Source organism: Oratosquilla oratoria, chromosome 37, assembly GCF_046742065.1.
Source record: "Oratosquilla oratoria isolate Oo_2021 chromosome 37, ASM4674206v1, whole genome shotgun sequence".
NCBI classification, from domain to species: Eukaryota; Metazoa; Arthropoda; class Malacostraca; order Stomatopoda; family Squillidae; genus Oratosquilla; species Oratosquilla oratoria.
In genome coordinates, this window is record NC_134813.1 from 30,307,643 (window position 1) to 30,379,731 (window position 72,089).

The following is a 72,089-nucleotide window of genomic DNA, read 5'->3' on the forward strand; positions in this document are numbered from 1 at the left end:
ATTATTAGAACCAAACACCTTATCAAATATTAACTATGAAATCTTACATAACATGTCAGTTGAAGCCTATTAGTGCTTGATAAAAATTTACCCAGTGTTTCTCTCTCTACTAACAATTCTAACTTATAAAGAAGACTTTACTGCAGTAGTGGTGAGTATATACTAAAGTATTTCTCACTTCAAAGTGAAGTCGAACTACAATTGTTGCACAGTTGATGAGGTTTGAGGAATTAAAGATCTGGCTGGAGAACTTCCTAACCTAAGGATTGTACCAAATGAGATCCCAGTGTTAGGATACACAGAATTCTAGAAACCAGTAGGACTTGCAGTACAAAGATACTGGTATTGGATATGATGGTGGAACACTATAGCTCTAAGTATTTGTCATATTTATTTGGTTTCATTTACTTGCTATATCCAAGTATCAAGCAAGCTATTTGATTCAAGCTAGGTTATAAAGCATTTTGTTACAACTTCAAGCTGCAGATTGAAAATACTATAACAACTTACACCTATTTTTGGGTCTTCTTCCAACTTACCTATAACTTGGGCCCAAAGATGGGTGGTACTTAGAACTTGATCGAAGTTAGAGGCTCGTGCCTCACAGTCGTGGTGATCCACCTCCGATAACTCCTGTCATATGACTCATCTGGCCTGGTATTGAATTAATAGCTGTCCAGCAGCTGGTACAGTATCCTGCTACTGCCGATTCATCAGGTAGTTTTCAGATAATTGCCCAGGTTCCTCTAAAAAATATCCATTGAACACCTCTTCACTTCCCTCGAATTCTTTAGGGCGGGCGATGAAGAGCTTTGGCTCGTTATGGCTGATAAAACACACGAAAACGTTGTATCTTCTTTCAGAGTATTATTCCACACATCTATCTTCTATAATTACAAGTGTGTACAATGATAATTGTTCTGGGCTTGCTAAAATGAAATTGTATAACTTTTAAAGAACAATTATATTTTCAACATCCAGGTGGATGGTCTAAATCCGTGCACATAAATATAAAATACGTGTTATATTAGAACACTAGGCACCGTTATTTGTTAATCACGAACCATAGACTATCTGGTGAATACGAGTACTGCGAGATGTTAGTGGCGAACAGCTGCACTGGAGAAACAGTGACAGCAGCAGCGCTTTCATGCGGAAGCTGTTTGTCACTTATCTCGATGTTTACGTATGCAATACTTCGGGGTTGATTCTAAGTCGAACTCGAATTCATTCATGAATTCGATAGTGAGGAACAGTAATAGAAACAGGGACAAATTTATATTTTTCTTTTCTTTTCTTGGATGTTTGTGAAAATTTCTTACAAGTGTTCGTTATCTAGGAGTATAATTATCTAGTTTCCTGACTTCTCAGAATCACACTATCCATAAAAAATTGCTTTCATCATTTTGACCTTTAGATTTTGAGGGATCCGTTTGTTGGTTGTAGATGGAAATCATGGGAGGGTGTTAATTGAGAAGATTCAGAGAGGAACGGAGAGAGTAATTGGTGAGGAACCGTGTGTGTGTGTGTGATTCACCATGGTCTTGGATCACGTGTTGGACTTGTGATCGACAGTTATTGACCTTCGGGATGAGAGCTCAGAGTTCGCGCGCGTGTGTGGAAGGGTGGTGAGCTAAACACAGAGAACAGTTGGAGTTTTATTCACGGGCATTTCGTCCTTACCAGGACATTCTCAAAGTACATACAATCTCAGAAAATGAACAGCTCATATACTTCATCCTTGCCATGTCCCTCTCCCTCCATCTGCCTCCATACCCTCATCCGTTCTCTATACGTAGGCTTTTTCCAAATTCCATTATACTACACTTCTTAGTATTGAACTCCATCTCCTACTTCCTACTCCGTTCCCATACTTTATTGAGATCACTCTGTAGTGACTCACAATCTTCTTCCTTGTTCACATTTTAACAGTTTTGCATCATCTGCAAAGAAGCTCATATAACTTTCAATTTCTTCATCCATATCATTAGTATGTATAGCAAACACTATTGGGGCCAGAACTGTTCTTTGTGGAACACCACTTATTACTTTATCCCAATTAGAGTGTCAGAAGGCTGGGTGTTCGGGTCACTTGGGCACTGTCACTCCGGGGTCACCACTGTGGTAAATGCCAAACACGCAGGAAGTGATCTGCCCCAAGCATTCGCTTGTGACAGATCACTTCCTGCCATACTTGTGTGTAGACCTACGCAATAAATTCCTACCAAAAATACTGCGTGTTTGGCACTTACCACATTTGTCTCTTATCACTACTCTTGTAGTGACGCAGCCACAGGCGGTCACACACTTCCCATAGTTGGCAAGAGGTGAATATGAGCTAGCCAATCAGGAGCCAGCAAATGGTTCTCGAGCGGCTAGCGACCTCTCTTGCCAACTACGCTGAGCCGCGAGCGACCCTTAGATAGGGCAGCGGCGGCCAGTCAGAGCAGAATAGTAGTAGCCACGGCAGCAGCAACAACATCTCGTCCAGTCTTGTAGCAGTCCCATCGAGCCTCGCCGTCATCAGCCGCCACCGCCTCTGATGTTAGGCTCACCGTCCAGCTACGACTGATCAGATCCACTAAGCAGTGGCTATTACTTGTGGTTGTTTTACCAAAGAGATTAGAATAAGAGACCAAAGTGAATTTCATTTTTCCTGGCTTGTTCGAACCAAACCACTACACTCTCATTTTTCTTTCTTGCAAAAAATCTTCCATCCATTTAAGCAGTTTGCTCTGTATTCCTCCTTCAGTTTCTAATTTCTTAAGCAACTTCTTATGTGGTACTTTGTCAAAAGCTTTTTTTTAGGTCTAGAAATGCACAATCAGCCCATCCATCTCTTTCCTGTATTATATCTATTAGCCTTGAATAGAAACATATTAAAATGGTGACGCATGATCGTCCTTGTCTGAATCCAAATTGCCTTGGATTTGGCACGTTTTTTTTTCTAAATATTTTACCCATCTACTTTTGACAATTCTTTCACAAAATTTTGCTATTGTACTTGTTAGAGAAACTGGTCTATAGTTGGTAGGGGTCTTCTTTATTTCCCCCTTTATGTATAGGTACTATATTGGCTTTTTCCAATCTTCTGGAACTTTTCCTTCTTTTGTATTTTGTCTGCCAGTTCATTCCTGCATTCTTTCAAAATCCAGTTTGCTACTTCATCTGGTCCATGCGATTTTCTGACATCAAGATTACTCAAGTGTTTCATTATTTCATTCTTTGTTACTTCTATTTCTTTCATAGGTGGGACTTTCTCTTCCCATTCGATCTCTCCAGGTTGTATGTTCTCCCTTGTAAACACCGATTTAAAATGCTTGTTCATAATTTCTGCCATTTCTATTTCCTCTTCCTTGTCGTAATTCCTCTAATTCTTGTTTGTTTTTCAGTTTGTTGTTTACAAATCTGTAGAATAGTTTTGGTTGATCTTTACATTTTTCTATGACATCTTTTTCATATTTTCTCTTTTCCTCTCTGCACACTTGTACATATTCATTTCTATAACTAGTATATATTTTTCATTTTCAGGTCTTTTGTGTTTCTTCCATTTGGTCCAAGCTTTATCTCTTTTGTCTTTTAACTTCCTACAACTTTTGTTGTACCAGCACTTTACATATTCTTTTTCTTGTTTTTGTCTTGGGACATACTTTTCCACTCCTTTTTTTTATATAGATTTTTGTCAAAATATTCCATTTCGTTTCCACTGTTGTTTCCTTTTTTTTTGTATATTCTTTCCCATTTTTCTTTGTGAAAGAATTCTCTTATTTTATCAAAATTTGTTTTTTCATACATCATTCTTCCTTTTCTATATTGTTCATTTCTTTTCATGTATTTCTCCTCATTTAGTTCCAGTTCAATCAATATGTGGTCACTTTTACTTATTGGTGTCTTATATTCAATCTTTTCCACTATTTCAGGTTCTGATGTGAATATCAGGTCTAGTCTCGATGGTTCTTCTTCATTTCCATACCTAGTGTTCTCTTGAATCCATTGTGTCATTGCATGGTCAATAATCATCTCAAGTAGAACATTTCCCCATAGGTCGTCTCCACCCTTTACTGTCATCTCTTTCCAGCAGACTTCTTTGTAAATAAAGTCGCCCATCATAACTATTCTTCCTCCATCTTCCATTATCTTATTTAATGTTATCCTTGTGTCTTCTAACATACTTTTATGTTCACTCTCTTCCCACGAGGCTGTTTTTGGAGGCACATAATTTATTACAAACTTTCTGCTCTTCTTATCTCTGTCTTCCACTTCGATCATAATCATCTCTACTCTATTCTTTCCATATGTGACACTCCTCACGTTTATATCCTTCTTAGTCAGGAACATAACTCCACCCCCTTGTTTTGTCTCTCTGTTTCTAATCCAATAATTATATGCATCATGTCCTACACTGTTGGGTGGTAGTGGACCTTTTAATTTTGTCTCTACAATTCCCATTATGCCCGGTTCTTTTTCCTTCAGATAAGCATTCAGTTCGTTCAATCCTATTATTAATCCATCTATATGTGTGTAAGACACTCTTAATGTTCTGTTATTTCCATTGTATTTTCTGTTTCCCTTTTGTTTTTCTCTGTTATGTACCATTTCCTCACTTTCAGATTCACTACTCTCCAATAGAATTCCTTTTTTCTGACTCTGTTCTGTTCTCGTTTTTTTCCTTAGCTTCATGTCTTTTCATTTTTTCCTGCTCTTTATTCATTTCTCTTTTTATCCATACCTTTTTATATTGTTCACTGTTTGCTAGTTTCCCTGTTTTTGCTAAGATATTCTCTGCTGTCGTTTGTGACCTGAATTTAACCTTAATTGGTCTGGTCTTATCTGTGCTATATTTCCCGAACCTATAACTCTCTTCAATTTGTTTCCCTATTTCAGGTTCATCTTCCTGAACTAATTCTAATATATTATTTACTTTTTATTTTTCCTCCTTAATTCTTGTAGTCCTATTTAGATTATACTTCTCTTCCATCCCTAATATAATTATAATTTTCTTTTTATCTGCTAAGCCTCTTACTATATTCTCCTTCTGTCTCATCACTTTAATAACTCTGTCTTCAGTTTGTTCTTTCATCTGCTGTGTCACTATATCTTTAAATACAATTTGTTGTTTTGATTTTTTTCCAACCCTGTGTTTCTTTTGCTATGGACTCTTTATTCTCTTTATCGTTCCTCTTTAATTCCTCATTCTCATCTTTTACTTCTTTTAACTGTCTTTTTAATACTTCTATTTTTTAGTTAGTTTTTGGTTCATCTTCTCTAGTTCTTCTAATTTTTCAACTCTCTGCGTGATCTGCGTAAGTTGACTGAACCTATCCTTCCAATGCTGGACAATTTTCTCAAGTTTTTCTTCTAGGCTTGCTAATCGGAGAGGGGGGAGGGGTTGGCTCCCCCCTCATTAAATCCATGGAAATTATTATCTTCACTTTCCATTGTTCTGCTCTTACCTATATTTCTAATCTTTAATTTTTGTTAATCCCTTCATCATCACCAAAATCCTCCGGCCGCGTTTGTTGACATGGCGTCGGCCTGCCTGGACCAAGTCCTCCCCTTCCTCATTTCCTTCCATTTCCCTCAGTAATCCCTCCCCTTCTCCTTTTTCATCACTTTCCCACTACACCACGAGGTTTCCCCTTCCCTATGAATACAAAAAGGTACTTCCTCGACGTTGAGATCCACGAAAATTTCCCTTCTTTTTTGGAGCTCCAATCTTTGTTGTGAATCCGTCTACGTGTGTGTGTGTGTGTGTGTGTGTGCCAATAGACGAAAACGTTCGGTTGCCTTTCATTTTATTATCCAAGTTGTTTTATTACACATTGTATGAATCACATGTTTTTTGTGATTTATTCTCATATATATATATATATATATATATATATATATATATATATATATATATATATAAACTTTTTATCCCACAGTCGGAAAAAGGAGACACTAATGTCGAACGTTCTGTATATTTCGATCACCAACTGTGACCCTCTTCAGCAGAATGAATACATAGTGGAAGGCGGGTCACGTGGGATTTTGTGACCTTGGAGTAAATGAGGTAGCACTTGGTTGACTGCTGAGGTAGTAATGCAGTCAGGTGACCACTGACCATTTGATATGTTGAAATTAGGGAAATATTTTATCAGGGAAGACTCGATTATTTTCCTTCTGAAGCTACATTTTGATTTATAAATTATTTCAGCATCATCCTAATGCATGCGGTGATCTTTATTTGCAATGTGCTGAAATACCGCGGAACTTTCTTGACCATGTTTTACAGAATTCTTATGCTCTTTAATTCTGGTTGCCAAGTCTCTTCCAGTTTGTCCCCAATAAACAGTATCACAATCTAAACATGGCAACTTATATACACCTGGGTTAATGTCACTTGATGGTCTGCGGTGTACATTAACTATTTTCCTAAACAAGGTATTAGGATAATTGAAAATGACATTGATATTTTCTTTAGGTAATAATTGGGACATTTCATTTATAGAACCATTATAGGGTAATTTTATACATTTATTATCCCATTTATGTTTTTTAGTAGAGTGGGGAGTAGATTTATGGAAACTTATTTTAGCCTTGCTAAGGGCTTTTTGCAAGAACCAATCCGGGTATCCTAGTCTTGTAAGTTGTTTTCTTATTGTTATTATTTCTGTATCTAAATATTGTGAGCTGCAAATTCTTAGTGCTCGTAAAAATAAGCCCGAAGCAACACTTTGTTTTGTTTTGTCCGAATGGTAGCTAAAAAAGTGCAAGTAACTCCCAGTATGGGTAGGTTTTCTGTAGACTGTGAATGACAAACAATTCTGATTTCTTGTTATTGAAATGTCTAGAAAAGGCAATTTATTATCTACTTCCCATCCTACTTTAAATTTTATGTTGTTGGCCAAATTATTAAGTTTATCAAAGAATTCTTTAAAAGAACCCCATTCTTCGTTCCATAACGTGAAAACATCATCAACGTATCTATACCAAAACATTATAGGGTAATTTTATACATTTATTATCCCATTTATGTTTTTTAGTAGAGTGGGGAGTAGATTTATGGAAACAATAAACAATAAACAATAAACAAATAATTATTTGTTTATTTACTGATTTTATTTATTTATATTTTATTTATTTATATGTTTATTATATATTTTTTAATTGTCTATTTATCTATAATTTATTCATATACTATTTGTTTATTTATCGATTTCATTTATTTACTTATTTCTCTAATTATCTTTATTTATTTATTAATCTATCTATTTATCAAATTATTTATTCATTTATTTAGATAAAAAGGTCGAAGTAGATTCTCCACTCTACCCACTTCCTCATTGGTCTCTTAGAATTAATAAATGAAATAATAAATGATAAATAACAAATGATAACGTAAAGTTTCTATGTACTTTTTTGTTAGTAATATCTATCTATATTAATCTATATTAATTTCGATCTATATTCTATATATTTTTGTTTTTGATTGATGTACATATACTGTATATCTTATGAATGCAATTTGTTTTATTAAGTTTATTTTATTTATTCATTTACTTATTTACATATTGTTTTATGTGTTTTAATTTTTATTAATTCCTTTATTTTGTCTTTATCAATTATATTTGTATTTTCATGTTTTTATTATTATTATTATTTATATTCTCAAGGGACAAAAACACCTTTACGGGTTTTTTTGGGGGAAATATCGACTGTATTTAAGTCGATGTGAGGAAATTACTACAGTATTTCTTTCCCGTTAAAGGAACTCCATGTGGGATTTTTTTTTCTATAAGACGCGAATAGAACAAAAAATTAACGATTTTTCTGCCAAATGTGAAGGAAAACATCGACATATAAAACCAAAATCGACGGCATTTTGCCTAGTGTGAAGATGGAAATCGACAGCATTTTTGCCGTCGATTTACATGAAAATCGACGGTAATTTTGCTTAGTGTGTAGATGGAAATCAAAGGAGGAAAACGACGGCATTTTTGACGTCTTTTTGCCCTGTGTGAAGGAGGAAATCGACGGCATTTTTACCTTGTGTGAAGATGGAAATCGACGGTATTTTGGCCTAGTGTGAAGATGGAAATCGACGGTGTTTTTGCCTATTTTAAGACGACATGAAAGGTAAAGATGTCATGGTATCACGGAGGGAAATTTTCAGGTCAGCACTGAACGAAACATTCTGAGAAAGCCGTGTAGAGAAAAATGTTTTAAGAAGAAAAGACGATGAATTTTGACAATTGTGTTCTTAATTAAACTGAGCTAAACATTCTGAGAAAATCCTTAGATACATGTAGAGAGAAACGTTTTAAAAATATAGAAGAGACGATGAATTTTGACAATTGTGTTGAACGAAACATTCTGAGAATTTTTTTAAACACGTGGAAAAAAAGATGATGGATTTTGATGCGACGTGACGTCATAACGTCGGCATCAGAGCGCGGGAAGATTTTTCGGTCCTTGTGTATGGTCATGGCGAATAAAACAAAAAATAAATGTGAAGCAAGACGTCGACATAGAAAACCAAAATCGACGGCATTTTGCCTAATGTGAAGATGGAAATCGACGGCATTTTTGCCTAGTGTGTACATGAAAATCGACGGTAATTTTGCCTAGTGTGAAGATGAAAATCGACGGTATTTTTGCCCTGTGTGAAGGAGAAAATCGACGGCAGTTTTGCTTAGTGTGAACATGGAAATCAACGGTATTTTTGCCCAGTGTGTAGATGGAAATCGACGGCATTTTTGTCTAGTGTGAAGATGAAAATCAACGGCAGTTTTGCCTAGTGTGAAGATGAAAATCGACGGTATTTTTGCTTAGTGTGAATAAGAAAATCAACGGCAGTTTTGCCTAGTGTGAAGATGAAAATCGACGGTATTTTTGCTTAGTGTGAAGATGAAAATCAACGGTATTTTTGCTTAGTGTGAAGATGAAAATCAACGGCAGTTTTGCCTAGTGTGAAGATGAAAATCGACGGTATTTTTGCTTAGTGTGAAGATGAAAATCAACGGCAGTTTTGCCTAGTGTGAAGCTGAAAATCGACGGCAGTTTTGCCTAGTGTGTACATGGAAATCAAAGGTATTTTTGCTTAGTGTGAAGATGAAAATCAACGGCAGTTTTGCCTAGTGTGAAGCTGAAAATCGACGGCAGTTTTGCCTAGTGTGTACATGGAAATCAAAGGTATTTTTGCCTAGTGTGTACATGGAAATCGACGGCAGTTTTGCCCTGTGTGAAGGAGGAAATCTACGGCATTTTTGTCTAGTGTGAAGATGGAAATCGACGGTATTTTTGCCTAGTGTGTACATGGAAATCGACGGTATTTTTGCCCTGTGTGAAGGAGGAAATCGACGGTATTTTTGCCTAGTGTGAAGATGGAATTCGACGGTGTTTTTGCCTAGTTTAAGACGACGTGAAAGGGAAATCAAGATGTCATGGTATCAGGGAGCGAAATTTTCAGGTCAGCACGTGGCCTTACGTAACACTGAACGAAACATTCTGAGAAAGCCGTGTAGAGAAAAATGTTTAAAAATGTATAAAAAAGAATATAGAAAAGACGATGAATTTTGACAATTGTGTTCTGAGCGAAACATTCTGAGAAAATCCTTAAATACATGTGGAGAGAAACGTTTTAAAAAAGACGATGAATTTTGACAATTGTGTTGAACGAAACATTCTGAGAAATTTTGAAACACGTGGAGAGAAAGATGATATAGAAAATATAATGGATTTTGATGCGACGTGACGTCAAATTGTCGGCATCAAAGCGCGGGAAGATTTTTCGGTCCTTGTGTATGGTCATGGCGAATAAAACAAAAAATAAACGATTTTTCTGCCAAATGTGAAGGAAGACATCGACATAGAAAACCAAAATCGACGGCATTTTGCCTAGTGTGAAGATGGAAATCGACTGCATTTTTGCCTAGTGTGAAGGAGATCAACGGTATTTTGCCTTGTGTGTAGATGGAAATCGACGGCATTTCTGCCCTGTGTGAAGGAGAAAATCGACGGTATTTTTGCCTAGTGTGAATATAGTAATCGGTATTTTTGCCTAGTGTGAATATAGTAATCGACGGTATTTTTGCCTAGTGTGAAGAAGGAAATCAACGGCAGTTTGCCTAGTGTGTACATGAAATCCGACGGTATTTTTGCCTAGTGTGTAGATGGGAATCGACGGCATTTTTGCCCTGTGTGAAGAAGGAAATCGACGGCATTTTTGTCTAGTGTGAAGATGCAAATCGACGGCAGTTTTGCCTAGTGTAAAGATGGAAATCGACGGTATTTTTGCCTAGTGTGTAGATGGAAATCGACTGTATTTTTGCCCTGTGTGAAGGAGGAAATCGACGGCATTTTTGCCTTGTGTGAAGATGGCAATCGACGGTATTTTTGCCCTGTGTGAAGGAGGGAATCGACTGTATTTTTGTCTAGTGTGGGGATGGAAATGGATGGTGTTTTTGCCTAGTTTAAGACGACGTGATGGGGAAATCAAAATTTTCAGGTCAGCACGTGGCCTTACGTAACACTGAACGAAACATTCTGAGAAAGCCGTGTAGAGAAAAATGTTTTAAGAATATAGAAAAGACGATAAATTTTGACAATTGTGTTCTTATTAAAACTGAGCGAAACTTTGAGAAAATCCTAAATACATGCAGAGAGAAACGTTTTAAAAATACAAAAAAAGACGATGAATTTTGACAATTGTGTTGAACGAAACATTCTAAGAATCTTTTAAACACGTGGAGAGAAAGATGTTTTAAAAATATATAGAAAATATGATATTTTGATGCGACGTGACGTCATAACGTCGGCATCAGAGCGCGGGAAGATTTTTCGGTCCTTGTGTATGGTCATTGCGCGTAGGCAACTTTTTCCTTGACTTTTGGCGATGAAGACATATTTCTGTATTTTGGGGACCAAAAACTCGATGGAGATAATCAGGAAACTTAATAAATACATAATATATATATATATATATATATATATATATATATATATATATACAAAAATAGCGTTTTCTATCGACGTCACGAAAATAATGACGACAATGGAGCGCGGTGCATTGTGGGATTAATGACGTCTTTCCCAATGTGAGAATCTAAAAATTAGTGTTTTTCTTTTTCTCTTTGTCATCTATGCATGAGCACAGTCGTATGATTAAGCAGTTGTTACACACAGATTATATTTCTGACAACAACATATTTCCACCAAAATGTAAATATTTCTTGTTCACTCACCCTTTTTGGCGCATTCCGCGTACTGCAAAGTATATACATTAAATACAATGTCTTCATTTGATTTCTTCTTCCTTAAAGAACCTAATATTGCAAATTAATCGACTAAAGTAATTATAAAGATACCAAGTATCAAGATGATATAATGTTAATCATCAAAATTCGCAAACACAATAGCAAATGTACTTCCAACCTCTATTTGAATAACGACAATATGACTTCCGTTGCAGACATCTAGACGTCTCTAAGGACATATTCAACAGCATATGACGGAAAGATAATTTGTTGTTTGGAGCTTTGAAAAAATTGAAATTTGTAACCATATATCAAAACCCCACGAATCAAAATACCATAGTCAATATTATCCCATTGTTCATAATCACACACATAATATTCCAGGATGTTGATAGTATTAATAAACACTATATGTTAAAGTATAATTTCATTGGATAAATTTATTAATGAATATAGGCATAGGTTAATTGGCGTGGGATTTTTACCAATGAGATTATGACCTTCTGGGACCCTTGTCATGGATTCGACACAGGCAAGGTCATCATATCAAGACAACAGGTCAGGACTCGCAGTAATGGATTTAAACTGGACAAATTTAGATTAAGTTGTTTTAAGAAACGGTTAGACAACTTTATGCACGGGGATGACAGGTGGTAATGGACATGGAACTGCCTAGTGTAGGCCACATGGTCTCTTGTAATCTCCTTCGTTCTTATGTTCTTAACCCACTGGGCGCCGACGACCGTTGAGAGTTTGTCCGAGTCAGAAACGACTTCGGTGCCAAAATTCAATTTTTCAAATATTTCCGTTACATCTAGCAAAGATGAAGGATGAACGAAGAGATTGTGTGAACCTAGATACGGATGTTAGACATACTGTTGAATTGTTCTTGGGGATGTCTAGGTTTTTGTAATAAGCGAAGTCATATTCTAGTTATATTCAAATGTTGGAGGTTGGAGGTAGGATGTCGGAGGAAAAATAGCCCAGTGTGATAACCTTCCTGGAGGTCAGCCATATTGGATTTGCAAGTCTGCACCTAGATGCTATACAAGTTTGACGACAATTATCAAAAGATCAAACTATTTGTAACGAAAATTCCCTTAACGATAAGAAATATAAAATAATGAAAATAATAATATATATTTTGGCATCCGGCCAATTCACCGACAACAATTCATCGACACGCTCAGTTCATCGATATACACAATTCATCGAAAAATAAAAATAAAAATATTCTAATTTGAAATATATAACTAAACGTGTCGACTAAACGTATCGACGTGAAATGTTTGTGTACAAATCGACATGTCGAAGGGAGATATTCACGTATAAAGGACCATTCACACGGTCAAACTGTCAAACATTCCCACGGTCAAACATCACTTCAAACATGTTTGACAAGCATGTTTGACAACCATTCACACGGACAAGCATCACTTCATACACGTTTGACAACCATTCACTCGGTCAAACATCACTTCAAATACGTTTGACAAACCGTTTTACATGCGCGTTAGACAACCAAATACTCCATTCACACGGTCAAACATCGCTTCAAACACGTTTGACAAACGTGTGTTTGAGAGCCACCATTCACACCAGTGCTACACTTGTACAGCATCTTACTTAGGTGTTTATCTAAAGACACGGGAGCGCCATTATTCGTACCAAATAATCAAGCCTGAACAAATCAGGTACGCGGCTATAGGACATCCATTGTGATCGTTTTCTTCAATGCCCTGAGGCACCCAAACTCCTGCATACAAGGTATTCCTTGTCAATTAAATACTAACGCCGTGCGAACTCTTATTATCTTTTTTCGTCAGATATGCAATGGATCACGTGTTGGACTCGTGATCGACAGCTGTTTCCCTCCCGGAATTGAGCTCAGAGCTCGTATGACCGATCTATGGGTAATGCACGCATACCCACCCACACACACACACAACTCCCTGCCCACGAGAGTTGGAGTAAAGACTCGCGACGTAGCGATACCGGACCGCCGTAGTGGCGGCTGGGAACTCTATCAATGCGCCACGAGTGTGCTATAGAATTAGTGTGTGTGTGTGTGTGTGTGTGTGTGTGTGTGTGTGTGTGTGTGTGTATCTACCTAGTTGTATTATACGAGAAGGGAGCTATGCTCGTGGGACCCCGTCTTTGTATCTTTCAGCATAATTTTTTTTTTTTTTTTTTTTAATCTTGAATGGTGTTTGCACACACTGCTTCTTTGTCTAATTTGTTCCAGGTATCTATCACTCTGCGTGGAAAGCTTCTTTTTTTCAGATCTATTCTGTAATGATCTTTTTTGAGTTTCTTTTCGTGTCCTCTTGTTTTTCCATTGTCCCATTTCAATAAATCATTCTTATCTAAGATTTCCATTCCTTTCATAATTCTATAGATAGTAGGTCTCCTCTTTCCCTTCTTTGTTCCAGAGCTGGTAATTCCAATTTTGACAGTCTTTGTTCATATGTCATTTTGGAAAGAGTTGGTGCCAGTTTTATTGTTCTTTGTGTTCTTTCTATTTTGTTTTATTCTTTTTGGTACTAGGTGTCCATAGTGTTGCTACGTACTCGAGTTTTGGTCTTAGTGTATTTTTTTTTTTTTATCATTTCCTCATCCAAATAGACAGATGCCACTTTTATTGACCTCAATAAATTGTAGGTTTCTCCGACTATTTTATTAATATGTTTGTCCGGTGTCATGTCTTTGCTGATCATCACTCCAAGGTCTTTTTCCGAGTTTACGTTTTTGACCTCTTCACCAATTTTATAATATCGATATTCTGTTTTTACTTTTTCCAAATTCCATTATACTATATTTCTTGATATTGAATTTCACTTCCCACTTTTGAGTACATTTCTAGATCCTGTCCAAGTCTTTTTTAAATGAGTTGCAATCCTCCTCCGTTCTTACTTTCTTTAGTATTTCTGCGTCGTCTGCAAAGAAATTCAAATTCACTCTACTCCCTCATCCATGTCATTTATGAATATGGCAAACATGATCGGGGCCAGTAACGATCCCTGCGGGACACCACTTATCATTTCTTTCCAATTTGAGAATTTATCTCTAATTACTACTCTCACTTTCCTCACAGTCAGGATGTCTTTCATCCATTCCAATAATTTTCCTCTGTCACCTATTGACTCTATTTTCCTTATTAGTTTCTTGTGTAGTACCTTATCAAATGGCTTTTGTAGGTCCAGAAAGGCACAGTCTGCCTAAACCATCTCTCTCTTGAATTATATCTATCAATATCGATTAGAAGCAGATCAAGTTTGTTGTACATGATCTTCCTTGTCTGAATCTAAATTGATTTGGATTCAGTATAGTTTTTTCTTCCAAATGTTTAACCCATCTATTTTAATGACCTTTTCACAAATTTTTGCCACTGTGCTTGTCAGGAGACCGGTCTGTAATTTGATGGATCTTCCTTGTTTCCTCCCTTATAAATTGGTACAATATTTGCATTCTTCCAGTCCGTGGGTTAGGCCTAGGTCTGTGTTTTGTTTTTAAATTCACCAATATCTTCAAATAAGTCTCTGTATGATACTAAAAGCTTAAAAACAATGTAAAAACGTGTGAGCGTACTAAAGAATAAATGCAAAAAAACAAAATCAAACTAAAATGTCTGTAAACGGAAGAAAACAAAGTGATTGTCGTTTGCTAACTGTCCTGCCCACGTCTAAAAAAATAATAAATCGTTCATTTACAAGAGTGTCTGTTTATTTGTAGACTCCCATGTCGTTTTCTTGAATATATGTATTATAAAAGAAAATGTGGAGATATTACGCCACTCAGTGCTGATCGCACCCATCGTTGTTTACGAAACAAAACCGGTAAAAGATGACCGCAAAGACGTGGAATCTGTTTTGGGGTTCTTCTTTTGTCAAAGCTCCTTTTCAAAATGGTGTTGGTCGGTACGTTCAACAGTTGCAACGAATTGCTTTTAAATTTTGTAAAAACCATGGAGGAAGCAGAGGAATGAGGTAAGTTCACAGCCTATTCGTTTTTATACTAATTCTTAAGCAATTAATACAGGTCGTTTCGCTACATTGCCAGTTCGCTAGATTCTTTGGTCGTTTCGCTACATCCTTTCGGTCGTTTCGCTACATTTCTTCGGTCGTTTCGCTACATTCTTCGGTCATTTCGCTACATCCTTTCGTTCGTTTCGCTACATTCTTCGGTCGTTTCGCTACACTGTTTTTTCGCATTTGAGATACGAATATGATAAAAAATACAATGTGTGTAGGTTTATAAAGTACCTGTAACCCATTGGACGTTTCGCTACATGGCCAGTTCGCTACTAACGATTTGCTACATTCTTCGGTCGTTTCGCTACATTTGGCTACGTTGTTCGGTCGTTTCGCTACATTCTTTCGGTCGTTTCGCTACATTCTTCGGTCGTTTCGCTACATTGACAGTTCGCATCAACCATTTCGCTACATTCTTTGGTCGTTTCGCTACATTTGGCTACGTTGTTCGGTCATTTCGCTACATTCTTTCGGTCGTCTCACTACATTCTTTGGTCGTTTCGCTACATTTCGCTACACTGTTTTTAACACATTTGAGATATGAATGATAAAAAAAAAAAAAAATACGATGTGTGCAAAATCATAAAGTAATTTTGTAGGTTACGGAAGCATAATTTGCAAACTGGCCATGTAGCGAAACGACCTGTAACCGCTACAATCTTCGGTCGTTTCGCTACATTTGGCTACATTGTTCGGTCGTTTCGCTACATTCTTTCGGTCGTTTCGCTACATTATTTGGTCGTTTCGCTACACTGTTTTTTCGCATTTGAGATACGAATATGATATAAAATACGATGTGTGCAAATCTATAAAGTAATTTTGTAGGCTACGGAGGCAAAATTTAACTAATGAGGCAATTTGGCGATAGATAAAATTGTTTTTATCGGCCCTTGTTTTATGCAATCGTCAGGCAGATTATCCGGCAGATAATTATAAAAAAGTGACTTATCATGCACATTCCTAGAGCTGGGCGCGTTCCTCGGTGCGTTCAGCTTTAGTTTCGCCGCGGTTAGCGCTCCCAAAATATTAAAGCAATATAGGTGCCGGTATAGTATGTGGCCTACGAAAATTTTCTTTGGTATAGTATGTGGCATACCGGACTTAAATTTCGTTATGAACCTGTCTCTTAAGCTTTAATTGTGTGGGAGCGCTAACCGCGGCCAAACTAAAGCGGAACGCACCCAGCTCTGGTAATGTGCATGATAAGTCACTGTTTTATGATTATCTACCGGATAATCTGCCTGACGATTGCATAAAACAAGGGCCGATAAAAATAATTTTATCTATCGCCAAATCGCCACATTAGGCAAATTCTGCTTCCGTAGCCTACAAAATTACTTTATAAATTTGCACACATCGCATTTTTTATCGTATTCGTATCTCAAATGTGAAACGACCAAAGAATGTAGCGAAACGACCGAAAGAATGTAGCGAAACGACCGAAGAATGTAGCCAAATGTAGCGAAACGACCGAAGAATGTAGCCAAATGTAGCGAAACGACCGAAGAATGTAGCCAAATGTAGCGAAACGACCGAAGAATGTAGCGAAACGACCGAAGTAATGGAGTGGAGCGACGCATCACTTAGGCTACGGTTACTATGGATGCGAATTCTGACGAAAATGTGTTCATTCGAATACGTCAGAAATCCTCGTCAGAACAAGGTTACACTGTACGCGTTTTCTGATATTCTGATAGTCATTACGTTTCTACCGCCCAGCAAAGATGGACGAACTTGATCAATATTTTTTTCTTGAAAGTCCGCTAATAAAATTAGTGTTGTTAAATGGTGGAAAAACTGAACATGTCAACAAGTTATTTTCTAATAGAGACGACAAAGGAGAGTTCCAAATGTTATTTCAAGAATTGTGGGACCAACCGGAAAAGTTTTTCGACTATTTCAGGATGAGACCAGCAACATTTGAATACATACTGAAGGGGTTAGAAGAAAGCATAAAAAAATTATCAAATTTTCGTGAATGTATTTCGGCAAAATAGATACTGGCTGTAACTGGTAAGAATTTTTTTATACTGAATTCAATTATTTACTTCCATGAAATTTGATATACATATTCAAAAATGAAAATGCAAACTGGTGAAATACAATTGAACAAAATTAAATGAATGGCACTTGCAAAAAATAATTCAATTATTTACTTCCATGAGATTTGATACATATTCAAAAATGAAAATGCAAACTGGTGAAATATCCCACAAACACCTGTTCTCGTACACAAGGCTGATCAATTTATCGTTATCCATGGTGGAATAATACAATCAATCGAAATTCAACGCACAAAAATACCAAAAACAGACGCAGGTCGCATGAAAAAAATCAAACTTGTTTGAACGCTCAATTGGTTCTGACGACTTCGTACGTGTTCTGACGTGTTCGTTGCTGCCACTGTAAACGCTCTCATTGGAATGCATGGTGTTTGTTTTTTCTTCGAATTCTTCCGAACAGATATTCGTCAGAATTCGCATCCATAGTAACCGTAGCCTTACCTTTCCGCGTTAAGTTCCTGCCTCTTCGTCTTCTTCGACGACGAAGAATCTTCTCGCTGGTTTCTTTCACTCATATCGCCTATCAGTCTTACCTTAGCTAATCATTCTCTATATTTTTTCTTCCACTGCATTTTTCTTACTTGCTCTCTTCGCCTAGTTCGCTCCACATACACAATGTCCATAACCGCACCACATTCATACCACAATAAATATCGAACTTCTGTAGAATAGACCCAAATATCAATTTTCTAACTCGGACCCGCAATTTCTAGCACCGACTCTTATTCTAGTTGGCGCCAAATTATATTACTAAGCTGAGGGAGGGTGTGCACATACGTTCCTAAAACAGCAGGATAACCCCATGCTTAAAATAATCGTCTGGCGACAGCATGAAAAACACCCAAAAGTGTCGCCTTTCAGTATAACTAACACCCTCCTTCCCATGCTGATTTCCTTCAAATACTGTATTATGGGTACTGTAAGACGATTTAAATCAGTTGCGATATCGATTGATCAGTACCCGGGTCTGCCACCACTTCCGTTAGTACTAATATCCACCATAATAAACAAATAAATAGATGAATAAACAAATAAATAAATATTAAAAAATCGCCACTGACGTCACTATCGATTTGCGATACTTGTTCATGGGATCTAAAATAGAATGATAGGAGCTATCCAATGATATAGACAAGAATTGGCATTCTTTCTTCATGCCCACACAGCTGTGGTGGTGAGGAACTCTGCGTGGACAAATAAAACACAAGTAGTACTGGCAATATAAAAAAGTTTATTTCCCCAAACTAGCCATGAACGGCCGCTACATAAGGGAAACACTTATATATAAATGAGGAACCTGCATGCAAAATGGTTAGAGGTAAAGTTATACAAAATGCATGAATGCCTATGGAATACAGATATGGCACCAGCGCAAGGCGGAGGGCGTATGAGAACTGCGTAGGTCTAACGACACACGTAAACTACCACGTAGAATAATTACGAAATGACTACGCAGACTACATACATAAAACAATTACTATATAGATATTAAGTACTACATATATATATATATATATATATATATATATATGGAATATTTACTACTATACTATATAGAGAAGAATGACTACACAGCGTGGACATCAGTGTAGACAGCTCAGCCTTCAGCACCGCCACCTGCTACATGCAGATCTGCACGAGGTACAGTATGCACTCGGGTTAAGCCTCTGAGGCTCTGTAGTTGACAATGAACGTATAAGCCATATTTAAATTGGACAAGATTGTAGTGTTTCAGTGTTTTGCGCACTAACTTGCTCTGGGCTTGAGAGGGCAGGATTGGATGTGGTCACCATTAGGCATAGATTTACTTACGAAGTGTTTGCTGCATATATGAATGTATTTTTCACGTTTTCGGTGGTAAAATCCTCCCTTCCACACTCTGAGCCCCATCGCTGATATTTTTCAAAGTCCAAATGTGGTTTGGGAAAATGGATCTAAGTAACATCCTTCATGTGCGGTCTATCCTCATAATGTGATAGATAGATAGGCTTTATTTGGCATTGAATCAATGTACACGAAGTGCAAATAATGACAAGAACACATAGTTCGGAATAATAAATGCAAATTGCCGAGGATAACACAAAAAGCATGTACGCTTATTTCCATTGTGGTCCTCATCAGATTGTTATTCTATACTAAGTCACACTGACAACATACATAGGGGGTTAAGGGGACCAGAGATAATCGTGAGTAATACCAGTCAGAACACATATGACACATAAACATTGTTATAGTTAAGCTAATATTACTAAAATGTTTGTACACATAGGAATATTGAGACCAAACATTTGAGCACCATCACAAAAAGGAACATTGCAATAAGCAAAGGAACAACAAAATAATATTAAACTGTAACAAAACAGTAAGAGTGAGTACTATATCATAGTACCATTAATGATATATTGAGACAAAAAATTTGAGCACCATCACAAAAAGGAACATTGCAATAAGCAAAGGAACAACAAAATAATATTAAACTGTAACAAAACAGTATGAGTGAGTACTATATCAGAGTAGTACCATTAATGATATACTGCATTATTCTACAGCTGTATCAACATGTATGAGTGAGTACTATATCAGAGTAGTACCATTAATGATATACTACAATATTCTACATCTGTAACAACATGTAGTTATAGTGAATGCTACACTGCAGCTAGGGTCACCTATTAATTAAATCTAACATTTAACCTGAATCTCAGGACGGAGTGGGCAATTAGTATGAGCACTAGGGAGTAATACATTATAACCTGAAGCATCAGGGGTAGTGTACAGAGGACCAGTACTCGAATGAGTAAAACAACAAGGAGAACGAGGAAAAAGGTCAGATCATAACTGTTCTCGGACCCTACCTGAGACATATGCCATATTATGACTGGTAAAACAAAGGTGGAAACCAATTTGTAAACATCAATCATTGTTATACTAAACTAAACTTCTTAAAAAAAAGGGGGGGGAGGTTAGAACAGTTATGAGTGAACACAGATTTGGATGGTATTACTCATGGAATCAGGTATCCCTCACTAAGCTAGTAGTACACAAAATCAAGGCTGTTCTCTGTCCATAGCTGAGACATATAGTAACCCTTGACTTTTTTCTTGAAGGTAACCTTGCTATTTGACTTCTTAATGGACACAGGTAGTGAGTTCCATAGTTGAGCACCTGTGAAGTGAAAACTGTTTTTGGTGAAGGGACCTGCATGGGACCTGCACGAGGTACAATAAGAGACTCTTGACCAGTGTTGCCACTCACAAAATGTAAAAATGCCAAGATGACCCTACGAAAAAATCCAAGAAAATCCAAGGATTATTTTTTATACTGATACTTGTGAAAAACAAGGTGACATGGCTCTTGAAATGGATTGTGGCTTATTTAAAATAGGAAATTTAGCTAGAAGAGGAAGTTCTACTCACCAAATACTTTACAGACAATGGTATTATTGCAGGAAGAAGGATACTGGCATAGGGTTCTCCTCTAATTCCTCATCATCAACATCATCGGCTTCACTATGATATAAAGTTGCTGTGTTACTCTTCTTCCTGGACTCTTCCCTCTCTTTATATCTCATGAGACAGTGACCCAACTTTACATCTTTGATTAATGAAATAGATGGTTCCCACTTTTGGCAAGTCACTTCTTGTCTTGTGATGGCTTGCTTGGCCTATAGACGGTTTGCAACTGTATTTGTGTGTAGTCTGTTGCTTTGCTTAGTTTTTACTTGGTTTATTTGGGAATAATTTCTTTCAATACATGCAGATGAGTGTGGCAGAGCTAATAAGTTGCACATAAATGTTGCAAGAAGATTAAACTTTTCTTTATTATTCCCATCTTTCACTGAAAGTAAATCATTCCAGAAAACAGTTGCAGACTGACTTATATGCCTTTAAGTGTGTCTCTTGCATATAGAAGATCTCGCCATTGCTCTTGCAGCAAATCTAGCTCATCCTCCTTTAACAATGTTGGAAAATGTACAGCAAGTTTTCGAAGAGATTTCAAGTCCCTCTTTGTAGAAAGAGCTTCAGCTGGTTCCACTACCTTTAACATAGCAATGAGGCTATTTTCTTCAAAAGGAAATCTCTTTTTCATCTGCATGCACAATTCTATTAGAAACTGCTTGCAGTCATATCGAAAAAGCTCTTCCTTTTCCTGAAGAGGTTCACTTTCCATGCTTCATGGAAACTTTGTGTGCCATCAGAGACGACTTATTGCAATGCTTGAGTTTGCTGCTACATACAGTACACAAGACAGTATATTTGTCAGTAGGATCTGGTTGTACCCAATCTCTCAGTTCATCATCATCCATCCATTCCTTTCTAAATGCCTGCTGATACCACGTCACTTTCGCTTTTCTCTTTGGTGGGGTATATCACCACTATACCCTGGTTCTTCAGAGTCACTCATAATGATTTCTAATTAAATCATGTAGGGTTGAATAACTATCAACAGGTCTCACATACCACACACGCACGACTTATGAGCTAGGGAGGACTGGCGGACTGGGAGAGAAACGTCTCAAACGTATTAAACGTGTTATGGAAGCGTCAACTCATAGAAGACAACTTAGTTGGCAAGTCGTGGTTTCCAGCCTTAACTTTTCAACAATCTCATGAATTAAAATTTAAAACTTAATTTGTCCTCTGTTGTTAACATAGTGTACCTCATACTTTATTAAGTGGCAAAGAGAATATTCTATTATCAAACTAACATTTTAAGCAATTGTCTACAATTTGGCGAAAAAATCCAAGATTTGTTCATTTTTTATAGTTTATTTCCAAGTTTCCAAGTTGATGGCAAAAATGCCAAGATATTGGGAAAAAAGCCAAGGAGTGGCCACACTGCTCTTGACTGTTCCGGGTTCGGTTCTCAGCCGATAATGTAAAATTACTGCTCACATATGAGGGAGCAGAATCCATAGCAGCCGTATTTAGTGGATGGTATTTTAAAAAGTTAAATCCAGTCGGATCCCGTCAAAATAGCCGATAAATGTAGGTATTTTTCATAAAATAAATGAACAGTGTAGCGAAGCGTACAAATTCGTTTTTCCGCAAGGGATTTCCCAACACAATAAAATGTTTTTTCATGGCATAGTTTGTTTCAATTTTTATGAACTGTGCGGATCGATTACCGTAACGATCACGATAATTAGGTTTGTTAGAGAAACGAGCAAACAGGAGTTTAGAGTAGACCGGGGCTACGTAATCTAGTACTAGTGAGTGTTATCCTAATAGCTAATAAAGAAAACGCGAATAGAAAATGGGTCTGAACCATAACAAAGATGGTTAGTGGAGTGCTGTCGCTTCGCAGCTTTCCCATTATTTCCTCGAGTATATTAAGAGGAAATGTCAATGTAAGTAGTGAAACATGATTAGAGGTATAGTAAGACTGTAACTATAATGTAAATATTTTGAAGGTTATTATTGTGTACTATAGTTACAATTATGACACTTCAAATGGATTGCATGATTTGTTGACCACGAATATGTAATTGAAATAAAATCGTATCACTCGTTAGAATAGTGGATATCAAGTGGAATGTATCTAGATGATACAGATAGATCAATAACATTTGCTCTGTATGTGTAGGGGTTGTATAACACTTATAAAATCCTTTGAACTAACATGATAATGATTGATCAGAAAGTTTCTAATTAGGAGTTGAGTAATAGATTATAGAATTATATCACTCGCTCAACCAGCGGATATTAATCGAATGTATGTAGATGTGTAACGTAAATGAATAATATTTGCTTTTTAGGTGTGTAGTTTGTATAACAGTTATAAAATCCTTTGAACTAATATGAAACTTGTTCCGAAATTTTCCTGTTAGAAGTTGCATGCCTTCAAAATACTTTCACACCATTGGTGCTGTGAAAGTGAATGTGATGATAAGTGACTGTTAATATTTCAGTCTTTTTATTCTAGGGTATTATTCAAGTACCAAACAACATAAATCACTTATTTTGTTTTTGCATTTTAGAGGTTTATTTTTTCTGTTGATGTATTTTATTAGGAACTATTGGACATTGTAAATTTTACATTCAATATCCATGTTTGTGTGATTCTGGAATGCTACCCATTAAGGCTGCAGTTGTTAATAGTTTTAAGTACTGTAATTCTTTATTGGTATTGGTTCATAGGTAGTAAAATGGTCAGCAAGCAACCCAGTATGCCATGGCAGCATTTTGTCCGAGGGAAAGAAGAAAAAGATTGCCGAAGGACCATCACTTGGAGATTTCATATCTGGCGAGGTAATGGTAATGACAGTCATGTCAACTAAGTATTGTATGTCGAATAGTTGCTATATGGTTGCAATTTGGATATTTTGGTCTAAACTAGTAATGAAATCTATGATTTAAAGTATTTCTGAAGTCTGAACATAGTTTTACTGAAGCACTGTAGATGATAAACTATGTCACTTGAGTAAATCATGCTGAAGAACACAGTACATTAAGAAAAATGTAATAAATTAGAAATCTAAATCCAGTGAGATTTAACAGTTCAGTATGTAATGATAATAATAATAATAATAATAAAAGGTTTATTTCAATAGCAGTAGTACACTGACAATGATACAATGCAAAAGTTTATTAGAAAATATAAAACTTAGAGTATATACACGGTACAAGTTTACATAGAGTTGATTATGTGCACAATGGATGAGATGGCACTGTTTTTGTTAAGCATATTCCAAAACTGAAGCTAAAGCTTTCATTTTCATACTGATACCTCTGAGATGTAAGGATGTGAAGCCATAATTCAGACAACACATTACTCTTTATAGGATAATATTTGAGAATTTTGATAAATCTAAATAATAATGAAAAATAAGTGTTATAGGCTGAAGTAATTAAATATAGATGTATTTGGATCTTCTTATAGGTGACAGGTGAGACATCATGGGCTGAGTATTCAGGCAAGCTCAAGAGAGAACCACATGAGAGGGAGAGACTTAGACTGCCACCATGGCTTAAAAGGGAGATACCAGTTGGCAAGAATTTTCACAAGGTACGTCTTTCTTTTTCCCTCAAAATACAGGGAAATCACCTTCAGCATAGTAGTTTATTGTCTCCCTGGTAAATTGCCCTAGATTTTATTTATTTATTATTAATTTTTTTTTATTTTGTATATTATTGGTAGCCACCATGGAGTATGTACAGTTGTTGCAAATTTTTATTTAATACTTTAACTTAGGAATACAGTACATTAATGGTTTAGTATACAAACAAAAAAGTCAGCAATCCTAAGGATTCTTGATTTTTGCGTGTTGGTTTTCAGCAAAAAGTTGTTGTTGTTGTTGTCGTTCCCTAGACTGTCTGTCTAAGCAGTCCTGTCTCCCCAAGGAATGCCATAGCCGAAACTGGGTTTTCCCACAAATCCTTTATAGAGTGTATGTTGTGTTGTTTGCGTGCATGATTGCGTATAATGCAGTCTTCCATTATGTGTTGTATGGTATGGGGTGAAATGTTACATCCTGGGTAGCTGTTCACAATGCGGTCATCCAGCCTCTTCTGGTCCTGTAGCCGCAGCATCTACATTGTGGGACCACCCCCCAACCCCAAGAGTTGGGGGCCAAACGGCGGCAACCAGCCCTGGCCACCGGCTCTACACAGGTGGCACCGATCCCCAAGAGGAGCTACGACTGCCTTGGGGAGTACCACAATCCTTTTTCTCAGCAAAAAGTAGATGACTGAGGTTCTTAAAACTCTGACTGAAGGGATTTCTGATAAAGTTGTTGAAGGCTGGGAGCCTGCTCTGCTGGAAATCAATATTGTGTAATAAACATTGTGATAGGGAACTACATGCTTCACATATGTCCATCTATATATCAAGGGCCTTTTCCCCCTTATAAGGGAGGTAGCCAATCAAGGCATGCACCCACTCCACTTCCATTCAACATGCATTTGTTTCTCTCTCCTCTTAACCACTTCAGTACGACACAAATTCTCGTTTGTAGCATCGGCTGCCATATGTAATTTGCATCACACTACTCCCGTTATAAAATATAAAGTCACTGCTGTATTACTCATTCTCTTTTACTCTGAGTAATAATAAACACAGTAAATGTGATCAAACCAGTTCACAGAATCTGGGGGTAACTCATGTACAACTACAAAAAATATATATATAATCAAGATGCCGCCGCTGGCATCCTTGTGTACCCACTCACACCTCATGATGCCTACGTAGCATCACCGTACGGAAGTGGTTAACTCCTTGTGGATGCAGGGTCATCCCTGTCTCGTGCTAAATGGCCTACTGGCTCTGGCGCTTGGCCTTCAAGCCAAAAATTTCATAAATCAATCAATCTTCCCTGACACTTGTCTACTGCTTGGCTTAAGCAACACAGCAAAACCAAACCTTAATTCATAATAGGTCTAAAATTTTCTATCTGTATGCCAAGAACTTTTTCCCCTTTATAAGGAAGGTAGCCAAAAATTTCACAATGAATAGTTTTACAGTACACAAATTACATATACCATACATATACCAAAGGCTTTTTTTCCCCCTTATAAGGGAAGTAGCCAAAAAACAAAGGCATAGAAACCACTCCCACCCATTCCATCTCTATCACACTCCACTCCCCTCCACCCTCTTCCCTCCCTCTTATCTTAGCACCTCCTGGATGATGGGTCATCCCTGGGTCTTGTCCACTGCCCTGGGTCAGAAGCAGTGTTGTAAATTAAAACACAAAATCTTGTTTGGACAAAACTCAAGTATGAGATAAATTGTTATTTGGGAGTACATCACTTGTGTCCATTTCTCCACATGACAACCATCGTACCCAGGTGTCTCACTTGCTTTCATCTTTTTAAATACTCTGTATTTCCTCTTTTCCAATAGCCATATCATTACCCTGTATATTCAACAAGTCCTCAAAATACTCTACTCATCAACCCGTTACCACCTTCACTTCCATAATCATTGTCATTATTTACCTTCTCTATACCTGACTTTCTTCCTGCCACTCTTTACTTTCTGCCAAAAAATCTTTTTATTTTTTAAGATTCCATAAAAAAAAAACTACCCTTCCTTGCACCCATTCTCCTCTTGTTCTCCATCACCTTGTGTTTTGCTTTCATCTGTACTTCTCATATGCTTCCACATTCTACCATTTCAACCATTCTTCACATGCTCACTTGATGATTTAAATGATAATAATATTTGTTGCCTCATGTTAAACTTCCTGGAAACTCACTGCCCCACAGTAGCTTCCAGTGGTCCTTAGGCTATCACATAGATCTCTCTATGTTGGACTGTGATGTATTAATGTGGGAATGTTTCTGTCACTTGCTTAGAGTAATAGGAGGAAGGAGTAGTCATCTTTTGTTAGTTGTCCTCATGTGATAGAATGGAAGAAATACAGTTGAAGTGATAGAATCCTGGGCAGTCCAAAGACTGAGTTTCAGTCTTGAGGAATTTGATGGGTTTTGAGGATGAGTGACAGGGAGATGACTTTCTGTGATGTTCATCTTGCAGATCATCAACCTTTATGTTTATATGGAAAGAGTGTGGAGGGGAGTGGAGTATGTTAGGAATGGAATGGGTGGGAGTGGTTTTTATGCCTTTGTTTTTTGGCTACCTCCCTTATAAGGGGGAATATATACAGTATATATTTACTTATTTCTGTTTATTTATTGCCTATTGCAGTTGAAAAATGATTTGCGAGGACTGAAGCTGCACACTGTGTGTGAGGAAGCTCGCTGCCCAAATATTGGTGAATGTTGGGGAGGAAATAAGGATAATGTTTCAACTGCCACCATTATGGTTAGTTCTTTCATTATGTGTTGAGATTGTACATGATAAATTCTTTTATAGTTGTGGTTAGAAAGTAATAGAGTAAGATAATGTTGTTATCCAGACTGGGGATTAAGTGTCAGCCCCTCAGTGCTGCAACTGGGGGTGCTGATGGGTTTTTAAAATAGGCAGCCATTCTGTTCATCCTGCAGGAGCGTCACAAGCAGGTACCGGTCATCGGCAATGGTCCAAGTTACAAATGAATGTGAACAAATGTGATGAGGTGAAGGATGATAGTGACTGGTTGAATGTGAGTGTGAATAATCACAAAGAACCCACAGTCAGAATAAAAGAAAACTTAGAAGAAAATATAACTTCTCTATTTCGGCTAATAGCTAATACTTCCCTGAAGAGGGCTATAGCTATTAACTTCTATATTTTAGCTAATAGCTAATACTTTCCTGAAGAGGGCTATAGCTATTAGCCAAAATATAGAGGTTATACTTTCTTCTAAGTGAGTGTGAATGTTGAGAAGCTAGAGGAAGTGGAAATTCTCAGGTGTCACATGTAGAGGTGAATGATAGAATAAAAGAGGCAATGCATAAATATCGGGATGGAATGAAAAGGGTTATGAAAAAAGGTATTTGAAGATGTGATTGTGCCTATGAGCAGACTTGAAATGAAATGGAGAATGGAAAGGAAGAGATTGAATATTTTTAAGATGAAGTGTTTTAGAAGTATGGGGTGTGTTACAAGACTGAAGAGAGTAAGAAATGTGGAGTTAACATAACATAAGAATGAAGGAGACTGCAAGAGTTGGGGCAAAGAACAGGGATGGGAAGGGAACTGATGGTTAGGATAGATCAGAAAGTACTGTTGTGGTTTAGGCATATGGAAAGAATGAAAGAGAAAAGACAAAGAAAATGTGGGAAATAAAAATGGATGAAGTGAGCTCAAGAGAAAGACTAAGAATGAGATTGGTAGATGGGGTGAAGGGCACTTTGGATGCACCTAGATTCTGCTCAGCAGTGAAGTGTTAGAAATAGGAGTGAATTGGGTGAAAGGATGTTCTTAAATGATTAGTAAAATGTTCTGAGTGGATGTGAGTGGAGTGGTGGTTGCCATACAATGAAGCAGTGGGGGAAAACCTATTCCAGCTGTTGGGCTTGGCTCTGTTGCTTTTGATCTAAGGTGCTGCCGTGATGAGAGGAAGGTTGATGATTGGATTTTATATGCTTATAATGTGGTTGTGTACATTGACTTGGTCACCTCTCCTTGTAAGGCTTTTGAGATAGATGTATGTATACATATATCATTCATTTCCTCATTCTTTATAAATGATAATTTATAAGTTAAATATAAAAGTTTGAATATATATCTCTGTTAAAATGTTCATTGTTTTAAAATATATATTTCTAAGGTATAGTACCTACTCTCTATAACAATATAGAAATAAAAATATTTTATCTAATTAATAGTGGCATCAATGACCATAGATGTTCTGATGCCAAAAAATCCCCAATAAAATAGAAAATAAAAATCCTCATTCTTTACAGTTGATGGGAGACACATGTACCAGAGGCTGTAGGTTCTGTTCAGTGAAGACAGCAAGACGACCTCCTCCCGTAGACCCCGAGGAACCGAAGAATACTGCAGAAGCTATTGCGGAGTGGGGACTGGACTACGTCGTACTAACTTCCGTGGACAGAGATGGTAAGTTTTATTTACTCAAAAATCAAGATGTCCTTTATACTGAGGACTCTTGCTCAAGGCCTCGACAAGGGGAGGGGCAGAGGGGGAGCAATGCCCCAGGGTGTCCCCTTTTTTTGGGGGGGGGTGGCACTTTTGGTGAAAAGAAGGTAAGGCAAGTTCCCCCTAATGTACTTTTAATGCATGGTTTATTTATCATGAGTTGTGTGTATGAATGATGTGTATAAACGTTGTTTTGTGGATGAATGTTACATGTGAATCGTGCTAGTGACCATCAGATGGGGAAGGTAGTGGTACTGGTGGTGTGTGTGTGTGTGTGAGGGGGGGGACACTTTTTTGACTCATCCCGGGGCGGCACTTACCCATGTCAGGGCCCTGATCTTGTTCTATTGCCTCAGACCCAGGCAGTGTGACAGGGAACTGGGGTAACCTTTCATACATAAGGTGATTAGATGGGAGGGACACAAAATGGGTTTTAATTTGTATAAAATGGGTATTTGTGTTGATTTGGTCACCCCACTTAAAAAGAAGTAAAAATTATTTCATAGTTACATAAGTTCTTGTTGAGGTTAATGACTGAGAGATTTAATTAGTTGTGGGAAAAACAGATACATTTGTCTCGGGTGTGCCCTTCCTTAGCCTCTTCAATACGAGTCAAATTATCGCACGCAGCATTGGATGCCTCATGTACATTACTTGCATTATAGAATATAAAGTCATTGCTATATTACTCATTTTCTATCACTCTGAGTAATAATAAACACAGAAAATATAATCAAACCAGTTCACAGAATAAGGGGGTAACTTAGCCACAACTACAAAATAAATATAATCAAGACGCTGACACCTGCATCCATGTATACCCACTTATGCCTCGTGACACCTATGTAGACATTATCGTATTGAAGAGATTAAATGAAATCATCTGACATTAAAAGATAATACCAAAGACCTTTTTTCCCTTATAATATGTAGAAAACCTCTGTTAATATTTTCCAGAGAGAAGCCACTTAGTATATACATACATACATATACATACATTCATACATATACCAAAGGCTTTTTCCACCTTACAAGTGAGGTAGCCGAAGTCAAATGCATAAATCCACCCCCACCCATTTCATCCCCACATACTCCACTCCCATTCACCATCCCTCCCTCCCTCTTTTCTTGGTTACTCCTAGATGATGGGTCATCCCTGCATCTTGCCCATTGCCCTGGGTCAGAGGCAATGTAATAAGACACTGTACATCCACAGCAAGGCTGCTTCATTTATTTGGCAACCCCTCTCTCTGTCCCCTCATGCAGAAAAAGAGAAGACGGGGAGCAATCCCTTCAGGCTGCATCAAAATATCATTCACACATACTCCCTCACTGCCCCCCCCATCTCCACCCACTCCCTTCCATGCATCACAGCATCATCCATACACAACCATTCTCTACTCACCCCTATCTTCTGTCATCTCCATTCCTTCCTCAACAGACATTCTTCCCTCACTGCCCCCCCCCATCCCCACCCACTCCCTTCCATGCATCACAGCATCAACCATACACAACCATTCTCTACTCACCCCTATCTTCTGTCATCTCCATTCCTTCCTCAACAGACATTCTTCTCTTTCCTAGCACCCCTTTTACCCCATCCATCCATCTCATCCTTGGTTGCCCCCTCATGTTCACTCCTTCCACATCTGCCTTCCACACACCTTTTACTAATCTTCACTCATTCTTTCCATGTGTCCAAACCATCCCAACACTCTTTCATCAACCCTATCTCCCTACTCCCTTTCCACTCCTGCTCTCTACCTCACCTCCTTGTTTCTTACTCTATACAGCCTAGTAACCCCTACCATACTTTTCAGGCATTTCATCTCAAACACATTTAAACTCTTCCTTGCTTGTGTTTTTTTCAGATATGGCAGATGGAGGAGCTGCTCATTTTGCGGAGACAGTCAAAGAACTGAAAAGGAGGTAAGACCATTAACCACTTAAGTAAAGTCAAATTCTTACACAGCATCGGTTGCCATATATATGATGCATCACACTACTTGCATTATAGAATATAAAGTCACAGCTGTATTACTTGTTCTCTTTTACTCAGAGTAGTAATAAACACAGAAAATGTGGCTAAATCAGTTCACAGAATCTGAGGCTAACTCATGTACAACTACAAAATATATATAATCAAGACACTGATGCCGGCATCGCCGTGTACCCACTCATGCGTCGTGACACCCGTGTAGGTGTCATCATACTGAAATGGTTAAGGCAAAGAAATTAGAATAATGGTGATAAGTGTTTCACTGATTGAAAACCCATGGATTTGGGAAGAAATATTGGACTTGTTATCTGTGTTGTATTAGTGTGATCTGTTTCGGTTTCAACAGCTAGTAGGAAGAAGAGGGGAGCAGTCATCATCTGTTAGCTCTCCTTACATACATACATATACATATACCAAGGCTTTTTCCCCCCTTACAAGGGAGGTAGCCAAAAAGAAAGAGGCATAAAATAATTCCCAGGTAGCCAAAAAGAAAAAAGCATGAAATCATTCTCACCCATTCCATCTCCTTACAAGTGGAGGAAATATAATTAAAGGTGATAGTGTGAGATCTTGAACCTGGTCCAGAGACCAAAGGCCAGCCCCTCACTACTGAGCTTCTATATAGAGATCAGGGTTTTGATGGTATTTGAAGATGAGTGATGGGGAAGTAATTCTCTCCAGCATTTATCTTGCAAAACCACCTAATGTAAGCACCCATCATTTGTACCTGACAAAGAAATGCAAACCAACTTACCCATGTAAGGTGGATGGGGGGTACTGAGTCAAAGCAAGTACCCACCACACAATATGGTTGAACGTCACAAACTCCCCCCTCCTATTGGAAGGCTAGGACGGTGCTCCTCACAGAAGACTTTGTAGCTTGGAATTTAATGAACCATGGCCTTGGTTCAACTTTGCTGGTCGCAGGATTTGAACCGCCATCCCCTTGACCTTCGCCACAAGCAACGATGCCCTAACCCGCTCAGCCAGTGAGCTTCCTAAATGCCCACTACACACCCATCCAAAACCCATTGATTCTCCCTCCCATCTTAGCACCTCATGGTTATTCCTGGCCCCTGCCACACTGCTAGGTTAAAGATAATACAGTGAGACACAGCACCTCCACAATAGGCCCAATGACCAGAGGTGATTCGCACCCAACACTTTATTATGTGGTGACATCCTCCTCATCCACAAATTCTTGTGTGCAGCATCAGCTGCCAAACGTACAATTCATCACACTACTTGCATTATAAAATATAAAGTCGCTGCTGTATTACTCATTCTCATTTACTCTTGAGTAATAATAAACACAGAAAATGTGATCAAACCAATTCACAGAATCCGGGGGTAACTCATGTGCAACTGCAAAAAATATATATATAATCAAGATGCCAATGCCGGCATCCTTGTGCACTTGCTCCTCATGACACCCAGGTGGGCATCACCATAACGAATAGGTTAAAAAAATTATGGAGCAGACAAGAATGTCCCTGTAGGCTCGGTCATTTCTTCATCCATTTTGGGACCAATGATGGGTGCCTGCATGTGGTAGTCCCGCAAGATGGACAGTGAAACTACCTGTTTTCAAAATCCATCACCCTCACCTTCACCAGGATATGCATCCCCATGGGGTTCATACTCTCTCTGAACTAGGATCAAGATCTCTCTCTGTCAATTCCACCTGTATCTCATAAAGTTCTTCACGTGCAGAGCTGACAACTAGCACCTGTTCTCCTCTCCCAACCACTTTCAGCTGGTGTCACAGAAACAGGAATTTAGACATTGTGAGATACAGAGGCATGACACCATGAGCATAGCTCCCCTTCCTGTAAGATACAACTAGGTAAATACACTAATACAACAAAGACAACAGTCCAAAGCATCTGAGAGGGCTCAAAGACTGTTGTCAGCCCGTGTGGGACTGCAAGTTTTTCACATAGTGGAAACTTGTGTAGAGAGAGTTGCCAGGTCTGGGTTTAAGGAGTGATTTAAGGAGTGTTCCAGAACAGTGGTAGAAGTTAAGAGTGAGTGGAGACTTATTTATCCCCAATCATAAAAGAATGCTGCATGACTTGCTCTATAAGGATGTCACTTATGTTGGTATTCTTTAAAATAAAAAGTTGTTTCCTTTGATAAATGTTATATAAATCCTTGGAAGGGAAAGATTTATATAAGGAAAGTTTTTTTTTTTTTTTAAGAATACCACCATAGGAATCTTATGGTGGTATTCTTAGAAAAAATCTTTCCTTATATAAATCTTTCCTTTCCAAGGATTTATATAAGATTTATCGAAGGAAATAATTTTGTTTAAGAATACCACCTTAAGGTCCCTCAAATATTGACTGCATAAAATTTGATCAGACTGTACCCTATATTGGGATGTGTGTATATCAAAGGCCCTTTCCCCTTCAAGGGGGGAGGGGGGCTGAGTCCAAGCATAAGTATGTACCGTTTGCAGCAAACTTCGTATTTGTTGCAGAAATCCAGAAATTCTGGTGGAATGCTTAGTGCCAGACTTCAGTGGGAAGGAAGATTGTGTAGAGATGGTTGCCAGTTCTGGATTAGATGTCTATGCACACAATATAGAAACAGTGGAGGAGCTTACCTGGCTGGTGAGAGATCCGAGAGCGAAGTACAGGTGATTTGATTTCATGGTTTTGTGGTTTGCCTTTTTTTTTTTTTCGAAATATGGTAAACTTCTCAGTTAGTAGTTTGTTTGAAATAATTTTTTTTATTATATATGTTCTATTCTAATTATGTTTTATTTATTTATTTATTTATTTATTTTTTTTTTTTTTCAGGCAATCTTTAGCTGCCCTAGAACATGCCAAAAAGGCGAAACAGGATTTGATAACAAAGTCATCCATCATGTTGGGTTTAGGTGAGACAGATGAGCAAGTTCTTCAAACCATGAAAGGTAAGTTTTGTTATAAAAAACAGCTATTTGGTGAGGGATACAAAGAAAAGTTTATATTAAGGAGTGATTGCACCCATGATACTGTTGAAAGCAGAGGTTTAGAATATAACGTAGACAGAAAGGAAGTGTTTTAAGATGAAGTGTGTGAGAAGTATATTAGGTGTTACAAGAATGTATGGAAATGAGAAATGTGTGAAGAATGAAAATGTGCAGAGAATGGGGATGGTTTAAGTTAATCAGAGTGCTGGGGTGGTTTGGACGGATGAGAAGAATGAATAAGCAAAGACAAAAAAATATATATATATATAATAATGATAATAATTAATACAGTACTACCTCTCATTAACAGACTAAAAGGGGGTAACGGTGTCCGTTGATGTGAATAATCCGTTGATTTGGAGTGGTTTTTGGGTGGCATAGTGATTGCATAGCACTAAACAACAGCACCAAAAACACCTCAAACACAACTAATTAACATCCATTAATGAGAGGTAGTACTGTAATAATAATATTATTTGGCTGATCTTTTTCATCACAGTTAACATAAAAGATATGGAAAACAGAAGTGGAAGAAACAAGGTTGAAAGGGAGATCAGGAATGAGGTGGATGACTTGGATGAAAGTGGATTGCACATGGATTGTCTCTTGGACAGGAAAGAGAGAGTGCAAAACATAGGAGTAAATAAAGGGAGATTGTGAATGGATGAAGGGATGATATAACTTAGAAACAAGCTATAATGTTCTGTCAGTCACATGCAATTCTACATATTGACTACATGTTTTTACAGCATCTTTCCATAGTTGTAGGAACTGGTCTGCATACCTACTTGTGTGGTACTATTGTAAAGGATGCTAAATTTTCTTTTTGTCTACATTCCCCCCCCCCCCAGATTTACGTACGTCTGGCGTCGACTGTGTCACTCTTGGGCAGTACATGCAACCTACAAAACGTCACCTGAAGGTTGTTGAATACATCACCCCGGATAAATACAAACACTGGGAAGACGTTGGCAATGAGTTGGGCTTCACGTATACAGCTAGTGGTGCTCTTGTCAGATCCTCCTACAGAGCAGGAGAGTTCTTCCTGAAGAGTCTGCTGCATGAAAAGAGGAAAAAGAGCGATGAAGAGTGATCATCTACTATTTAATGAAAGACATGAAAAGATAACTTTAAGTGGAGTTCATATACTAATCAGTTTTATCTATTGTTAGATTCTTATTTTCTTATATTTTATGTATGGATTTGAGTAATTGCCTTGGGGGATTAAAAATATAAAGGGGAATAGACATTTGGGAATGGATGTTAAAGGAGATTGTATGATGAAATGATTGTGCGGAGAGCACTGTATGGGGCAGAAACATGGAACATGAAAGAGGAGTATGAATGTGTTTGAGATGAGGTGTCTGAGAAGTATGATTGGGGTTACCAGGCTGGATAGAGTGAGAAACGAGGAGGTGAGGAGGAGAACGGAAATGAAAAGGGAATTAGGTGATAGGGTAGGTGAGAGAGTATTAGGATGTTTTAGACACATGGAAAGAATGAGTAAAGAAAGATTAGTAAAAGAGGTGTGGAAGGCAGAGGTAGAAGGAGTGAATATGAGGGGGTGACCAAGGATGAGATGGATGGATGGGGTAAAAGGAGCATTGGGAAAGAAGGTGTTGGGGAAGGACTGGAGAATACAGAAGATTAGGGTGAATGGAGAATGGTTGTATATGGATGATGCTGAGATGCATGAAAGGGAGTGGGTGGGGGATGAGGGTGAGGGAGTATGTGTAAAAAAATAATTTGATGCAGCCTGAAGGGATTTCTCCCAATATTTTTTTTTTCTGCACGAGGGGACGGAGAGGGTGGGGGTCGCTGATTTAATGAAGCGGCCTTGCTGTGGATGTGCTGTGTCTTGCAACACTGCTTCTGACCCAGGGCAGTGGGTGAGATGCAGTCATAACCCGTAATCCAAGGAGCCAAGATAAGAGAGAGGGAGGGTGGGGATGGAATGGGTGGGAGTGGATTTAATGCCTTTGTTTTTTGGATACCTCCCTTGTAAGGGGGAAAAAGCCATTAGTATATGTAAGGATGAATATATTTTGTATATAAGGTCATTTGAATAAATGAAGTCTATCTATATACCAAGGACTTTTCCCCCCTTATAAGGGAGGTAGCCAAATCAAAATGCAAGTATCCACTTCCACCTATTCCACTCCCATCCACCATTCTTTCCTCCCTCTTGTCTTAGCTTGTCATGGAGAAGTCGTGAATAAAGCACTGGAGATATTAAAGGCTCTTTACAATTGTGGATCAGAAATGCTGTAAAGTTTACATTTTTATCAACACTTGTACATCCAGTTTCAAACAAAAGTACAGAATTAATCATTAAATTCTACCTGGCAGTAGACTCATCTTTGACTATGCAGTACATTTGAGGTCTCTGTCCTATAGAGCAGATATTGATTCACTAGAATCAATACCGAGGAGAATGGCCAAAATGATACAAAGACTTAGAAATTTACCATATGAAGGCAAGCTTAGGCACCATTACTTATGTTCTCAGGAAATGTAAAGAGTGTCGGGTGATTTAATAAAGGTATTCAAATGGGGCAAGGGCTTTAACAAGGGTGATGCAGGCAGGGTCATCATATTAAGACAGTAGGGCAGGACTTGTAGTATTGGATATAAATTGGGCAAATTTAGATTTAAGAAGGAAATAGGCAAGAACTCGTTTACCCACAGAATGTTTGATGAATGGAATAGACTTGGTAACAATATAGTGAGTGCTGAGATAATTGGTTGTTTTAAGGGAAGATAGGAACTGCCTATTATATGCCTTATGGTTTTTTGCAGTCTCCTTCATTCATATGTTCTTATTTCAGTCTAAGACTCAAATAAATGCACAATCTTTGGTATTGATTCCCTTGTCATTACAGGTTTGTGGTTTCAGTTGGAGGAGGAAAATATATGGGTTACAAGAATTGAGGGCTGTTGGCTTCATTGAGTGAATGCTATATTGAACATCACAATTTAGTTTCTTCCTCTATCTATATACCAAATATATACCTCCTTACCAGGGAGGTAGCCAGAGTCAAACGACGTATACCTTCTCCTACTCATTCCACTCCCCACCACCACCCTTTCCTCCCTCTCATCTTAGCTACTTGTGGATGACAGGTCATCCCTGTATCCACCCACTGACTTGGGTCAGAAGCAGTGCAGCAAGACACAGTTTATTAATGTTGAAGAATAATCCATCCTAGTCTTATCTAGTAAACCGAACAGGAGTGAAAATATTTGCCAAATAAAATGTGTATGAATATAAGGAAAAGATATTTTTGAATGTAGTAATATATGAATCCAGAAACTACTATTTGAGTTTTTATGTCAGAAGTTATATTCTTGGATGTTCCTGAGATGTCTTTACTCTCGGAGGATTGAAAAGGTTGATTGTAAAACCAAGCTTCTTGTCCATGCCAAAACTTTGTTTAGACTTAATTTATTTATTTATTTATTTTTATTTTTTCTTAACCAGTGTCACCTTGTTACACAATTCAGAGATTTTTATTTTGTAGTTGGTTGTATGTGGTTGGAAATACCAGCATTCAAATGTATAAAATTAAATAGAGTACACAACAGATTCAATCATTATCCAAAGAGAATCTATATACCAAGGAGTTCTTCCCCCTTATAGGGGAGGTACCCAAGTCAAAGGCATGCACCCACTTCCCCCTTCATCTGAGCTCCTTGTGGATGAAGGGTCATCCTTGTCTCCTGCCTAGGTCAGAAATGATTCATGAGATACAGCACATCCACAGCAGGGCTCCTTCATTAATGAGGTGACCTCCCCCACTCCTCCATCCCCTCATGCAGAAAATGGAGAAGACGGAAGAAATCCCTTCAGGCTGCCATCCTTCACTTACCCTGATCCCCTGCCTTCTCCCCTCCTTGCTCAACAGACATTACTCTTGCTCAGAGCCCATTTCACCCCATCCATCCATCTCATCCTCAGTCATCACTTGAGTTCATCCACCACTACTTTCGGTACTTCTATTTCTAATCTTTCTTCACTCGTTCTTTCCATGTGCCCAAACCATCTCAATAATCTTCCATCAGCATTATCTACCAGTTCCCTTTCTACCCCTACCCTCTGCCTCAACTCATTTCTCACTATCCAACCTTGTAACCCCTAACATACATCTCAGATACTTCATCTCACATTTAAACTTATCTCTATTTCTTTTAAACTCCCAAGTTTCTGACCCATACAGTATTGTAAACACAATCATTCCTTCATATGATCTTCTCTTTATATATAACAATCCCAGATGCCTATTTCTCGTAACACTTTTCAATCCCTCAAGACATAAATTTGCTTCTCTCAATCTACAGTTTACCTCTACCTCCACTCCTCCCTTTCCAGCCACATATGACCCTAAGTACCTAAACCTATCCACTTCCTCCAGCCTCTCCCCTTTAAGACTTGGTTCCAAGTTGCTGCCATCCTCCCCTTGTACATCTCGTCACCTTACTTTTACCCACATTTACCTTCGACTATTTCTTAATGCTTACCTTACCAAACTCGGTCACTAACTGCCTTAATCCCTCCTCTGGTCCTGCCACAAGTGCAGTGTCATCCTCAAACAACAATTGGCTCACCTCCCACTCTTCTTCACTATCTCTAACCATCTTCAATCCCCTACCCGTTACCTACACACTTACCTCCCATACCACCCCATCCATGTACCCGTTGAACAGCCATGGTGACATGATACAGCCCTGTTGTAATCCCACCTTTACCTCGTACTACTCACATAACAATTTATGAAATTTGAGGAAAAGAAAATATAATTCTCATAGAATATAAAAGGACTTGGGTGCATCTGAGATCACACTTCCACACCTCAGACCATGTTCCAGTAAAGATTAGCATAAAAGTACCAGAAAAAGTTCAACCCACCCATATAGAAGACATGCAGGCCTCCCTCACTGTATATGATTGGGTTATGTTCCTGAAAACCGAATTGAATAGCAACTGATTGTATAGCAAGCAGTGTCAACTGAAAGGTGAGAGGTTGAAAGGCAGCAATGGTCATGAAAAAGCTGGAAATCATCTTTGAAAATAATCAAAAAAGTGAAATGGGACAAATTTATAGTGACATAAGGATATTCATATAGAGTAATTATATATGTGAAATGTGCACTGGTATATTGTATAGCACAGGAGACCTGTATAGAAAAAATGGCTGAACAACACAGAAGAAATAGGAAAGGATTTAGGAGACTAAGAGGGGGTTTACACGGTCTAACGGTTCGACAGACACGTGTTTAAAGTGATGTGTGAACGGGGTATTTGGTGTTTAACCAACGTGTTCGACAACCAAATACCCCATTCACACGTTAGAGGGGGTTTACATGGTCTAACGGTTCGACAGACACGTGTTTAAAGTGATGTTTGAACATGTGAACGGGGTATTTGGTTGTCGAACACGTTGGTTAAACCCCAAATACCCCGTTCACACATCACTTTAAACACGTGTCTGTCGAACCGTTAGACCGTGTAAACCCCCTCTAAGCCAGGAAAAGTACCATGTGAGGATGTAGGCTTTGTTGGTACAATGTTTTGCTTGTTTGAGCTCTATCAAATGTTTGATAAAACTCAAAATTATCTACCAATAACAACTTTGCCCTTAGATGAATCTTTTCCTGACTTATTTGTAGGCAGGGGGCTTTCTCTTCTATTTAGAAAACTCTAATATAGCTCAATTTCCATCCATAGTAAAGGTTGCTGGAAAAGCTTCATATATTGAAAACTCCATATATGTGGTTTGAATGTGGTGAATGATGATTGTGTTACGATTATGGGTGTGCAGTTGGCAACCCTGGTACGAGGTCAAAGGTCACCGTGTAGAAATAAGGGTTAACGAGGCATTGGCTGATGTGTATGGGCAGTGTGTATGTGGGGTGAATGGTAAGAAGGTGAGAGTAATAAAAGTGTAGTGGAAGAAAAATACAGACAAACCTTAGCTAGAGTAGGGTTGATAGGTGATACGAGTGAAAGAGAAACTAGTGAGAAGAGTCTTCGTTAGCGAAGAAACAAGAATCAGAAGAACCAGGAAATAACGCGGATAAGGTGATACGTCGCTCCGTGAACGCAAACTATCTAGGCATGGCCAAGGCGACTAACACGAGGGAGCTGTTCAATATGGGCAGACGTTTGATGGCAATGGAGACCCCCCCCCGCATGGCTCAAAAAAGCAGAATTAGTGGAAAAATTAACCGGTGTCAGCGACGTCGCGAGGTATATTGCCCTTAACTTGGAAGTCGACGTATTGGCCATCTACATAGAAAAAAAAAATATATATATGGTGATCAAGTCGATCCAGAGAAATTGAAAAAGAGGCTGGAAGAAGCATTCGCTGAGAGTGCGTTCGAATTGTTTAATCAGCCTCAAAAAATGCACTGGGCTGGCAAACAGGACGTTTTTCCCAAGGAAATTAGGAGATTAGTGGGACTATTGGCATTCAAAGGCGAAGGTTTAGAGTAATTAGTTAGAATGGTGTTTGTGAATGGCTTTCCAGATCACGTATCCGCTGGGCTACAGGAAGCAGATAATGCCGTGTCTGCGAGCATAGACATGTTGATAGTCCGTGCTGGACTTCTCACAAGGACGCAGAAGGGTATGCCTTTAGCTGCCGAAAGGCCAAAGATCGATGTGCCATCCCGATGACTCACCTGGGAGACCTGTCAGTGGTAGAGCCCACTGGGTGATAGAAAAGGGAAAACGCAGGAGTCCAGGGGTGATCACAGCGGATGGAGGGGAACATCTAGGATGCGTTGTTATATGTGTGGGCACCCCGGGCATTGTAGAGAGAAGGAGCCTGTCTGTTACGAATGCTAAGAACCTGGACATATCACTCAACAATGCGAGCAGGAAAACGGACAGGGGGCGGCTGCTGTGCGAGCTGTCGCCCAGTCAATTTAAGGGCGCTCTCCAACTGTATGCCGATTGTAGATGTCTGGTTGAGAGGAAGACGTGCAAGAGCACAAATAGATTCTGGCTGTTCAACCACGATTGTAACGACTGACCTGATTAAAGGATTCAGACAGGGAGATATGGCCCTGATGACAGTTGATGGAAGGGAGACAAAGTGCGAGGACGACCAGGAAGTTGAAATGACGGTGGAGGGCATTCCGATACAAGTAAGAGTGCTTGTTATTAGAACGCTCATAGAAGGAATTGAAGTGGTGCAGGGAATGGAAGCAATTACACAGCTCGGAGAAGTCGTCGGATAGATGGAGGAGGAAGTATGGGTAAAGTCAAAGGATAGGAAGTGCGTCGCAATGGACGAGGGGTATCGTAACAGAGGTAGATTCGCGAACTCTGTCGATGGAGTGTCGCGACATATCCTGGATCTTCGTCGTGTGGTGGATGGCGGAGAAAACGAGAAAGAGAATCACGACGCGGTAGTGGATAGGGGAGTGACGCCTCGACAACCGCAGCGTAATAGGCGTTCTCCAAGATGGTTGCAGGACTACGAAGTAGAAAGTGGAGGAGACGAAGAATAGGTTGATCTCGAGATCAGGTGTGTGTGTGGTATGAATGTGGTATGGGTATAGGTGTGCAGTTAGCAACCCTGGCACGGGGTCAAAGGTTATCGTGTAGAAAGGAGGGTTGACGGGGAGTTGGCCGATGCGTATGGGCAGTGCGTACGTAGGGCGAACGGTGAGAAGGTGCGAGTGATAAAAGTACAGTGGAAGAAAAATACAGACAAACCTTAGCTGCTAGAATAGGGTTGATAGGTGATACGAGTGAAAGAGAAACTTGTGAGAAAGGTCTTCGTTAGCGACGTTATCGAAGAAACAGGAATCAGAACCAGAAAATAACGCTGATAAGGTAAGTGCGTCGCTTTGTGAACGTAATCTATTTAAAAAGTAAGAAACTTATCACCGGAAATTATATGAAAAATATAATATAAAATTCACAACTGAGATAGCCTCCCTCATGAAAAAGAGAATAGAATAAATGAAGAACCTAATAGTGCAAGAAAAATTAACGCTCAGTGACTATACAATGGCATCACAAAACAAAGAAGAATGGGAGAAATGCAGAGAGGCCTAAAGACAGGGATATAAAAAGCAGTATAAAAATAAAATAATGAATGTTTCGCCCACTCATGAAAAATAATTGAAAAAATTATACATATATTATTGTAATGGGTGTGGACTCAATACAAATTCAGACCTGTCTTCGCTTGTCTAAAAGTCTTTCAATTAGAAGTAGTTCAATAAAGTTTACGATAAGAGGATTTACATTCATTCTACGATCGGTTGTATAGCCGGTGTTATAAAATACATTTGTTTACATTTCGCAATAGCTCCAGTTCGGTGCAGTACGGAAGTGCACGGCACAATTCTGCAGAAGGTGTATTGGGTAGCACTGCGGTAGTTGCAGTTCAGCCTTTTACCAGTAAGTATGATATCTTTGTAAATGAATAGTTATTGCACATTGTCTATTTTACATTTATCTACTTGAGGAGATTAGTTTTTGATAAGACAAGGGAAGTATTCAATAGACAACATCTATTAATTAACAACGAACCGGTACTACGTAACTATTATATATATGAATGTTTCAATGTATACGTGAGCTTTGAAGAAAAATTGTTTAGGATGAGAAAAGTGGGTATTTTTTGGGGGAGGGAAGGCAATTAGTTGCATATTCTATCCAGTAGTACAGTACTACTAATAGAAGGTCTGTTTTCATCAGAAATATATCCAGGTTATATATATTATTATTATTATTATTATCATCATCATTATAATAATAATAATAATAGAGGGGCCAATGATAATGTAGTAGCATAGTCAAGCCTTTAAAAAATATACAGGATATAGGTATGGCAGCTGTACTCTGAAAATTCATCGCAAGGAGTATAGCAGTTTTCTGAGGATGTGTAAATATGTCGCTGATGTATTCGTAGTCGATCATAACAGCAAATACAGCATTGTATCAGTTGTACTGTTTTTGCTATTATAGTTATGATCTAATCTAACATATCCTATCCAGACCTAACCTAACCAGACCTAACCCAACGTAATGTGATTGATTTGGATGCTTTCCAGTGGAATGGCTGTTGAATTTTTTTCTACCATGGATGCAATGGAACCCCAGCTCGGAAAACTTTAACCAGTCATGATTACACTGCCTTTTCAGAGCACATTTTAATGCCAATTTAATTGTTTGGGATCTCTGTGTATATATCTTATTATAATGTTATTGTTCATAGGTTTGGGCTACATTTTGCAACTTTTCAAGTGAAATAGATTTAGAATTAAGTTAGAATTTCACCTGGAGCGGCACATCAGCTACAGCCATTTTGAATTTCTGACTTGTGGTGTCCAGAGCTGCAGAAGTGGAACTCTCTTTGATCATATGCAGAAGTGTGCTGAACTCCTAGCCATAATAATTCGGAGTATGGCTTTCATACCTTTAACCAGTTTGTAAAAAAGCACTATGTTTAAGCATAGATGGGGGAATCTTGTACGTTGAACTCTTGTTTAAACAATGATACATCACGTAATTGGAAAACTTACAAGATGTAATTCTTGAGTAGAGAGAAATTTTGCAATGCGCATATTCTTTTTTAAGACTTTTTACTTTAGGTATGAGATTAGTATTTGAATTTATGCAAGGGTAGTCACAGTGCCCATGCCCTTTTCAAATTGTATTCTTAGGTGTATACCTGGCTTACATGTTTGCAAATAGCTGTTGCTGTCCAGCATCCTAAAATGGAAATGAGCAGATCATAAGAGACCTGAAATGAATGAAATTACATATTTTGGGGTGTCATGCATCTGTAAGACCATTAAAACTGTGGCAAATTCTTTCTGATATTCTCTCAAGTGCAACCTTCACTCCATTCTGTATCAAGTACAGTAATAATGATATACAGTAAAGTAATGTGTATCAAGTACCGCTTCAGTAATAATGGTATTAATTATTGCATCTAACTAGGAACCTGCAGCCCCACAAAGCCTGGTAGTGGTCCTTGGACCATCTTATAGGTCTCTCAAGAAAGGAACTTTGGACCATTTTGTGTTGTATTAGTCGGGGAGTCTTTCTCTGTTCCTACCTGAAAGTGGAAGTAGGGTAGCTGTCATCAGTAACCAACTGTCTTAATGTGAAAAAGTGGAGGATATACAGTTGAATTTGATAGAGATCTTGGACCTGATACAGAGACTGATTGGGGCTACAGCTCCAGATGGAGGTCAGGGTGTTGATGGGTTTTGAAAATGAGCAACAGGGATGATGAAACTAATTTGCATTTTGAAGAACCACCATTAGCTGGTACCCATCATTGATACCATGGGTGCTTTGTATTTTGCTATAAACATTGAAGCTATTAGTATTTGTTTGCAGTGAATTTTCCTGGTCTTCTCTAATTTTGCCTGAAGGGGGGAGGAGATAGAATTGCCATGTATATGAAGAGGCTAGCCCTGCTGTGGATGTGCTGTGTCTTAGTGCATTGCTTACGGTCAGGGCAGTAGGTGGGAGACAGAAAGGAAACGGGTGATGGATAGAAGTGTGATAGATGAGGCTGGGTGCATGCCTGGGATGGTTACCTCCCTGTTAACCTCTTCAATATGAGCCAAATTCTTGCAGGCAGTATTAGCTGCCTGATGTACGATGATGCATCACAGTACTCACATTACATAAAGTTACAGCTGTATTACTCATTCTCTTTTACTCTGAATGTTAATAGCCACAGAAAATATGATCAGCCCAGTTCACAGAATATGGGGGTCACTTGGCTACAACTACAAAATAAATATAATCAAGACGCTGATGCCAGCATCCTCATATAACCACTCGCTCCTCATGACGCCTATGTAGGCATCATTATCGAAGGGGCTAAGAGGGAAGAACCCTTTGGTATATAAATAGGTAGATTTTCTATTGAAAGTGATTATAGAAAAATATATATTTTTAATAGAAACAAACTATTTTTTTATATATAGGAAAATAGAATAGATAAAATGGATTGGCATTATCAATGTCTAGGAAGTTGTATGTGTCATTAATGATCTTGTTAAAGAAATTCAGAATTTAGCTACAATAAGATGATTACTGTCATGTGTCTTGGGGGTATGCAAAGGCTTACTTGTCTAGATATCTTGTGCCTGCATACAGAAACCAAAATTCTACCTGCAGAACACGACATGGAAATGACAGGAAAACAATTCTATACCAGAACCTTAACATACTACTCAGACATAACTTGTAGTACACACAATGTCCACACAAAGACATACACACTCAGATCACTAAACATGCTCTTCAAGACAGACAATCAAACTCAATACTACTACACCAGCAACTCCAGACATAAGTGACTTGTTGTCCCACCTGGAAGATGTTGCCAGTTTCCAGGAGGCTGTGGGTCTCCTGCAAGAGAGACCAGGGTCAACGATTTGATTGATCTTATTCATGATACGAATCTACTGTAGCCTTGAGTTTCACTAAATAGAAAACCCACAGCCCCACAGTGGCTGGCAACAGTCCTCAGGCCCTCCAACAGATCTGTGTTGTATTGGTGTGGGATTGTTTGTCATCAGCTGAAAGTTGTAAGGAGAGGGAAGTAGTCCCTGAATTTAAATTCTCCATGTATGAAAAGGTGTAAGAAATACAGTTGAAGCTGATAAGGAGAGATCTTGGGCTCAGTCTGGATACTGAGTGTCAGCACCCTAGGGCTGCTGCTCCTGATGCTGGTGAGAGGAGGTTGATGGCTGTTGAAAATGGGTGGCTTGGCTGCCCATCTCGCAGGACCATCTCCTTCACTGGTCTCATGTGTGTGTGTGTGTGTAGTCTAGGTATATATATATATATATATATATATATATATAATACACAGACACACACACTAATTATAGAATTATGAAAGGAATGGAAATCCTAGATAAGAATGATTTATTGAAATGGGACAATGGAAAAACAAGAGGACATGAAAAAAAACTCAAAAAAGATAATTACAGAAAAGATCTGAAAAAAATAGCTTACCACACAGAGTGATAGATACCTGGAACAAATTAGACAAAGAAACAGTGTGTGCAACCACTATTCAAGATTTAAAAAAAAAAAAACGATGCTGAAAGATACAAAGACGGGTCATCATGAGCATAGCTCCCTTCCCGTATAATTCAACTAGGTAAATACACACATATCACAGAAAACCCACTGTCAGAGTGAAAGAAACTTGTAAGGACAGTAACTTCTATATTTCAGCTGCCAACTGCAGCCGAAATATAGAAGTTACCATACACACACACACACACATATATATATATATATATATATATATATATATATATATATATATATATATATATATATATATATATATATATATATATATATTCCTTAGGTGTTTATCCAGGTGAAATTTAAAATTAAACTATATTACATCCAGATGCCTCTGCTTGAAGTAATATCTGTTAATTGATGATAAGATTAATCAAGATGGAACGTGAGACTTCTTGGATTGGAGGTTTCCATCCCAACCTAATCCCCCCCCCTTCCCCCTATATTGAATAAAATTTCCTGGTATTGGACAAAACACATCCTTAGATATATTGTATGCGACCCATTGGTACAAGAGAGGTGGGGATGATTATCGTTCACCAGAACTGGGCGCGTTCCTTGGTGCGTTCCGCTTTAGTTTGCCCGCGGTTAGCGCTCCCAAACTATTAAAGCTTAAGAGACAGGAGGTTCATACTGAAATGAAAGTCCGGTAGGCCACATACTATACACAAAAGAAAAATTTCGTAGGCCACATTACTATACCGGCACTTGTATTGCTTTTTGATAGTTTGGGAGCGCTAACCGCGGCCAAACTAAAGCGGAACGCACCGAGGAACGCGCCCAGCTCTGTCGTTCACCATAATATAGCAAATGAAATTCTCCATGGCAGTGGAAAGTTTAGTGAGTGACGTGGATAGTCGTAGTGCATGGATACAGGCTAGAAGTAGTCAGACACTGGAGGTTGTTCTATGTTTATCTAAATTTAGATTCAGATTAGATATTCTCCGCTCTGCAGAGGTGTGGACGAGTGTGGATGAGTTTAGGTTTTTGGTGGGGTTTATCGTAGTTTAATGAAATCGTTCCCAATACCCCCTGAATAGGTGACCCTTTCCCGCATCAAGTGGGTCTTTCCCTTATAATCCTGCTGTCGTCAGATTTTATTCATCTCTGACGCTTCCTTGGTAGCGTAGGGGGTTAATCTGTGGTACGTAACATTATTGTTGTTGTTGTTGCTGTCAAAGAGTGACGTTTCATGGCCGACAACAGATGAATGATATTGAAAAGATTTCGAGTTGGAATTTTCATGGATATAGAGGAACGAGTGTGATGAAGCATAAATCGTAGGCTCGTCGGTCAGACTTACAGGGATTTGCTCCAAGTCCAGTCTGCGGTGGGTCTGTAAGGGGCTTCTGTCACGTACCGATAACGATTGTGATAAACGCGTGACGTAAGGTGACCATGAACGGACGGGAACTCGGGTACGTGACGTACAGCAGACTTTCCCAATTTATTTGTATATCAATCTTTGTACCAATGGAGACGTTTATTATGATCTGGGAACACGAGCCTTAGACTCGTTTCCCAAAATCCGTGGGCACCACCGATTATTATCAGAGCTGGGCGCGTTCCTCTGTGCGTTTCGCTTTAGTTTGGCCGCATTTAGTGCTCCCAAACTATTAAAGCAATATAGGTGCCGGTATAGTATGTGGCCTACCTTTTGGATATGGCTTACGAAATTTTTCTTTGGTATATTATGTGGCCTACCGGACTTTTATTTCGGTATGAACCTGTCTTAAGCTTTAATAGTTTGGGAGCGCTAACCGCGGCCAAACTAAAGCGGAACGCACCGAGGAACGCGCCCAGGTCTGGTGATTATACACAAATTAGTGCCATCTCATGCGATGGATGCGGAATTCAAGGTCACCAGATGCGGACGTGATTCTGCCAGCGTCTCCTGAAGGCTCTCGAAAATCGTCATCTTCGTCTCTCTTGGAGAGGGCACGTCGCCAGGCCTCTTCGCTCGCTGTGGGTGTTGTCCTTGAAGAAGCATTTTGGAGCGGCTTCTTGAGGTATCCATAGTTGTCCTTTCTTTGCGTGCGTGGCAGGGAATTGGTATTGCTAAGAGATGAGAGAGGGAGATGTTAGGCTAACTTTAGATTTACACCATTCGGGGATTGACGTAGACTTTGAAGAACAGTTGATTTAGTATGGTGGGAACGAATATGGATGGTTCGAGACGTAGCCTTCTGTTGCCAGGGTGCCACGTGTGATCTCCGAGTACCAGAAACTGTTTTTCCTTTAGATATCTTGAGTCTAATTTGGTGGGCACTATTCACCCGGTTGGGTCCATTGTGCTGCCGGTGGGACCGTGTAGAAGATAAGGTTGCCATGTTGATGCCTGTCTCGATTATCTGGGTTTGGGGTCGTGTGCAGAACCTGGCTTGAAGGAAAATTGGTGCCGTGTGCAAAGCATCGCTCAGAGAATACCCCCATCCCTGACAAGGCTGGACTGTGTTCATGATACCAGGCACTTTGTAGTACATAATGGTTGCTGTACAGGGTTGTCCGAACGTCTTGTTACCCCTACCAACAGAGGCACAAGTATTACAGTAATACAAAATACATGTCATGGATTCTGTTTACTTACTGTAAGAACAATAGAACAAAGTAAGAACACTGGAACAAAATGTGTTCCCATCGTAGTATTGTCGTCTTCGTAGGAGCTGGTTTGCAGTCTTTCGGTGACGTCATGTCGCACAACAGCCACCGTTATGCCCTTCTTGCCTGAATGCACACGCTCATGCGCCCATACACTTACAAGCAGCCTGAATCCAGGACATGTATTTTGTATTACTGTAGTACTTGTACCTCTATTGATAAGAGTAACAAGACATTCGGACCATCCTGTAGTTTGAAGTCTCTTTTCCGTTGGTTTGACATGAATACTATACTGGGAATCCACTTGTGTGGAATGTAAGCAGTATTCACACTCTACCCAAGATCAGTGGAATTCTTGCATGAACTTCAAACAGAAGGGATTAACTTTTTGATAAGCCCACGTATACAGTAATTTAACCTCCCCCCCCCTCCACTTCCTTTTATTTCTTTAGGATTTGGACCACACGGAAGCTCAGACCCACTTAAATGTGACAGAGAAGTACAGGAACTACATCAGTATCGCTGCGCTGCGAGTCGTTACTCCGACTCTCGAGGACGGGGAGTTGGGTGTGTGTGGGTGTAAGGTCACAGCATTACCCATAGATCAGTCATATATGAGTTCTGAGTTCTCTTCCGGGAGGGTAAAAAACTGTCGATCACGAGTCCAACACGTGACCCAAGACTATGGTGAATCACTAAAAGCGAAATGCTTATCCCCAGTCCCAAGCGGTCGGAGGAGCATCCCGTTACCGTGGACCCCAGTATTGGTCGCTATACGGCGGGAGCTCTAGGGGCGCTCCGTCCCCGAAATTTTAATTTCTAGACTCTAGTGCAGCGTTTCTCAACCTTTTTACCCTTGCGTAACCTTTAAAATAAATTGCATGTCTCAAGGAACCCCTGCGCAAAAAAAAAAAAAAAAAAAAAAAAATATATATATATATATATATATATATATACATATATATGCTAATAACAAGTGGTCTACTTTGCATATATATATATATATATATATATATATAATATATATATACCATATTTTTCTCATTATATTTTCATCGTAATAATAGGTTAGATAGGATGGTGTCTATATTACATTATTACAATAACCAAGAATATGTCGTGCGTGTTTAATTGTACGTATATGAAATTAGATAAAAAATCAAAAGTGCATTAGCTTATCTCACTTGTTCTCGCGGAACCCTTAGGGACCATTTTCAGTGTCCGTACCCCTTAATTATCTAAAAAAAAAAAAAAAAAAAAAAAAAAAAAATCCTCGTACCACAATCCAATATAAATGTAATGCAAACTTGCGAAAAGGATTAGTGATACAAACCTTACTGATAAATTATTAAATATATATAATGACTAAACAAAGGTACTTTTTTATTTCAAATTAGAAATCTCAATTAGTAGGATACAGTGAATGCACATTATGCTTTCTCATTGTAAATATACATTACCATTGCACTGTGGCTATCATGCCTCGTACCCCCAGGGTTAAGGCTTCGTACCCCGTGGGGGGTACAGGTACCCCAGGGTAAGAACCAACGCTGGGGCAAAGTTTCGGACCCCCTGGGTGAGTCTGCCCAGGGTACAGCAAGGGGGAAGGGGATTCCTGGTCATCTCTGCCCCGGGAGCTCAACAACAGTTCGTGGAAATGACTGACAGGTAACAAGGCAATCTGTTCTCACTTCCTGTGAATCTCGTAACCCAGTAATGAGTACCTGCAGGTGGTGATCCTGCGAAGTGAAGAGCAAAGCTGCTTCCTTTTTCAGAACCCGTCAATCCCTCCTCGCCTCCATCAGGAGTGACAATTGGTTTCTGGACCGGACCCAAGACCTCTGTCAACTTCAACTGTGTGTGTGTGTCTCTATATATATATATATATATATATATATATATATATATATATATATATATATATATATATATATATATATATATGTGTGTGTGTGTGTGTGCAGAAGAAATTACTTGAACGCGTGATTCTAGTATGCAGAAAAACCAGTAGGAAAATAACATTGGTCGCATTTCTGTTTTCCTAGTGTTTTTATTGCACACACACACACACACACACACACACACACACATATATATATATATATATATATATATATATATATATATATATATATATAATGTACAACACTGAATGGGTCCCAGTGAACAGATATCCTTGGCTGTACCACGTTTCAATTTCTGCATGGTGGCCTCCTCGAGTCTCTCGATGTTGATGGCTTAGAATCAAAGTGAATTGTGGTTGATATATATATATATATATATATATATATATATTATATATATATATATGTGTGTGTGTGTGTGTGCGTGTGCAAAACTAAATGTACCACGTTTCAATTTCAGGATGTTGGCCTCCTCGAGTCTCTCGATGTTGATGGCTTAGAATTAAAGTGAATCGTGGTTGATAATATATATACATATATATATATATATTACATATATATATATATATATATAATTATATATATATATATATATAATATATATTTTTCCACACATGGAGATCTGGCAACCAGCAACTGCTCTCCTGTCCCAACCGCTTGAAGCCGGTAACAGAAACTGCCTCACAGTGATACAACACAGACAACAGTCCAAAGATTATCTCCAGGGATCTGTAGGGGGTTTCGATGACCGTTGCTAGACACTGTGGGGCTGCGAGTTTTCTGCTCCGTGAAACATGAGGCAACGATTGATTCTTTCGATCCGACTGGCGATCATCTGGAAAACCTACCGAGACAGGAACGGGAATGGACTATGGACGACCTAGAGAAGACCATCCGCTCGCGTGGGATCGATGTTTTTAGGAGGGGAAGAGAAGTTTGTTGAAAAATGAAAAGATAGTCGTGCATAAAAGGGAGCTATTGCTACTGGATGCTTCTAAGGATGATTACTAGAGTATGTGCCGTGGCTCAGGAGACTTGTAGTTCGAGGCCTGCATCAGTATTTAGGGGAATTTTTATGGCGGGTATTTATCATCAACATTTCAACCTGCGAAGTTAGGAAAGGGGTCGGAGGCATAGTCGTAGGGACAGTCAGAAAGATGGAAAAAGTAGTGGTAGGTAAACTGAAATGAGAAGATGCAGTAGTAAAGTTAGACATGAAGTGAATTTCAGTTGCAGAAAAGATGCATGTTGGTGTATGTGCGTGTGGTCATGTTTATAGTTTACGTTGTGTTTGTGTCCCACGCAGGGAGGGTTGCTGCCTCTTTGCAGGTGAACATACAACGGGAAATGTGCATCGCCTTTGTGATCCTTTGTGATGTATGAGCCTTAGCCTGTTCCCTGTTGACGAATCAAGTCTTCAGAAGTAGCGGACCCGTTTTGCCAACGAGACGAAGACAACCGTGACTATAACACACCTAATGATTGAATGTATCCAGAGAAGACGGATGCCCGGCCAGCCAAAGCACATGTACAGAGAACTTACTACCTTTCCTTACGCGTGCCGCCGCTGGTTCCACACGGACTTGTGTCCTTGGTACTCAGTGAGGACCTAGCACATTGCGCCGCGTCTGGTCACGATCCTGAGCTGGTAAAGTGAGACGTTCACGTCCACTGGTCACCGTATGTAGCGGTGGATGAGGACATGGTGATATACGATTTTGAGAACTGGTACATTTGTGGTGGGATTTATATCCTCTGGGAGCGAAAATTCAGGGTGTAATACTTATGGAGGGTTTGGTAAAGCCGATATGAACCCATTCTGCCGTGATATACCTCCATTCTCTGTGTAGAATAGAGCAACTAGGCTACAGCTCAGCTGTGTTTCCAGTTCTCATGAGACAGTAAAACGGATGTTTGGATAGGTTCCAGGGACGAGATTCCTTACCAGAGGAAGCCACTCGTAACGTCCTGTACCCCAAGAATTTTACTGTGGTATTCTTAAAAAAAAATTCCTTTCTAGGGATTTATAAGATTTATATAATTATTTTTTTAAGAATGCCACCGTAAGATTCATACGGTGGTATTCTTAAATAGATTCTTTCCTTTCCAAGGATTTATATAATATATAAGGAAAGATTTTTTTTTTTAAGAATACCACCGTTATCTTGTACTCTAACAAGGGCAATGAAAAGGCCGTGAATCTGCTTCTGTGTGACTCCGTCCGACCTTGACACTAATCTGAAGCTCGTTATCTATTATGAAATGAGAGGAGCCTCCAGTCTCATCATGAGGAACAACAGAGAAGACTCCTTACAAGAAGTGAATCTTATCTGTCAGTATCTGGTGGCTGCAGTCGCCTTGTCTCAGACTATATGGGCTTCACAATTGTCCATTATATCTAAAGGATAATGGCATGGGCTTCATAACTGTCAGTTATGTCTAAAGGATAGTGGTATGGGCTTCACAACTGTCCATTATGTCTAAAGGATAGTGGTATGGGCTTCACAACTGTCCATTATGTCTAAAGGATAATTATATGGTCTTCACAATTGTCCATTATGTCTAAAGGATAGTTGTATGGGCTTCACAACTGTCCATTATGTCTTAAGGATAATGGCATGGGCTTCACAACTGTCCATTATGTCTAAAGGATAATGATATGGTCTTCACAACTGTCCATTATGTCTAAAGGATAATGATATGGTCTTCACAACTGTCCATTATGTCTAAAGGATAATGGTATGGGCTTGACAACTGTCCATTATGTCTAAAGGATAGTATGGGCTTGACAATTGTCCATTATGTCTAAAGGATAATGATATGGGCTTCACAACTGCCCATTATATCTAAAGGATAATAGTATGGGCTTGACAACTGTCCATTATGTCTAAAAGATAATGGTATGGGCTTGGCAACTGTCCATTATGTCTAAAGGATAATGGTATGGGCTTCACAACTGTCCATTATGTCTAAAGGATAATGGTATTGGCTTCACAACTGTCCATTATGTCTAAAGGATAATGGTATGGGCTTCACAACTGTCTATTATGTCTAAAGTATAATGGTATGGGCTTCACAACTCCCCATTATGCCTCAAGGATAATGGTATGGGCTTGGCAACTGTCCATTATGTCTAAAGGATAATGGTATGGGCTTCACAACTGTCTATTATGTCTAAAGTATAATGGTATGGGCTTCACAACTCCCCATTATGCCTAAAGGATAATGGTATGGGCTTGGCAACTGTCCATTATGTCTAAAGGATAATGGTATGGGCTTCACAACTGTCCATTATGCCTAAAGGATAACGGCACGTCAATAGGACGGAACTGTTGTAGGACACATCCCCCGTGGGAGATCCTTCACCAAGGGGATGTTCCACGGGTGATAGATTCCACCAGATTTGTAACAGAATCCACCGTTCCTGTCTCCATCCTAGACATTAGACTCCTGCTGTAGACCTCAAGAAAGCATGTATATGTGATAATATACTATTTTCTCAAGGCTATTGCGGTTAGTTGTGGGTTCGAATCCCGAACTTCTCTCCGATTCTCAGCACTGTTACCTGCCCCCAACAGTCCAAGCACATAGGGTCAAGGTGACGGCTTCGGACGCAGCTACTCAGCGCCTCCTGGCGTAGGCTCATTACTAATTCTGTTCATTTCCGTGGCACCCATTCTGTAGAGAAGGAATAATTGCCTATCTCAAGAAACCCCTTTCGTACCGGGTGGCAATTTTCTTTTTATTTCATCTGCCACCTGTTTATTTCGTTTGCCTCTGTAGTAGTGATGGAACGATACAACAACAATACATACATACGCAATGCAAAGTAGACCACTTGGAAAAAGAAACTAACGAAGCAGAGCGCTTTCGTATATTACATATTCAGTGCAAAAAAGTACATAGTTAATATACGAAAGCGCTCTGCTTCGTTAGTTTCTTTTTCCAAGTGGTCTACTTTGCATAAATGAACACACGTATCCGTGTTCTTATCCGTATTAATCATCTATTGAAATCTTAAGTTTAGAACAGTAATCGTTAAAATGTTAATATCGTCCCATCACTAATCTGTTGTATGACCTTAATTGAGGAGGGATTTAAGTGTCCTGTTATAATCAGTTAAGGATGTTGTGTGGGGTGATACGAAACGGAGCTGTATCTGGGAGGACAGATCAAAGTACGGTGGACGGGGACCGTCAACAAGGTAGGGGCACTCGTGGGGAAATGGGTGCGTTAGGCGAGACGCCAGGGATGGACGGGGCGAAACAAACTCGCGCGTTGTGGGGACGAGGGTACCAGGCTGTTAGGGAACGTCATTTCCCGGCGCTTCTGGCTTTGTGGACGATCTCGCTCCGCCGTCGTCGCACGTTATCTTGTGTATCAGGTGTTGATCTGGATAATTTTGGGTGTTGATAGTTTGGTTAAGTGATTTTTAGAGAGTTATGTAAAGACAGGTTTTCTTGAGGTGTTTTCTCATGTATTCCAGGTGTTGAGTTAGTCTTGGGTGTTGATGGTTTGGTTAAGCGTTTTTATTAAAGAGAATTGCATGAGAAATCACATGAACTCGTGTTTTCTAAATATGCAGAAAAACCACCATGTGCCCTGAGGATGTCTAAATAGACGAAAGCGCTCGGTCATAATTTTGTTAATTTCCTTGGTTTTTCTTCATACTTAGAGTTGTGTAAAGGTGATAGAAGTTTTCTTGCGTTGTTCTTTCTTTGGGAACAAAATCACACCAAAGATGTGGAGGAGCAAGCCCAGGAGGGCGCCTGCAGACAGTATTTTTTTCTTTTTTTAATCAGGTTCTCATCGTCAAAGGATGCTGCGTGACGGGTCCGTAGGAATGTCACCAAAATCACTGAAATATTGACTACACAAAATTTGCAGTCTGTACTCCTTACGGGATGTAGAAAACAAGAAGGACCTTAATTTTCTGACTTTATTATCAGTGTTGTTATTATTATTGCTGTTATTAATTATTATTTACGCAGAACTTTTTGAAATTAACAAGCCTCTTTAAATACTGAAGCAATTTCAAAGCCGACCGTGTCAAATTTATTCTAAATATCTCAGACTTTTATAAAGAGTTTTATGATACTGAAAGATTGCAAGTATGAAAGATAGAAAAACAATGACAATAATCGTTATTGTCGATAACTGTATTGACCATGCGAGCCTCCCCCCCACCTCGCGTTTCACACTAGTGTAGGTTTGAGTTCGAGGTTCCTTGTAGCTAAGCTGCTTATCACGGTAACACGTGCAGACCAACCGCAGTAGATAAGGGACACGTAGCTGAAGGAACTATCCGAAAAGGCAATATTTCCACCGTGTCTACCTAACTGTAGTATACAGGAAAAGAGCAACGCTCGTGGGGTCCTGTCAAAGGATTACAAAGGCGGAACATGCCGACAGGAGACCTTTTGGTCCATATGTAGGTCGGATGCGAAAAAAATAATAAATGAATAGATAAAAACTATATTAATGTAAATAACAAATAAAATACATAAATAAATGCATAGGTATAGTAAAATAATAAACAAACAAGTAAATAGAAAAGAATGATAATAAGAGTCCCATGTCTAGGCATCACACGGGTCCAAATCTGAGCAAGCATCAGCTAGGCAGTTAGCGTCGCACTTGAATGTGATCTGATGCTCATTTGAGCAACGTAAACACCACATTCTCCAGCTGTTCTAAACCATCATCATGCCCCTGACGTTAACCGGCACAATTTCAGTTTGTGTTTCTGTGGCTCAGCGGAGTAAGAGTAGGAGTAAGACCCCTTTCACACTAGGCAACTAGTGACCGTCACTAGTTGCCTAGTGTGAAAGTCTCGGGCAACTGCAAGCAACCAGTGACTGTCACCGTGTTGTGGAATCCTTTCTCATCATCTCATTAGTCGAAAGAATGGCATCATTGGAGGAGGTGCTTCTGTTTGCTTTGCTGGTCAAAAAAAAAGAGACGGTCGGTGACGGCAACTGCCAGTGACGGTCACTTGTTACCGGAGCGGACAACAGCCATAGCCTGTTGCGCAACCGGGCAACCGCAGTGACCTAGTGTGAAAGGCCCAATTTAAAATAATGGTAGGCAACTAGTGACGGTCACTAGTTGCCTAGTGTGAAAGGGGCCTAAGTGCCTCTTGGTTTTCGGGCAATGAGAAACTTACGAAGGGTGTTCATAGAATCAGCGCTCCGTGAAACATTTCGCGACATCGTTGGATGAAATGCGGATAGTTCCTCGGATGTTCAAACGACTCGGGGAGTTGTGGTGAGAGATTTATGCACATCGATAATGTTATAAAATAACCACTGATGAGAAATGTAGTAACACGTTTGTAAATCACAAACTAACACAACAGTCGGACGAAAGAAAGAGTTGAATAAGCGAAGCTATATATTTCGATTGCTAACTCCAATCCTCTTCAGTAGAACAAAGTGGAAGGTGGATGCTATCTTAAAATAGCAACCTCTTACAAAGGAAAGGGAACTTAGAAAAGAATAATGTCACTACCCTAGGACACATAGGGTTAGGGTAGTGACATTTATTCTTTTCCAATTTTCCTTTCCTTTGTAAGAGTTTGCTATTTAAGATAACATCCGCCTTCCACTTTGTACTATTGAAGAGGATTGCAGTTAACAATCGAAATATAGTTTCGCTTACTCTTTCTTTCGTCCGACTGTGGTGTTAGTTGTGATTTAGAATAATATTCAACAGTGGCCTCAAGCTAATGTTATCTTATTTTAAACTTATAAAATTATATCTTCGTTGTACAATATATCTGAACAGCACAAAATTAGGACAGCGTACTGTCGGTCTTGACGGGCAGGGGGCCATCTTGCTTTTCATTGGTCAATCTGAGTAGGGAGGAATGACATCAGAGGAGCAGTTTGCTCAGGTTAAGTCCCATGGGAGCACACCTTTACTCTCCAGTTTATCATAATTAGCTTCAAATTCATGTGTGGTTCCTTCTTGAGCAATATCCTTATTATCCAATCACCATATTTGGTTTGAGTTTGTGTATTGTTCCAGGTTGGGCTTTATCATTGTGTGTGTGTGTGTGTGTGTGTGATTCACCATGGTATTAGATCCGTGATTGAGAGTTGTTACCTTTTCTGTCGAGAAATGCAAATAAAGAAAAGATGGCTCAATGTCGATCAATGGTTCTCAAACTAGGGTGTGTGTAGTCATCAGCAAAAGAAATGTTTAATAAAAATAGAACGACTTTAAAAAACAAGTATCTTTTGTCACATACTCGCGAAGTATAATTCTATGTTAGCCCATCCCGTTTCCTGTTAAGACAGGAATAGAAATGATATATAATTTCATATAAATACAAAAAAAGGTCGGGTCTGCGGGTCTGCTGGGAGCTAAAGGGCGTCCATGTAAAATAATTAATTTGAGAATTTCTGATGCAGAGTAACTTGCATCGGCTTGACTCTTCACGCGTTAACGATCTGGGGGGATTTGTCTTTGTGGATTTAGACAAAGTGTATGACAGGAGTCGGAACAGAGCTCCGGGAAATATTCACAACTAAGTGTTCATTTATTTATTTTTCTCTCTTTTTCTTTTGTCTCCTGTTATTTGTAGATCGAACACGTAAGGGCACATGTTCCTGGATGCTTCCGAAATAATCAGAAGTTAGGTGTCGTCACTGTCCTTGTGTCCGTGTTTCACAACGAAAAGACGAATTAAACAACAATTTCTGTTCAGTTGAACTGAAATAATAAACCAGTAAATATTACTTAACGTCGTGTTTACAACTGAGCTTGAATATCGTTTCAATTAATTTGGAACATTTTTCTTTCTAGTTCAGGCAGTGAGTGTAGTTAGGTTGGAATGTCGTTGGAAATGTGAAACCAGTTTCACATCGTGTGGTCGCTCTCTCTCTCTCTCTCTCTCTCTCTCTCTCTCTCTCTCTCTCTCTCTCTCTCTCTCTCTCTCTCTCTCTCTCTCTCTCTCCCTCTCTGTCCCTCTCTCTCTCTGACCCTCTCTCTCTCTGACCCTCTCTCTCTCTGACCCCCTCTCTCTCTCTTTCTGTCCCTCTCTCTCTCTCTCTCTCTGTCCCTCTACCTGTCTCTGTCCCTCTACCTCTGTCTCTGTCCCTCTACCTCTGTCTCTGTCCCTCTACCTCTCTCTCTCTCTACCTCTCTCTCTCTCTCTCTCTCTCTCTCTCTCTCTCTCTCTCTCTCTCTCTCTCTCTCTCTCTCTCTCTCTCTCTCTCTCTCTCTCTGCCCCCCCCCCTCTCTCTCTCTCTCTCTGATGCCGCTCCTATTTCTTCGATGAACAAGTCTCCACTGTAACAAGAATAATGATGGGAAAAAAAATAAATAAGTCGTCGACTTCAGTGCAAAACGACATCACTAACATCCTCGCTACCGGGTGGTCGACACATGACTAAATAAAATCGCCTGGCGGCAGCCAGGGTATAAGGATGAAGTGGGCCCCCGGGACGGAGGAGGGATTCCAATTGTCGTTTTATTTTTTTCAATTATGGCTGACACCAGTGACTTTATTAATTTGCATAAAGGAGTTAGTATATAGATCTCGTGTCCAGAGCGTGTGTATATATATATATATATATATATATATATTTGTGTGTGTGTGTGTGTGTACACTTGAACCCACAATCGGAGAAATAATATCGGAAGTGCAGGAAAAACTGTATATTTCGACTACTATCTGTAGTCCTCCGAAGAGGACTACAGATAGTAGTCGAAATATACGGATTTCCTGTACTTCTATTATTTCGTCGATAGTGGGTTTGAAGTGCACACACACACACACACACACACACACACACACACACACACACATATATATATATATGTATGTGTATATATATATATATATATATATATATATATATATATATATATAGGATTTCAAGAAGTCTACAGCGACAATGGCGTTGTTGAGTTTATATTAGAGCTTTAATTTCTGTCGTGCAACAAGTTTCTGTTTTGGTTCCAAATAGCTGAGGTGTCCAAAAGACATTAGGTGCGGTTTTCTCTTTTTAATTTCACCTGTACGGCCTGTATTTAAACCCATGTAATCACCAACCATTGTTACTCCCTCCCTGAGGATGACCGAGTAAGGTCGAAATACGTATCGGAGAAATTAAAAAGAGAAAACCGCACCTAATGTCTTTTGGACACCTTCTCAGCTATTTGGAACCAACACAGAAACTTGTTGCACGAGAGAAATTAAAGCTCCAATATAAACTCAACAACGCCATTGTCGCTGTAGACTTCTTGAAATCATGTATACAACATGGCCTCCTACAATTTTTTTTTCTATATATAATATATATATATAATATATATATATATATATTTTAATGCAAGATGTTTCAAATGTTTGTCTAACCTAACTTAAAGTACCTTAATCTAGTCACCTTCAGTTGCACACTGTTTTAGGGTGGAAATATTAACCGGTTGGAAAAAAACAATTATTGTTGAAATAAATTTGGGGATTTTGGGAGTAGACATGTTGGTTAGTTGCCTCTGGGACCAGCGTGAGTTTGGTGCGACGTTGTACACACACACACAGCTGACTGGCGCATTATTATTATCATTGCATACGTGCATTGTGTCCTCCATTGTACTCTTCAGTGCGTGCGCCATTCGCTCTCTATAATCTGTCTTTGTGTGTGTGTGTGTGTGTGTGTGTGCGCGTGTGTGCACATGTATGCCTACGGGTGTGCATGTGTTTGTGTGTGTGTATGCGTGTGTGCACATATATGCCTACGGGTGTGCATGTGTTTGTGTGTGTGTGTGTGCGTGTGTATGCGTGTGTGCACATATATGCCTTCGGGTGTGCATGTGTGTGTGTATGTGTATGTGTATGCGTGTCTGCGCATATATGCCTACGGGTGTGTGTGTGTGTGTGTGTGTGTGATTCATCATATTGATTCACCATAGTCTTTGGATCACATGTTGGACTCGTGATCGACAGCTCTCTCCCTCCCGGAAGAGAGCTCAGAGCTCGTATATGATCAAACTTTGGGTAATGCTGTGACCTTACACACACATCTAACTCCCCGCCCACGAAAGTTGGAGTAACGACTCGCAGCGCAGCGATACTGGAATTATTTCAGCCCTGGGTGAGTTTCGAACCCGGACCTTCGTAGTGGTAACCGGGAAGTCTACCAACTGTGCCATGTGCGTGCGTGCGTATGTGTGTGTGTGTGTGAGTGTTTGTGCGTGTATACATTTGTGTTTATCCAATTGCATATACGCCATAGTATTTCCTTGACATGCTATTTTCGTATAGTCCGCCCTATTGACCTTATTTAATTTCGAATTTCTAATAATTATTCATGAAGTCTTGAATGCTCTGGAGGCACGCCAACTCTATTTGTGCCATTTGGAGACATTGACTTTTGTAAGTGCTCGTGAATTAAATATTTTAAAGACTTTAGTTAACTAATTCATCTTTCGATGACGTCATCAGAGTTTAAGGTCACGTTTTAGGGAAAGGTTAGGTTAGGGTTGGTGTCCATCTTTCTCCTTTTTATCAACAGTTGTAGTCAAATATTGTTAATAAAGTAATATTGCATTTTCTCATTTTAAACATTTGCGGCATTCCCACCTCCCCGACCTAACTCCCAGCGACTGGGTGCATTTGTCCAACAAGGATAACAAACCAATTGTCACCATTCTCGTGTCAGCCACTTTAAGCTCTGAATATATGTCTCGATGTGGTTCGTCACATTTGCTCCAGGGTCACTATTGTACTCTTGTGTGTATGTGTGTGTCTCATCCATGGTCTTGGATCACGTGTTGGACTCGTGATCGACAGCTATTTCCCCTCCCGGAAGAGAGCTCAGAACTCGTTTGTGTGTGTGTGTGTGATTCACCATGGTCTTGGATCACGTGTTGGACTCGTGATCGACACCTATTTCCCTCCCGGAAGAGAGCTCACAGCTCGTTTGTGTGAGAGAGAGTGATACACCATGGTCTTGGATCACGTGTTGGACTCGTGATCGACAGCTATTTCCCTCCCGCAAGAGAGCTCAGAGCTCATATGTGTGTGTGTGTGTGTGAGATTCATCATGGTCTTGGATCACGTGTTGGACTCGTGATCGACAGCTATTTCCCTCCCGCAAGAGAGCTCAGAGCTCATATATGGCCGATCTATGGGTAAAGCTGTGACCTTACACGTATACACACACACCCAACTCCCCGCCCACGAGAGTTGGAGTAACGACTCGCAGCGCAGCGATACTGAAATTATTCCAGTCCTGGGCGGGATTCGAACCCGGACCGTCGTAGTGGCGGCCGAGAACTCTACCATCGAGTCGTGTGTGTGTGTGTGCGCGCTCGCGCGCTCGCATGTCAAAATTGACAGCATATTTTCAATGTGAACATATTCTTAGATGGTCTTCCATGAATGTGTAGAAAAATGGACAAAACGAAAGAGGTGGATGTCAGCTTGAAAGGAATAAACCACGGTAATGTCGTCCCCGATTTATTTGTATAATACTGATTTCCAATATGGCGAATGTCGACATGATGACTCTCATCACACGTCGTGAGAAATGTAAAAATGTGAGAATGGATGCCATAATTTGCCGTCTTTTTTATTGATTATTTCTTGTAGTTTTATAATGTTTTATTTTCAAAAGGCACAGGATATGAGATCCAAATTGCAATGTAGAATCTTACCATTCATTTTAATTGCATTTGATGCAATTTAAGAGAAATTTTCTGTCCTTAGAAGGAAATGTCGTAGAATTTTTACAAAGTGATCCTGACTAGAAAAATATGGAGGTGATGCTTGCCTCTGTTCAAATGTAGAAACGAAATCGATCAGGCGGGAAACGCCACTAGGCTCTGAAAATCCGGCTCGCTCGAAAAGAAAACGACATTATGTAACGGACATCGTCGCCCGTCCTCACGTCGTCGTCGTCTTTACTTTCGGGATTTTGTTATTTATCCGAAACTTCTCATTATTCTTAAACTTAATAAATAAATAAATAAAATAAAATCTTGAATGCCTTGCCTCTTTCGCTCCATCATTCAATTTGCCATCGGTCGCGAGATGATTAATGTCTTGTGTAATTATGTCATCGATTTCTTGAAGTCAGTTATGCTGAACGTATTAATGTCCATGGTAGGATGTCATTAGGAACTATAAAGTAAAGATCGATTGCCTTGACCGGGTCTCTATCTATCCATCTATCTATCTGCGTGCCTATTTACCTAATTATAGTATACAGGAAAGGAACAACGCTCAATGCCTGTCTCTTAGGCTGCCCGCACACGAGCAACATTTTATTGCTAGTTGTCACAACAAAATATTGTCACAATAAAAGAATTGTCGCAACGATAAGTTGTCGGTAAGGTACACCCGCACACGAGGCACGCGATGGCGGCAACTATTGTTTGTCATCATTTTATACGTAAGCACACACATACACAATTCTATAGACATACATACACAAGAACATATATACATAAGAACATACATCCATAAGAACATACACATATATACATACATATGAACATATAGATAAGAACATACATACATAAGAACATACATTCAGGCAGACAGGCAAGCAGGCAGATGCATTGACCTTCCAGACAATAGTTAACGTTTTCCTTTCAAATAAATACAATGTTTTTTACCTTTCTCCTTTTTATCCTCAGGGGAGAGAGTATTCCAATCGCTCACTCCACAACTTTTCTTTTATATTCTGATCCTCGACCACACGACGCGTTCTTGCTTCTGGAAAGGTGTGAGCAACCTGGCAGACACCTTATGCATATACAAATGATCATGAATGACTGTTTCCTGTACTAATCTTGACCTCTTGGGCTATTTGGCGAATAGTAATGCGTCGATCTTCCAAAATGGCAGCCTCAACTTGACGGACAGATGCCTCATCAATGGCAGAAGGGGGGCGACCAGGTCTGGGAGCTGTGTCCACAGAGTTCCGGCCATGTTTGAATTCACGATGCCAGCGTTTTACAAGGTCATAGGATGGGGCATCATCACCATAAGTTTCTTTCATTTCATCAAATGTCTCCCGTGGTGTGAGTCCTTTCAAATATAAAAACCGGATCACAGCTCGGCATTCAACAGGCTCCATTTCACATCTGACTCAGTTCAAACACCTGTAAATAAAAAAACCACAATTAGTTCTAAGCTCTTATTTTCCACATAACCCATAGAGATACAAATCGCTGCACATGCAAAATTTCAGCTAGATTGGACAACTGGAAGGGGGTAAGGGGCAATACTTATTGAACGCCCCTCGTGTGTGTATGTATATATATATATATATATATATTATATATATATAGAGATATATATATATATATATATATATGTAGTTGTGTGTGTGTGTGTGTGTGTAAGTGACCACTAGGAAAATGAGAACTTGGCAACCGAACGTTTTCGTCTATTTAAGACATTTTCAAAGGCACAAATTTGAAAATGTCTTAAATAGACGAAAACGTTCGGTTGCCAATTTCTCATTTTCCTAGTGGTTACTTGCATACTTTATGAATCACGTGTTGTTTGTGATTTCTTTGCATGTATGTATATATACATATATATATATATATATATATATATATATATATATGTATTAAAAACCCACTATTATTTGGATTTAAGAAAAGAAGGAAATAACGAATTTCCGTATATTTCGATCACTTGCTGTGATCCTCTTCAAGCTGAATACATAGACAAGAGAACATACCGCTTGAAGAGGATCACAGCAAGTGATCGAAATATACGGAAATTCGTTATTTCCTTCTTTTCTTAAATCCAAATAATAGTGGGTTTTTAGTGCAATTACTAATGTGTAACGACATTACTGGACAGTGATATGTATGTATGTATATGTAATATATATATATATATATATATATATATATATAAAATATGTAATGTATGTATGTAGGTATATGCAAAGTAGACCACTTGGAAAAAGAAACTAACGAAACAGAGCGCTTTCGTATATTACATCCAGTGCAAAAAGTACACAGTTGAATAGAAATACATAGTTTATATATACATGAAAAAGGAACAAGGACAGTTTGCATAAGAGTAGAGGACATTTACCGCCTGGAAGGAGGTAGGTCAGGTCACAAGGGTCAATTTGACCCTTGCGACCTGACCTACCGTCATCCAGGGGGTAAATGTCCTCTCTTTTGCAAACTGTCCTTGTTCCTTTTTCATGTATATTCAAAATGTGTATTTCTAATCAACTAAGCATTTTTGCACTGAAGATATAATATACGAAAGCGCTCTGCTTCGTTAGTTTCTTTTATTCCAAGTGGTCTTTGCATAAGTGAACACACGTACCCGTGTTCTTACCATGTAGGTATATGTACATAAAAGCGTTGATGTTAGAGAAGTTGGGGGGGGGGGTTCGGGGAAGTTCGATGCAACATGAACCGATCCCGAGTCGAGGTGGACTTGACCTGACCCAAGGTCGTCCGCCAGGGGCCTCTGCCGGTGACCTCTTTCTCTCCACCCTGCGCATGACGTCAATGGAGCTTTGGCATTTCCAGGTGTGGTCATTTAGTGACCCGTATGGGGTCGATGTGCGCAGCTTCATCGTGATTGGTCCTTGCTGGGAGTGACGTCATGTCGCTTTGTGCAAAACAATATCTCTGGTTAATCTTATTTGGTGAAGTGTAACGAAAAAGTAATAATGAATAACGAAAACAATCTTACTCGTTAAAAATAATACATTTAAGATACGAACAGTGAGAATATAGTTAAATTTTCGGAACTTCTTTATTAATTTGAATTTTAGATTTAGGAACTGTCGACCACAACTTGCCATTCACATTGCCAAATGCGCGTTGTCTCTCAGCTGGTCCTTGAAATTCGTGGAATTCCCTCTGCAAGGTTTGATGAAAGGTAATCCTAAAAGACTGCCTGTGATTGATGTGTCCCACTTAAAGGATTTTATTCTGGCTAACACCTGGGGGATTTTGCTCTGGTTAAGGGATCAACAGGCGCTTGACGACTGAATGCAGCGACATGACGTAAGCAGTTGGTGGAAGAATGGGGCGGGGCTTAAGCACCTGCCCGCGAGTTTATTGTTTAGAATTTTATGTATCCTGGAAGCGTAGTGCTGCAAGGAACTCGTAGAAGTCCGACCTCAACACTTCTTGGTTATTGATTAAGAGGAAATGAAATTTCTCAATGGTTCCAGGATATTATGTTAATCGTATGTCCAACGATTTTTCAATTTATGTATTTATTATTATTATTATTATTATTATTATTTTTTTTTTTGCAAATGTAGTTGGACTAGATATGAATGGACACGATTACGTAATACTAATTGTACTGACATTTCTGAAAAAGTAGCACAGCAACATTCTGGGTATTTCCGCCCTCATGATTTTCTCAGATGTTAAATTTTCCTCCATTTCCCCCCTCTCTCTCTCTCTCCCTTCCTTCCCTAAGTCATCTTGTCCCACTTTCCTTTCATTCCCGTGGATCAGGTTGGGTCCCTCCCCCTCCCTCCCTCCCCCTCCCCCACGTAATCTCACAAACACATCTCACTCAGAGAACCGAACACAAAGACCTCCCGAGTTTTATTCGACTCAAAAATCTACAATAACTTGCTCCCGCTGGTTCTTAATTCCTCCACACAAAATAAAAGATAAATCGTATCACAAACCGGGCATTTCCAAACAGACCGCCAAATTCTATACTTCAACTTCCCTTAGAAACGAACTCGGTTGAGAAACGACTTCCCCCCACCTCCATTCCCTCATTAAAACAGCACCAGGGCGCAATCACCCTGGCAACGTACTCCCAACCACCCCAAATGTAACCATAGTCACACCCGAGGATCACAAGAGGACCTCGTTCTTCTACGTTCCCCTACAGGTGCATTTGACCCACTCCAAACAGCAACACAAGATCTCATCACTGATTGAGTTATGGACTAGATATTTGGCCGTGGTCGGTTTCCTGGGGGCCGCGGGTCTCGGAGAGAGAGAGAGAGAGAGAGAGAGAATCATGGCGGTCAATGGACGGATGGGTCCATATCTGTGACCAGTATACCGGGTATCTGAAACACGACAAAAAAGAAAAGAAAAAAAGAAAAAAAATCGCTGGTTGGGTTCTAGATTGTCGATGGAGGAACATGCATGAGAACATAAGAATGGAGAAGACTGTAAGAGACCATAAGGCCTATACTAGGCAGTTCCATTACCACTTGTCATCGCCATCCATAAAGTTGTCTAACCGTTTCTTAAAACAACCGATAGTTTCAGCGCTCACTACGTGGTTACTAAGTCTATTCTAATCGTTAATCACTGTGGGTAAACCAGTTCTTGCCTATTTTCTTCTTAAACCTAAATTTGTCCAATATAAATCCAATACTACGAGTCCTGCCCTGCTGTCTTAATATGATGACCTTGCCTGCATCACCCTTGTCACTCTTTACCCATTTGTAGGTGCTGTCGTTCCTCCAAAATTCCACACAAGGAGAGTTGACAGACACCCGGGTAGTCCCCCTTCTCATCCCAGCCACCAGTGACGTTGAAGCAATCCCACAATCCCATATTAATGTGACCCAAACATGCCAACGTGTCTTCCCAGAGAGATCTACTGGAGGTTTCAAGGGAAGTTGTTGACTATAAGGCCGTGCCTTTCAAGTCTGTGAAAACTCGAGACAGGAATTATCATGATTGTGTGTGTGTGCGTGTGTGTGTGTGTGTGCGTGTGTGTGTATGCGTGTGTGTGTGTGTACACACTGGACACGCGTTCTTCGTGTTTGTCAAATAAGGGCACCACCAGTTACCTCGTGGTATAAATAGGTCTTCCAATGTTTTTATTTTTATTAGCCACTCCTATTACAAGGGAGATTTAGACCAGATAGTACATGTAGTATGTTCGTATTACTGGGCATTGGGCGTGGGTACAGTTGCCTACAATTCTCACGTGTCGTGTGTTTCACACGAGGCAGAAGAGGAAACAAATGAGACTTGACGTCATGTCGGCGCTTATCCGGTCGCTTCGCCCAAGTCTCGATATCAGAAGCAGTGATTGTTTGTCATTTCGAGTTACAAACGCCCAGTTAAAGAACCGTGATATATCTAGTTATTTTTTGCATGTAACCCATATACAACTTTTGATGATGATATAGTTTAACGTCACACACTCCCCCCCTCCCCCATCGGGAGGCTAGGTCGGTGCCCACCACAGAGGGCTCTGTAGCGTGGAATTTAATGAACCATGCCCTTAGTTCAACTTCGCCGGTGGCAGGATTCGAACCGCCCTCACCTCGACCTTCGCCGCAAGTAACGACGCTCTAACGTTCAGCCAACTTTTAATAAAAATAAAAAGAGGGTGGGTGGGAGGCGTAGTCTGCTATGGGTATCCTCCCCCAGTGGGCACCATCGTGACGTCATCAGATGTACGTTATCGGAGGAAATTAGATGACGTGCCATCGGCTGACGTTTTTGTGTACTAACACCGCACTTGCGGTCACTAATGACACATTGTCTGGAGGACCGCTCTGTGACACTGAACTTGTAGCAGGGTAGCTGACCATCGCTTCGCTCTCTCTCTCTCTCTCTCTCTCTCTCTCTCTCTCTCTCTCTCTCTCTCTCTCTCTCGTTCTCGTTCTCGTTCTCGTTCTCGTTCTCGTTCCTCACTCGTGGTATCTCGCGTTGAAGCGATGTGGATCCTACTTCATGAATAAGTAATTTTTGAATAATTTAATTGTAAATGGGAAATGCATTACACACACACACACACACACACACACACACACACACACACACACACACACACACACACACACACACACACACACACACACACACACACACACACACACACACTCACACACAAAACTTAGTGTGGGCATGTTTGTGTAAGCTCACAGCATTATCCATAGATCTGGTAATATGCGAGTTCAGCTCTCATTCGGGAGGGCAGTTGCTGTTGATCACGAAGCCAGCACGTGATCCGAGACCAAGCCCAATCGTGAATCACACAATGGTGCTGGTGCCTCGGTGATAAATGACACTTGCATTCGCCCATTATTTGTGCGTGATATCCGTGGCAGCTGTTCCTGTTGTTCAACAGTTCCCCGCGGGCTAGCTATCAGCCCACGTGGCACAGCCCCGGGCGATTAGGCAGACTTGTCATGTAGATGTGGTGTTTCTGTATACGTGTGTGTATGATTCACTATGGTCGTGGACCACGTGTTGAACTCGTGATCTACAGCTGTTTCCCTCCCGAAAGAGAACTCAGAGCTCATATATGACCGATCTATGGGTAATGCTGTGACCTTGTGTGTGTGTGTGTGTTTACCTAGTTGTATTTTGCGGGAAGGGGAGCTACGCTCGTGGTGTCCCGCCTTTGTATCTCGCAGTGTCTAGTTTGCTCTTAAACTCATGAATGGTTTTTGCGCATACTATTTCATTGTCCAGTTTGTTCCAAGTGTCCACCACTCTATGTGGAAAACTGTTTTTCTTCAGATCTCTTCTGTAGCTATGTTTTTATATTTTCTTTCCAAGTCCTCTTGTGCTTCTCCTGTCCTAGTTTAACAAGTCCTCTCTATCGAGTATTTCTGTGCCTTTCATGATTCTGTAGATGGTCAGTAGGTCACCTCTCTTCGCTGCTCCAGAGAGAGTGTGTGTGTGTGTGTGTGTGTGTGTGTGTGTGTGTGTGTGTGTGTGTGTACGGTGTTCAAGTGTACAAATGGCTGTGATCACTTAGGTCTGTAATGTTTTTATTTATGTGCGTTGATGGACAGTGTTCAGGTGTGTGTGTATGTGTATCATCCGGGTCGTTCCTTCTCTCTGTGGTTGTCGTCGTCCAGAGGTCGTCTCTGGGAACTGCCGTGACGACTGTGGCGTTCCGTGGGGAGACTTGGGGTTGCTGGAGCGACTGAATCAGTTCTTAATGGGTCACGCACGGATGGAAAGACTGAATGGAACAGTTGATCCAGTTCTGTTCCGTGAGGAGTACCTTGGGTTTCGTGGATTTTTTTTTTCTATCTATTATTACTATATTGATATTATTATTATTATTATTATTATTATTATTATTATTATTATTATTATTATTATTATTACTATATTATTATTACTATTATTATTATTATTACTATATTATTATTACTATATTATTATTATTATTACTATTATTATTATTATTATTACTATGTTATTATTATTACTATCACTATTATTACTATTGTAATAATTATTTTTATTTTATTTTTGTTATCTTATTATTATTTTAATATTTTATTATCTTATTATTTTTTACTTATTTTTGTATTCTGTTATTTTTTATTATTCTTTATTTAGTTTTTTATTATTAGTTTTATTATTTTTTATTTTTATTTATTTATTTTTTATTTTTTTATTTTTTTATTTTTATTTTTTATTATTATTTTACGAACACTGGGGAGACTGAAAACGCGTCTTCGGGCCAAAGGTTCCCTGGGACAAATATTTAAATAATCTGCTATCATAAAGTAAAAATATAATGAAGTGAATAACTAAATAAATAGATAAACTTTCCCTCATCGTCATCATCATAATCATCATTATCATTGTCATCATCATCACCCTTTTCATTATCATCATCATAATCGTCATTATCATCGTTGTCATTATCATCGTCATCATCATCGCTTTCATTATCATCATCATAATAATCATTTTCATTGTCATCGTAATCGTCATTATCATCGTTGTCGTTATCATCGTCATCATCATCGTTTTCATTATCATCATCGTCTTCATTATCATCATAGTCTTCATTATCATCATAGTCTTCATTATCATCATCGTCTTCATTATCAGCATCGTCATCATCATTATCACTATCGTCATCATCCTCATCATTGTCATAGTAATCGTCATCATCATCATACTCATCCTCATCATAGTCTTCATTATCATCATCGTCTTTATTATCAGCATCGTCATCATCATTATCATCATCTTCATTATCACCATCGTCATCCTCAACACCGTCATCTAAATCGTCATGATCATCATCCTCGTCATCATCCTCATCCTCATCATTGTCATCGTCATCATCACCATCAACGTAAATTTAACGAGAATATCTGAAATCGGACTCCATAAACGCAAAGTTTGGTTTTAGAATGTTGGTTTTACAACGAGTCTTCTTCTGCACCGCCGTGCGCGCACGCACACACACACACACACACACACACACACACACACACACACACACACACACACACACACACACACACACACACACACACACACACACACACACACACCACCGCACGTAGTCGGGTATGGATTTATAATTGTTGCCTCGGCTGCCTCGTGTTTCACTTATTGGGAATCCGGAGCCCCACAGTACCTGGCAACGGTCCTCTGTCCCTCCTACAGGTCTTTCTAGGAAGAAACTTTGGACTGTTGTCTCTGTCTTGTACTAGTGTGGGCAGGGGACCTGGGAGTTTGCGAACTCCCAGGGGTTGTGTGGGACTGTTGACGGGAGCACTTAGATGATTAGCGAAAAGTAACTACATTTCCGTACTGCATGTGTAATATCATCCGTACATTGTTTTTTATGTTAATGCTTAACTGATTAATAAAGTCGTTACAATTTCGAACCAATTGATATCCATTGCTGTGACATTGTATATTTAATTAGTCTTGATGTATTACCGTTTTCTATTGTGTCAGGTTTAATTGGGGTACGGGTCGATGGTCTGATGGCTCACGGGATACGTAGAAAACGGAGAAAAGGTTGAGAACTATGGGAATCCTTGTGTGTCCCTAGCTAGGAGTAGTAGTAGTATTAGTAGTAGTAGTAGTAGTAGTAGTAGAACAGGATTAGTCACCGGTTGTCAACTCTCATTACGCGAACAGGTGGAAAAAAAATAGAGTTGTAGATGATGATAGATCGTGGGCCCTGTCCGGAGAACGAGTGTCAGTCCCTCGGGGCCGCACCTCTGTGAGAGAGGGTTAGCGGGTTTAGAAAATGTGGAGCAGGGAGATGGTGCTCTCCACTGTCCAGCATGTAGGACAGCTGTCGCAGGCCCCTGGCATTAGGTAAGATTATGTAATTGACTCTCAGAAATAGTCTTTGTTGGAGATAGATAACGTTAAACAGGAGTGTGTGTGTGTGTGTGTGTGTGTGTGTGTGTGTGTGTGTGTGTGTGTGTGTGTGTGTGTTCACCTTGGTCTTTTGGATCACGTGCTGGACCCGTGAACGACAGCTATTTCCTCTCCGGAAGAGAGCTCAGAGCTCGTATGACCGATCTATGGGTAATGCTGTCACCTTACACGCACACACACACACACACAATTTCCCCGCCCACGAGAGTTGGAGTAACGACTCGAAGCGTAGCGATACTAAAATTATTTCAGCCCTGGGCAGGATTCGAACCCGGATCGCCGTAGTGACAGAAGTATGTGTGTGTGTGTGTGTGTGTGTGTGTGTGTGTGTGTGTGTGTGTGTGTGTGTTTGTGTGTGTATTAGTTTTGTTTAGTGTCTGTTGGTCAGCATACGGTCCAAACGCGTAATTCAATGGAGTGGCAGAGAAAATACATACATATATCGGCCACAGGTAGGGTTTATATCTGATGTACTTGTGATATGCAACGTTTTATGTAATTCATTTCAAGGTCCAGCGTGTGTGCGCGCGTGTGAAGAAAACCAGTTTTGAGTGGATGAAGGTGATAATGTGTTTTAGATTGGAATGAAAAGATGAGTTTGAACCTTCA

The 72,089-nt window shown here is 39.4% G+C and overlaps 2 protein-coding genes across 5 annotated transcripts in view; one reads left to right on the forward strand and one right to left on the reverse strand.

Annotated features, from left to right (window-relative positions):
• LOC143019619 (ubiquitin-conjugating enzyme E2 J2-like) overlaps positions 1-1,208 on the reverse strand; it is a 19,323-nt gene extending 18,115 nt beyond the window's left edge. Inside the window, exons 1-2 of one of the 3 annotated variants that reach the window (XM_076175422.1) lie at positions 1,065-1,208; positions 540-826 (exon numbers count right to left, since the gene is read on the reverse strand). The gene's annotated coding sequence lies outside the window, so the exon portion shown is untranslated. Of the gene's footprint in view, positions 1-539 lie in introns of all 3 variants that reach the window. The other 2 variants (XM_076175421.1, XM_076175420.1) reach the window with 2 other exon arrangements.
• A 21,327-nt stretch (positions 1,209-22,535) lies between these two features.
• On the forward strand, positions 22,536-37,364 carry Las (lipoyl synthase, mitochondrial). 2 transcript variants are annotated; one of them, XM_076175424.1, is made up of 9 exons: positions 22,536-22,688; positions 23,479-23,585; positions 24,217-24,342; positions 26,986-27,102; positions 28,629-28,785; positions 30,696-30,753; positions 33,306-33,464; positions 33,628-33,743; positions 34,634-37,364. In XM_076175424.1, the coding sequence occupies exons 1-9, from the start codon at positions 22,613-22,615 to the stop codon at positions 34,873-34,875; spliced, it is 1,158 nt and encodes a 385-aa protein (XP_076031539.1). In that variant the 5' UTR covers positions 22,536-22,612; the 3' UTR covers positions 34,876-37,364. The 2 variants fall into 2 exon arrangements, with proteins under 2 accessions (XP_076031539.1, XP_076031538.1); XM_076175423.1 differs by having other exon boundaries at positions 22,538-22,684; positions 23,475-23,585.
• Positions 37,365-72,089: the final 34,725 nt, after the last annotated feature.

Coding starts and splice junctions, on each gene's coding strand:
- Las (XM_076175424.1), top strand. CDS start 22,613: ATGGTTAGTGGAGTGCTGTCGCTTCGCAGCTTTCCCATTATTTCCTCG. Junction 23,586..24,216: donor GAGATTTCATATCTGGCGAG/GTAATGGTAATG, acceptor ATCTTCTTATAG/GTGACAGGTGAGACATCATG. Junction 33,744..34,633: donor AGTTCTTCAAACCATGAAAG/GTAAGTTTTGTT, acceptor CCCCCCCCCCAG/ATTTACGTACGTCTGGCGTC.